A 60,948-nucleotide genomic window follows, 5' to 3' on the forward strand; every position below is an offset into this window, starting at 1 on the left:
CCCAAAAATCAACTAAAACTGCTATTTAAATTGATTATAGTAGGCCTAAAATGAATCTAATAATAAAAAAAAGTTTACACATAATCTTTAATAATAAAATGTGTGTCATATTCTGAGAGCTGCATTGTGTTAAGGTTAAATTACTGAATTATTTTTGAGCTGACGTATTTGTTCAAAAATAGGTTTTCTTCGTCAATAACGAAAAAACAAAGATTTGTAGACCTAATTTGCATGACTTTTCCAAATCTTTCTGGGTATATTTGTATTCATCCAAAACGTATCCAGACCTGGAAATTGCTATTTTCAAATTCCATGACTTTTCCAGGTTTTTCAGCATCACAATGCACCTTTCACAGCTATCACAAGATAGAGCCCTTATTTTTCTTATTGTGTAAAGCTCCACGGTGGATGCATAGATTTATATTAAATAGATCACTGCAGGAATTCTCTTAAGGGTGGAACACTGTATCAGACACACTCTGCTCTGATTAACGGACCTTTCAATAATTAACTAATGACCAAACAGAGATTAATGTACGATTAACTGTGCACACACCACTCTACTGTATCTCTCTCTCTATTTACAGTTCAACAGCGGGGGGTGTTGTGCCGATTCTGTCTGCGAAGTGGGAGTCGGATTCAGCAGGGAGTCAGATTTGGCACAACAGCGGCAGCGCGGCGGCACCTCGCGGTCCGCGGTGTTAGTTGTAAGCGCTCGCGCTAGCCGCAAAATAAGACAGAAAACACTGAGGGAGCTGCAGAATTATTTATGGGACTAGAATATGAGCACGAGGAGATAAAAGAGAAACACCAGAACACACAAATCTCTCTCTCTCTCTCTGTCTCTCTCTCTCTGTGTCTCTCTCTCTCTCTCTCTCACACGTGAACTCCTCCGCGTTTGACTTGCAGCACTGTGTGTAGCTGTTCTTAAAAATCATTTTAATTAAATAATAGTTCTATGCTTCTATGTTACAGTGTTAATTAACATAATTCAGATCATATTTCGCTCATTCAAACAGCCAGAAAACAGCCAGTTTATGGGGCGGATCGGGTCGGGCTCAGGCTCGGGCTCATAATGACAGTTTATGGTTCGGGTTGGGTCGGGCTCGGGCAGAACATGCACGGGCTCGGGCTGGGTCAGGTCGGATTTTTTGGGTCCGATCTAACCTCCAACTCACACACCTCATGACTGCACTACTGCTTATACTTGCACTATTATACCCATTGTAATTCCACCTACAACTGTGCCATTTAAAGAAATGTATGCACTAATTCACTTTTACCAGCCTTAAGCTTTATACCACTATATTGCACTAATGTTGATACTGCTACTGTTTATACTGCTACTGTCATTTCCTCTTTAATCTCCCACCATCACTACTGCACTATTGTCTTGTGTCTCTTGCCTCACGTATGTCTATATCTGTGTTCTTGTTCTATTGTTTACTGAGTGTCTCTCATTCTTTTTATATTTATATTTTTATCTTTCTTTAATTGTTGTAACTTTGGGAAGGAGAGTAACATAATTTAAATTATCTGTATGTCCTCTTTATATGCAGAATTGACAATAAAACTACTGGACTTGACTCCTTTCTCTTGATCTCTTTCTTTTACACTCTCGCTCTTTCACTCTCTCTCTCTCTCTCTCTCTGTATTCTCTGTACCTCCATCCATCATTCATCATTTTTCCCAGTTTCTATCTCTTTCTCTCTGCTGTGCCCAAGCCATCTCCATCAATGCCCCACCACCTCTTTCTCTCTCGCCCTAACACTGTTCCCTCTGTGTGTGACCTGGTTTCACAGTAACAGTAGAACTATGCTGAAACAACTTGAGACTCTCTGTGTGTGTGTGTGTGTGTGTGTGTGTGTGTGTGTGTGTGTGTGTGTGTGTGTGTGTGTGTGTGTGTGTGTGTGTGTGTGTCAGAATACACTCTGTGTTGTGTCACAGCTGCTCTGTCTGATTTATGACACCTGGTCTTGTGTGGATAAATCTTTCCACTGGATTTTAACACACTCAAATACACATCGCCACTTTATTAGAAACACCTACTATTATCTTGTGCTTCCACTCACTGAGCCACTTTATTACTGTACTGAAACACAGGTAAAATATTCACATTCACAATTGCCATTTAATAATACTTATGATAATATATTTTAACCTATAGGGTTTTCACCAGAGTTATGCAATAATGAGTATTTTGTTATCTTACTGAATTAGAAATGTTGGTTATCTTTACTTTCCTGAAGTAATTATTTTTACATTTTCATGCAATTATCTGAACTGTCTACTCCTTACATTTAAAAAAATAGCATCGTTATTTAATTTCGGCTCGTTTTCATTCCGGCTTCTCCTCGTTCAATAAAACCCCTATCCAGATAAATCTCTCCATCCAGATAGAGTGAATCTGATTGTGATTGGATGTTAAGAAGTATAAACATATACCATTCCGACACCCTATTGGTTTATACTGTGATCCATCACATCCCGCCCCCCCCCCCATGTTTATATGACTTAATATAACCGTTTATGGCTCTGTAAACATGGTACCATTATTAATTTGTGTAACAAACATGTTCCAACACATCCCTACAGAGTTCTTTGCCATGAGGTGCCATATTAAATATCCAGTGACCAGTATGAGAGAACTGAACCCAAAACACCAAATTTAACAGCCCTGCTCCCCGTTCACACCCGAGACCTTGTAACACTCACTTTTGTTGCAGTGGATTAGACATTAGTGGCTGTGTGTTGAGTTATAAAAGGGCACATTAATTTAACACTGTTATACTGTAGCTGAAGACTGACTATACTACATTCTATCAAAGTGCCATATCTTCAGTGTTCTCCCATAAAAAGGTATAATCAAATATTTACAAACACCATGTGAGAGGTGTAATTCAGTTTGTGAGATAGTGAACATACTTCCGAGCACAGATGAAAACATCCTGAGCTCAGATAAATAAAAAATGTGAAAATGTTTTATTAAAGAGCTGGATGCTTTGTGGCTTTACAGAAAATTAGTCTTACATTAGTATAGTTAATTGCTACAAACCCAGACAATAGAAATACAACCAATTCTGATTCTCTTAGCTTTGAAAATTGTGGTCAGGCAATTATGCAGTGATTGCCCTTAAACACACACACACACACACGCACAGCTAAAATGCATAAAGTCTAAAGCTCTACAGTTTTACTTTAATAACTCTCTAGGAATCAATTCAGTAGATTTTTTTTTTATTTTTAATTATTATTAATAAGACAGAAGTCAAATCAGACCAGTGATTCCACCAGTTATCTTCTGTTTTACCTTTTTATTTCATTTCTATTGTTTGCTTTCTTTGTAAATATCAGTTGCAGCAAGAGAGATTTGGAGAGTGGATGCAATAGCAAGTAATGATTTTAATAGAAAACACAAGCAAACAAAATAAACAAACAATAAACAAAAACTACACAGAAGTAACAGGAAACACCTGGGGAAAGGTAACAAGGGGGCAGGGCTACAAATGAATACAGGTGAAAGCACTAAAGACAGGTGTTGAGAAACAGGGGGCACCCACTGGGGCACATGCCGCGGAAAGGTGAAAAGAGTAGTCTACATACAAAAATAAGGGTTGCAGGTAAACAAACGGTACAAAGGGCAAGGCAAGAGAGCGGTCAAAAAAACACAAAAATGAGTCGGTAACAAAGAAACAAACAAACGAAACACTTTGTAAAAGAGCTAGAAAGCTAGATACAATAATTTGAAATAGATCATTTTAAATAGAGTGGTATTTATACTAACAAGACCAGGTGTGGGCAATCAGAAGCTCGAAGAGCATGAACACCATAGCGCCATGTGATCAGCAGAGTCCGGAAGGTCCAGTGTGAGTGCATGCTGGGAGTTTGATTCTTTAATGTGTGAGTCCAGAGACTGACAATAATCTTAGTGTTATTTTTAGCTTATTTTTTTGTATTCTTTTATTTTTATTTGTGTTTGTTTTTAATAGTGGAATTATTAATCTCTTTGTTTGACTGCTTTCAATTTTTGCCTTTTCACTAAATAAATCATAATTGTTTGTTTGTTTGTTTGTTTGTTTTTCTAATGCTTTTGCAATTTGCCTTTATTATTGTATGTTCCTTATTTTAGATAAACTGATTAAATGTTTTATTTAAAATTTTATTTATTTATTTAGTTGCTTTACATTTGACATGTCACACTTTTATCCAAAGTATTCCTATTAGAGAGATGGACCAATGTAGTGTTAGGAGTCTTGCCCAGGGACTCTTATTGGTGTAGCACAGCATTCAGTCACTCAGACCAGGAAGTGAACCCCAGTCTCCCACATGATGTGGTAGTTAACTAGCATTTAGTGGTGTTATCCACTGCGACACACCAATATAAGTTGTAAAAACTTAACTGACAATGCACTGACAATGAGGGTTAACCTCAATGTGTTCCTGAATCAAAATAAAGGTTGATTAGTTTATAAACCCTTTATAAAATACTTATTTTAAGGTGGCACTATGCTATCCAACAACCATCCTTCTAACGCATTTCAGTCCAGCATTCCAGACTAGAGGAGGCTGAAAGGTTCCCTGTGGTAAGTGCGTAAGTGTTTGTACTCTGTTAGTAATGGTGTTGGGTGACCACAGGCTCCGTCCCGCTCTGTGTGTTAAGGCCAGACCTGCTGTTATATAAAGCCACTGTTTGTTCTTTTCGGTTCTCCTGCTAAATACCGAAACCCCAGGTCCAAATGTCAGCTCTCTGCGGACTGAACGCTCCCCGTTTGGCTGAGGAAATGGCTTTTTCCCAAAGTCTCACATCACTGGGTCAGCTTGTTCTTGGTGTGTGTGTGTGTGTGTGTGTGTGCATGCATTGGCATTCAAAGGACTCAAGAAACTTTGTAGAAAGCAGAGATTAATGGGTTCTTTAGCATTAGTATCAGTTTCAAATAGAACCAATGCAACTTAAGAGAACTATATGGAAGTTAAGTGTATATGGTTCTCTGCCGGCTTTGTCTTCAAATTGGTGTCAAATCTTTTTAGAAAGTTGTTCAACATTGCTGTGAAAGTATTTGCCCCCTACTTATTTCTTTTGTTTTTGCTTTTATATCATACTTACATTTTTCAGATTAATAAATGATGAAAAACAGTTTTAAATAATAATTAAACGATAAAATCTAACCTATCTTGCCTTGTGTGAAAAAGTGTTTGTCCCCTAAACATAATAACTTGGTTGTGTCACTCTTGGCAGCGACAACTGCAATCAAGTGCTTATGATAACTTGCAATGAATCTTTTACATCTCTGTGGAGGAATTTTGTTCCACTCTTCTTTACAGAATTGTTTTAACCCTTGTGTGGTGTTCGGGTCTGTGGGACCCGTTTTCATTTTTCATCAAATGATACTAAAAAAATATTTTTTCTAACTCAAACTCATTGGCATTGGCTCATTTTTTGTGAAAAACATATATCAAAACACATTTTCGATAAACACACACTGTACACCCCCCCCCCCCCCCCTACACATTTATATTACATACAGTATGTTTGGCCAAGGGTTAATAAACATTGCTTCATTTGTAAATTTGAAACTAAACAAATTTTCTACTCATATCTTGAGTTTAATTCATTTTCTTTTACATTTTATTAAAAAACTAATAAAAAAAGAGCAGCACTTTTTAAAAGAAATGTAACATAAGAAAGGTAAAGGGCAAATATTAACCATGTAAGCTGTTTATATTGCTTGCAGTTTAGGTGAAGCGAGCATGTGTAAAGCATTTTAATGTAAAAATGCTTAATTTTGCTGAATTAAATACAAGTAACAAAGTAAACGAGTAACAAAAATATGAACACCACACAAGGGTTAAGAGAACTATATGGAAGCTAAGTGTATATGGTTCTCTGCCGGCTTTGTCTTTAAATTGGTGTCAAATCTTTCTAGATAGTTGTTCAACATTGCTGTGAAAGTATTTGCCCCCTATATATTTCTTTTGTTTTTGCTTTTATATCATACTTACATTTTTCAGATGAATAAAATTATGAAAAACAGTTTTAAACGATAATTAAACGATAAAATCTAACCTATCTTGCCCTGTGTGAAAAAGTGTTTTCCCCTAAACATAATAACTTGGTTGTGTCACTCTTGGCAGCGACAACTGCAATCAAGTGCTTATGATAACTTGCAATCAATCTTTTACATCTCTGTGGAGGAATTTTGTTCCACTCTTGGAGGGTTTCCCAGCATAAACATCCTGTTTAAGATCATCCACAGCATCTCAATCAGACTTTAATTAGACAACTCCAAAACCTTCAGTTAATTATTATTTTTAGCTCAGTTTTTAGATGCTGTACTCAGTTCTTTTCTGACCTCCTGGATGAGTTGTCCATGCCCTTTTGAAGTAATTTCAGTCAGCTTGACATTTCTAGGAAGGTTCACCAGTCTTCCATGTTTTCTACATTAGTGAATAATAGCTCTTACTGTGGTTCTCTGGAGTCCCAAAGCTTTAGAAATTACTTTGTAACCTTTTCCAGACTGATAGATGATCAATGAACCTTGTTTTCTCATCTGTTTTTGATTTTTTTCAGATCGGGGGATAATAATGTGTTGCTTTTTCAGATCTTTTATCTGCTTCATGTTGTCAGACAGATTCTATTTAAGTGATTTCTTGATTCTACAAATCTGGCAGTAATCAGGCCTGTTTGTGGTTAGTGAAACTCATCTTTTTCAAAACAATGTATTTAATCACAGTTAATCACGGTTGCTCGGTCCTGCCGCTTTGCGCTCTATAACATCCGAAAAATTAGACCGTTCTTGACGCAACAGGCCACCCAACTCCTGGTGCAAGCGGTTGTCATCTCACGCCTCGACTACTGCAATGCCCTGCTAACTGGCCTCCCGGCCTGTGTAGTAAAACCACTCCAGATGATCCAGAATGCAGCAGCACGTCTGGTCTTCAACCAGCCAAAACGGGCACATGTCACCCCGCTGCTCATTGAGCTCCATTGGCTACCAGTTGATGCTCGCATCAAATTCAAAACTCTTACAATCGCCTACAAGGTGATGACAGAACAGGCTCCTTCCTACCTGCACTCGCTCCTGAAGGCTTACGCTACCTCCCGGCCGCTGCGCTCCTCCAGTGAACGTCGCCTCGCTTTGCCAAAAACTCACACAAAGCAATCCAGACTGTTCTCATACAGAGTTCCCCAATGGTGGAACAAACTACCTTCCACTACCAGATCAGGAGAATCTCTCACTATCTTTAATAAACTCCTGAATACAGAGCTCTTCAAAGAGCACTTACTCTCCTAACACCTCTAACTAACTACCTTCCACTACCAGATCAGGAGAATCTCTCACTATCTTTAATAAACTCCTGAAGACAGAGCTCTTCAAAGAGCACTTACTCTCCTAACACCTCTAACTAACTACCTTCCACTACCAGATCAGGAGAATCTCTCACTATCTTTAATAAACTCCTGAAGACAGAGCTCTTCAAAGAGCTCTTACTCTCCTAACACCTCTAACACACTAACTACTTCTAACCCCATTTCCTTCTTCCTCTCCTTCACTCCTCTATCCTATTATTCCCCTTTGTCCTCCTTTTATCCCTATCCAAAGATGTTTTACCTTTAAACTTATTTTACATTGTACTCAACTATTGTAAGTCGCTTTGGACAAAAGCGTCTGCCAAAATGTAATGTAATGTAAACTAATGGGGGTGATTAATTGTTCACATAGGGCCAGGTAGGGTTTTTTGTAATCTTTTTGTATGACAAAGGTTTTCTTTGTCTACTGTTAAAATGTGTTTGTTAACATTAAAATAATATGAAAGAGACCAAATACATTTTTACAGCGCTGTATATAAAAAAATGTAAATAAATGTAAAACCAAAAAAGCGTTTTGCTGTTTTCATGAGTAAAAGCCTTTTATTCAGTATCATATGGAATCCTTGTAGCTGAAAATATAACAAATAACCAATAATTGAATAAACTAAAAGAATAAAAGCTTTTCCTGTAAATAAAGTGAAGTGCTGAAAGTTTGGAGGTCACTGTGCGTCCTCTGCTGGACTTTATCACACACTGCAGGTCATCAGTACTGAGGGTACTGGATTAGTTAGTCCCCATAGAGGGTGCTCTTCTATTAAAACTGTTGAGAAACGGGCATAACTATGTCATATCTAGCTGATTTACTTACAAAACAGGAGATTTCTACTGAAATATCCAAAAAAAACTAAGCTATAGCTTGAAACAAGACATGTATTAGAAACACACTTAAAACACTTAAGTTTATTATTTAGTGTTTAGTCCTAATGCATCAATTATTAACCCATCATCAATTATTTGGTAAATGTTTAGCGGTTTTTGTGGCTTCCCACAGGGTTCCATTTTAGGGTCATTAAAATTGTCATTAATTGCAGCATAAGCATTGTTACGAGAGCACAGAACTGAAGTGTAAGGTTACACTTAGGGTTTAAAAGATCAAATCCTATATAAAAAAAAATTCATTTCAAGATAAAGTGCAAAAAACAAGATTTTTTCATGTCACAATTCTATAAAAATTAGGACATTTCTATCTAAAATCTATAAGAAACTATTATATCTTACAAAGTAATTTCTAGCTACACTGCACATAAAACAAGACTTTTTAGTTTAGTTACAACAGGGGTGACCAACATTGCCCGCAAGGACCTCATGAGTATCCCATAGGCCTGTTCTAAAAATAGCTTTTTTGTTGCTATTCTTTTTTAAAACACACTTGAATTACATAAAAAATAAATTTTAAAAATGACAATATTAAAAAAATAATATAAAAAAGACACTACTACGCCTAAAGACAACTACGAGGGGAGTTGACCTCTATAATATGCTGGTACACAGGAAATTTGTCAGTGTTAAATCAACACTGTTAGTGTTAAATTAACACTGAGAGTGTAAAGTTTAACACTAATAAGTGTTGATTTAACACTAACAGTGTTGATTTAACACTGACAAATTTCTTGTGTATCAGTGACATCTTTCACCAGCAGGCATAATATAATATGTAACATTATATTAAAATGTAATATAAAATATAATTGCAGAGATTAAAAAAATCTTCATCTGAGTTTTCATATAGATAATTATCATTAATTTTTAATAATAACATATAGTTAAATTAGGTAAATGGAGGTAAATGGAAATTTGTGATTTCACAAGTGTGTATTTAATTATTATTTACATTATTGGTACCCAAGAAGTAGCTAAAAATGGCATAATTTACACGAGAATCAAGATTTTTCTAGATTAAACACATGAAACATTTGGACATCTCTTGATAAAGGCTGATCCCTTTATTTCTACTGTAGACTGAAAACATTTATATTTAAAATTAAACCATAAATATAAGACAAAAGATTAATCACATTTCAGCTTTTATTGTTTTATTAGGTATTCACATCTGGATCTGATACACTGTTCAAAAGATATCACCTTCTGAACCCACTAATTTTTTCTTGTGAGTTTCATGAGAAAATTACTCATCCACATACTGCTGACATCTAAAGAGCTTTCCTTTATGACATTAAAAGATGCTATATCATATCCAGCTGAATCTCAAGATCTATCCCTGATTGAAATTGTGTGGGATGCTATTGGACGCTCCATCAACACTCCTAAACCCTTACCGCATACTACGCAGAAACTGTGTGAGAATGTTGGAGCTGCATCACAGAACTCCATTAGGAACCTCTACAACTCAAGGCTGAGACGTCTGGCGTGTTGCAGCGTAACAAAGCATTACACTTACCCTCACATCCTGGACATCACCTCTTCCAGACGCTCCCCTCTGGTAGAAGGCTTCAGACCATAAAAACCAGCACAACACAACACGCTAACAGCTTCTTCCCCAGAGCTGTAGCACTCCTTAACCACAGTGGACACCTCTGAGTCTCCAACCTCAACCTCACTCACTGAACTGTACTGACTGGATTTACAACTTGTTCACTTGCACTTTGCTTATTTGCACAGCTGTACAGATGTTCTAGTGTAATTTAAACATCATCTGCAACTTTCTTTAAACAATATTTAACATAAACTTACCTCATTTCTATTTTATTTTATTTTATTTTATTTCGTTTATCTCTAAGCGTCTACTGCTCTTCAGTGCTCTTTCTTCCTTTAATACTTTTAACTATATTTTTATTCTATTTATTGTACCTTCTCTACCTTCTGTATAGCTGTATTTCTGATGATCTGCTGCCTTTTCACACAGACCCTCCACCTGTTTCTCTGAACTACATTGCTGAAATGAATTACGTAAAATTAGAGCATATTTTTGTAATAGCTCGTCACTGTGGTCATCGGGGAGATCAGTGGAAGTGGTCTGGCTTTGCCAGTGCGAGACTATTATAAAGTCAGAAGCTGAGTGGAGATGATTCAGCCCAGAACTGAGAGTCTTTATTGTAGAAAGTCATGAGACTTGAGACTTGGTTCTGAATTACGTCAGAAGCTGCTATTACCTTGGCAAACCACTGCAGCTCGTAGCATCTGGGGGTAGCTCAGATAGTTTTGTGACCTTTTAATCTTAGTTTATTTTAAAGCTTTAACCCTTAACTCGTCTCTTTTAGTACTGTGTCGTATTTTAATGTGGGATATTTCTGACTAGGACTCTTTTATGGCTTTAAGGTAAGTGCAGATTCTAAATTTTAGTGTTTTATTCTGAATTAGTGCTTGTTGTCTCAGTGCCACTGTTCATTTGGAGGTCGGTTTGGTTCTGATTTGTTGGAGTTTGGTTTGGTCTTGACCTCATTTGGATACTGTCTTGACTTTAACTAAGGCCCATTACGTTTTTGGTCAAGACTCCGACCATCAACCATCACTTTAGGAGGACACGCTCAGCAAGATGTGATGTGATGCTCATTGCTATCTTGAATTTATGGCATTTAGCGGACACTCTAATCCACAGCAATTCACAAGGTCATTCCTATTACAGACATGGACCAATGTAGTAATGTTAGGAATCTAGCCAGAGGACTCCTATTGCTGTAGCACAGTATAGTCACCCAGACCGGGAATTGAACCCCAGTCTCCCACATGATGTGGGTAACTCACTGGAAGGTAGTGATGTTATCCACTGCACCACACCAACCATTTTACCCCCTGCCAACAGTCTATTTTCACGCCTTTTGCCTGCGTTGTTTAAATAGCAATGGTGCTTGTTAATTTATTGATGCTAATAGTCATGGTGGACTGGAAATGAGGTGTGCTCAGGCAAATTTCTGGCTTATTGCTATCTTGGCAACGGAAAACATAGATGCTCCACCTGACTGAGTACAACCTAGAGAGACGCCAACTATAGGTAGGCTTTTTTTTAGGTAGGCTTGATTAAGTATACCATGCATTCATATGTTCTATTGTTAATGCAAAGTAATTTTTTCACCATTGCACTCCTTATCCAATCGCAGACAATTGCATTGGTGTATTTTTATCTAAAAGCAATTATGGCTGAACATCCCTTCTTTATTTTAGCTCCAGTAGTTATCCACTATCCACTCTTTCAGGTGACTGCTTTACATGTACCCGAATTTCTGATAAATCTGGAGAAAACTGCAATTGTTTATTATGCATCATGGTATGGAGCACTCTGATTTTTTTTAATTTATCATAAAGAAGAGAGGTTCTTAACTAGCTGTTATTGTAATGTGTGTCTGTACTGCTGCTATCTTGGCCAGGTCTCTCTTGTAAAAGAGATTTCAGACTTCCTGGATATCACAGCAGATTCCCAAACACTCCCACCCCCATGTTTAACAGATTAAGTGCTAAATTCTGGCCCTAAAAACCTGTAGATTTTCAATATAAAACTTTAGAAGTTCAACCTAATGATGTTTTGACTAAAAGTAAATAATCTTAAACTCGCTGCTTGACTTTGCCCAGTACCGTATAACAAAGCTGACAAGCTGATTGGCTGAACGCTAAGAATTTGAGATAGATGTTTTGGGTTCCTCTGACCTTTGACCTCTGTTCCCACCAAAACAAACGCTCAGGCTGCATCACAGACTCTCCTGTGTTCCCTTCTGACGCAACACTGCAAAATCCATGACTGGCCGTTTTGAAACTTCCTCTTGTCCAGTGATTTGACCTGGAATGGCCCCACAGAAATCGTACCGGCTGTGGGACCTCTGACCGGTGTGCTGACCAATCGGGACTCGCGGTTAACCTGAGGGTTTGTGTGACGACCAATCACGGAGCAGCTTGTACGACGGGAGCTGGTAAATGAGGAGTATTACATAACCACAGACAGAATGTGGCATCAGATCAGAATTAATGAAATCACTCATGCAGGATACAAGCACACACACACACACACCAATACACACACCAACACACACACACCAACACACACCAATACACACACACACACACATAATTTAAAAAGCAACGGTTGCTGTAGCTGTTGCTGATGATTCTAAAACTCCATGAAATACAGAAATATTTCAATAACATCTGTTCCATTCATTCACAGACAGTCACACACACACAGAAACACACACACACAGATACACACACACACACACACTGGTGGCTCTAGGTGTTTCTCTCCCTCTTGTGCTTTCTCTCTCTCTCTCTAGAGCACACCTAATTGGCCACATGCTGAGTAATGTGACCAATGGGCTGCTGTGCTGGCGTTCCTCAGCTAGCTTCAGAGTGTGTGTGTGTGTGTGTGTGTGTGTGTGTGAGTGTCTGTGTATGAATGTGTGTGTGTTTGTGCACACACTCAGGACCTGATCAGTGCATCTAAGGCTGCTCGTGTCTCATGCAGGAGGACCGTTTTTTTGGGGCTCCAAATTGCTGAAGGATCTGGAAAATTCAGGGCCAAAGGAAGCGAAGGAGCCACGTGGGCGAGAGACACCGGCGGCAACAGAGAACAGTGAGGTGAGAGAGAATGGGCGAGAATGGGATCTTAAGCAGTGCGTTTATATGATCTATGGAAGCATTTGTTCTATGAGATATACACTAACTCCACCACCCCCACCCCACCAGCGCCTCCGGGCCCCATATGATGCTCACAAGATGCACTCAGTGCTCAGTGTTTGGTGTGTGGGGTTATTGTGTAGCGTGGAGTTCATGCCACTCAAACTTTTTTTTTTAGGTATTTGAGCTTCTGAAGATTGATTTTTTTCTATGTTTTTAATAATAGCTTGTAAAATTAAACCGTCAGATCATTATTAGGACCTATTATTAGGTCAAACCTGGTGTTTATACCAAGGAACTTGTGTGTGCTGTCTAATAAAAAACATGTAACATGCAATTTCAGAGCATTTCTATCAGTCTATTCAACCAGAAAAATGGAGATGCATGTATTTTCTCAGTCAGCTTTATAAGGGTAGAATCACTTGGAATTCAGGCTTTCAGTTAACAGCTGTGCTGAACTCGTCAAGAGTTTATTACTTGAATTTCTTGACTCTTAATGTGTTTGAGAGCATCAGTTGTAAAGTTTTACAGTGAATAGAGCTATTTGAGTAAAGTTTAATCCATGATATGAGAAGCAAAAAGTATTCAACTAAGTAAAGAAAAACATACTGTATTCGTCTCTTTTCCGTGGGCATTTCAAATTTTCTGCATTAACACAACGTGCATGTGAATAATTTGAATAGTGCTTTATGTCCGTCATTCATCTTGCTTGATAAAATAAAATGTTATCTTTAACATTAGCTGCATGTAACTTAGTTTGGTTAGCCTCCCACAAAACAACCTGAGCCATGTAAAAGGTTGACTGCAAGCTAGCTGGCTGTCGGGGTTTTTTTGCTACCTAAACGTGGCACAGTAGGTGTCTGTCAGATTATTAAGGATCACTAAACGTCCTAAACTCGACGACATCGGATTTTAGAGAAGTTGATTGTGATCATGTCTTGTAATACTGTGAAGGCTACATTTCAAGCTCACCATCAGACCAGTCGCTCTACTCCCACGGCATCTTCAAACTCCTCTTGGGTCTCTGCTAGTTGTATACGGTCGTGTGCTGCGCATTTTTTTTTTCTAGTGAAGCATGCTTCGTGTCCCCCGCTACGCCCGCGCCCCTCCCTCGAGGTGTCTGAATCTGAATGATTGACTCTGTTTTACGAAACTTCAATCAAAATTATAAATTATAAAGAAAATCTTGTTGAAATATGAAATCATATTTGCCTATATTATTTTTTCCCTTCCCTCGGAAGGGCAATATCAGCCAAGGACCGCAAAAAGGGCAGTTGCCCAAGCACATTGGGCCATAGCGTCTGCACGTCACTGCTCGTTAGTTTTATATATCGCTTGCCTGTGTTTTTTGTTGGTTGGACAACAGTTTTTCCCTGCTCACGTAAGTTCATGTCACACGCTTTTTGCTGTGGTAGCGATTGCAGTTGAACCGTGTTGAACTTTGACCATGGTAAGCGTTAGCACGAGAAGGGTGTGGTCATTGGCGTGGAAAAAGGCATTGCTTTCCGTACTGCTCCACTGCAGCATCAAACTGCCACTGGAGAACTAATTGAATTCAATAGGGGGTCAGCGTACAGCGGTGCGGCTAAGGCACGCAGTGTGAAAGTGCCTTTACCCTATAGCGTGTTGTTGACATAGATTTTAGGGTACAGGGAGTTACAGCCAGAGGTGGGAAAAAGTACTGAAAATTTGTAATTGAGTAAAAGTACCTTTACTTTGCTAAAATTCTACTCAAGTAAAAGTAAAAGTACCCATCTAAAAATCTATTCGAGTAAAAGTAAAAAATTACTCAATTTAAAATTTACTTTGAGTAAAAGTTACATAGTTACTTTTATTTATTTGATGTAAAAAAAGTACAAATCATAAATTAAATCACTATTAAATTAAATATTTTGGTCCTTTCAGGCAGTATTTGTTCAGACCACCCCATAAAACATTTTTTAAGGACAAGTGACATAGGTTTCTATGATCCCTTTTTTTTTCTTTACTGTTAAAAAGTTATGGTCATATAGGTGACTATAAACTGTATTTTTATAGTTTTACAGTTCATTAGTATTTTTAACTTGCTTTGCTTTAACTGCTATTTACATGTTTTTTTTTAACATTTAAGCAGATTGTTTAATGTTTCCAATAAAAGGAAAAATCATTAAAAACATGAAATCATACAAAAGAAAACTGTTGGTCGGCGCATGCGCAGTGCCGTAAAGCACATATTGATGGGTAGCATAACTCAACAGAACCCCAGTTCCCAGTTGTGCACACAGACCCCAGGATACACAGCTGATTTACACAGCGTCTCTCCCGCTAACCGTAACAAACACTGCTGGGAAAAGTTTAGCTGCGCTGCCATGGAGAACAAAACTCAATTTTTTGAGTTGTTTTTTTCCCCAGCATTTCCTTTTTTACTCAGTAATGGGGAGTTTTCCAAAGTAAATTACTTGTGTAAAAATGAACTTGAATAAAAGTAAAATTACCTAATGTAAAAACTACTTTAAAAATTACAGTGTATTCATGAAATCTACTCAATTACAGTAATGTGAGTAAATGTAATTACTAGTAGTAGTTACTTTCCACCTCTGGTTACAGGTGCTTAAAAAAATAGTAACTCAGTTCAAAATGTGAAACTCATATATTTTATAGATGTATTACACACAGAGTGATCAACTTTAAGCGCTTATTTATTTTATTGTTGATGATTATGGCTCACAGCCAATGAAAAATCGAATATTAAATAAGAACAATTGGTACTTTTGGCAGTGTGGGCAGTGTGCCAAGTCCTGCTGGAAAATGAAATCCACATCTCCATAAAAGTTAGCAGTCAGCAGAGGGAAGCATGAAGTGCTGTAAGATTTTGCAGAAAAACAAAACTGCACTGACTTTAGACTTGATAATAGAACACAGTGGATCAACACCAGCAGATGACATGTCTCTCCAAATCATCACTGATCATCAGTACATTTTACATTTCATTTGTAAATCAAGGGAGCAGAGTCTGGAGGAAGAGTGGAGAGACACACAGTCCAAACTGCTTGAGGTCTAGTGTGAAGTTTCCACAATTAGTAATGGTTTGGAGAGACATCTCCCCACATTGCCAAAAGTACTAATTGCTCTTATATAATATTCAAATTTTCTGAGACACTCATTGTTTTTGTATTGGTTTTCATTGGTTGTAAGCCATAATCATCAACAATAAAAGAAATAAATGCTCAAAATAGATCACTGTGTGTGTTACACTATAATTTTAGTGATCTATAGAGCACCAGTCAATTATGTATCGCACAGGTGGATTTAGGGCATGTTGTAAAATGCAAAAGACATGTACTAATTATCTAGTTATTCATGGGTGTGTTGTGGGCGTAATGTGAAATAAACCAATCAGTGAGTCATGTTATTTTATTCTTTATTCTGTTTATTGTTGAGTTAAAAGACGGGTTTACGAGCGCTGGGCGCACCAATTGGAATAGACTCTGATGATTGACTGTTGTCAGGGTTTTAATCAGTCAGTGGAGCACCTGTGTTTTGCTCCGCCAAAATAGAAACACACCAAAAATTTACCTGAACACACCTCACTTCCAGACCACCACATCCATCAGTGTAGATTTATTTTATATTCTTAAACTCTGACACTATTTTCACAGCGCGGGCACGAGGTGTGAAAATAGACTGTTGACGGGGTGTAAGATAGCAAAGAGCATTGCAACGCGCCTTGTTTCTGTACTATATAGAGCATTTTTTGTTTATACGATATACAGTAGTGATGTCTGATGAGTTACTGATCTTTTATTGTGTCTATATAAACACTGCACTGTTTTGTTCTGTAAGTAATTGTAGGGTAGTAAGTTTATTACTGAAAAGGGAACAGTGTTTAATTCTTACTGGTACAGAAAGAGGTTATGGTCATGTTGAGACAATGGCACAATTCTTAAAGAGTTTATGGGGTGATGAGGGGGTCAGCATAGAGACAGAAGCTGAGTGAACTGAATAAGCTGAATCCAATTATCTTAAAACCACTTAGAGTTTAATGATTTAAAACTATATTTATATATTTAAAGAATAAGACTTTCTTCTTCTTAGGACTTAAGATATTTATAGGGGATATTTAAATGTAATCACACTAGGGCTGCACGATACTGGAAAAATTTTACATTGCAAATGTTTTTTTTTTCGATTATATATTGCGATAATAAACAATGCAGGGCCCATGGCACCACCAGCCTCGCCCCCATTCGCTCGCTGTCTTGCAAAACAACAGTTATCGACCCTTTAATCAGGCATTTAAATGGCTTTTTAACAGGTAAATAAGCGTGTTTTTTCTGGGATTAAAAGTGTAAATTCAGCTGTAACTGGAAATATCTGCACAAAACTGTGCTGGACTAAGGTGCACAGCTTTCCACACGTGCACCTTTACAAGCACGTGCCCAACCATGTGGATGAAGGCCATGCAGTTACCTCGTGTTTACTACTGCACCCCCCCTCCCCCTCCATTTCGCGCTTCTTAGGCAGCAGCAGCCTGTCACTTACACAGACACAGAGACAGCGCTGTGTATCTACTTCTTGTGTCAAGAATCAAAGCATTGCAACATGACGTGTCAGATTTAATTGCCTTAAGTGACATTGTGACGTGTGCAGGTGTGATGGATCACAGTATGAACCAATAGGGAGTCGGAATGGTATATGTTTATACTTCTTTACATCCATTTTTACAGATTTGTCTGGATAGGGGTTTTATTGAACGATGAGAAGCCGGAATGAAAACGAGCTGAAATGAAATAGGAGTAACGAAGGCTATTTTTATAAAAATGTAAGAAATAAAAGGTTCAGATAATTGTGTGGAAATGTAAAAATAATTACTCCAGTAAAGTAAGGATTTCTACCTAAGTAAGATAACAAAATACTTGTACTTCATTACTTGATACCTCTGGTAATTTTGGTAACAAGTAATTTGTTGTACACAGTACTGTGCATATGTTGTAATGAATCCTAAATTAAATGAAATTAAATACTGACGGCTCTGCTGCTCCAGAATCAAGCAGAAAGTCTTTTCTAGATAGTAGAGACAGATACTCTAACAAAAGCAGGATAAACAGGTGTTTTTCATTTTAATACCCTTGATTTTATGGCAAATAAAGAATTAGCATTAAAATTAAAATTGGTTCTGATACTTTTTAATGTTTAGATGATCTGTATATATGAGATTATGGTGTGTGTGTGTGTGTTTGTGTGTTGTAAAGTTGTTAAGTTGTGAAGAGGTAGAGTTACAGGTAATAGTTACAGTGAATAGCTCTATTGTTCTAATACATATAAGTAAAGAAAAAACATGACTTTAACAAATTAAGGTTAGTAAATCTGAAACTTGAAATCTGAAAACTTACTGAAAGTATCCTCAAGTTCAGTCGCAAGACCATCAGAAACGTTTGATGAAGCTGGCTCTCGTCACGATCGCCTCAGGAAAGGAAAAGCAAGAGTTCATCACAATTACCAGCCTCAGAAACCTTAGAAAACATGTAACATGTCATTTTAGACAGAAAAAATGGAGATGTATAATAATATATATCTTAACTATTTATTAATTGACACTATTTACGACATTATTAAACATTAATTAATTTAAATGATTACAATTATTCAAAATAAAAATAAATTGAGACATTCATTAAAAAATTTAATGATTAATAAAATCTTAACTACTGTAATATATTAATTATGTTTAGTTATAATTGTTATAAGTACTGTCAATTAATGTACCAGTATTGTAAAGTGTAATCTATATATCTTTATAGTCTAATAAAAAAATGCGTATCACAAAAATGGTGACTTAATAGGACAAAAAAAAATGTAATTAGAATTAGAACTAGTTCTGTTACTTTTTAATGTTTATATGATCTGTATATATGAGAGTATAGTGTGTGTGTGTGTGTGTGTGTGTAGGTTAGTTTGTGTTATGGAACACATGGAAAGGTAGAACAGTAACTCATCACCTCTAATATATTCATTTATAGATGAGTGTTTAAAGCTGCATCTCGCAACAACAATAACCTACACACAGACACACAGACACACACACACACACACACATACACAGATATATAAACAGTGCTGTATTTTCTTGGGCTAAAGCTCTGTTTTAATTATAATCAGACTCTGTTAAACTCACACCAATTTGAACTTTCCATTCACACCCAGGGTGACACTTCACACACCGAATCAGTTACTTAACAATATAGACCATCCTGATCTCACCTTTCTCTCTCTCTCTCTCTGTCTCAACTCACACACTTTACATCTTTATCTATGCCTACAATTTGATACACAATTTATACAAATTTATATATCCAGCTCTGGAACAAAATAAGAGACCACTTCAGTTTATGAATCAGTTTCTCTGATTTTGCTATTTATAGGTTTATGTTTGAGTAAAAGGAATATTGTTGTTTTATTCTATAAACTACAGACAACATTTCTCCCAAATTCCAAATAAAAATATTTAGAGCATTTGTTTAGAGTCATTTAGAGTCATTTAGAGCATTTGTTTGCAGAAAATGAGAAATTGCTGAAATAACAAAAAAAGATGCAGAGCTTTCAGACCTGCAAAAAAATGCAAAAAAACCCTGGTTTTTAATCACAGTTTTTAATTCATGCATCCTAGAATGTTCTCCTCCACCAGTCTTACACACTACTTTTGGATAACTTGGTGCAAAAATTCAAGCAGTTCAGTTTGGTTTGATGGTTTGTGATCATCCATCTTCTTCTTGACTATATTCCAGAGGTTTTCAATTTGATTAAATCAGATATATATTATGGATAAATTTGCCGACTTCAGATTATTTCACATATAGAACATGTTGATCTTGTTTGGCTGTAATCTACAGTCCTCTAATAGCCAGTCTGTGTTCATGACCAAAGCTTCTGAATATAAACACACCAGGGCTCAACACTATACTTATAGCCAGAATTACTGATACTTAAATCTGTTTCCTTCAATCAGAAACACAGTTTTACTCTCTTCATCAACAGTAACCACATCAGGTGACCTAGCAAACACAATGCATCTACACCACAGTTAACAGCTGTGCTGAACTCGTCAAGAGTTAATTACTTGAATTTCTTGTCTCTTAATAAAGTGTTTGAGAGCATCCGTTGTAAAGTAGTGAAGAGGTAGAGTTACAGGTATACAGTGAATAGCACTATTTGAGTAATGTTTTAATCCAGATTATGAGAAGAACTACTCAACTTTAAGAAATTAAGGTCAGTCAATCAAAAAGTGCAGTTGCAAAGACCATCAAAATGTTATGATGGAACTGGCTCTCATCAGGACTGTTCCAGGAAATGAAGAGCAAGAGTTACCTCAATTGTACAGGATAAGTTTATTAGAGTTACCAGCCTCAGAGACCACAAGTTAACAGCTCCCCAGAAAAGAGAACATTAATGCTTCTTCACAGAGTATTTTTGTTTGTTTAACACTTTAACAAGTTACTACATGATTCCTTATGTGTTCCTACATAGTCTGGATCACTTCACCATTCATTTACAGAACTGGTGCTTCATTTATATTATTCTTTCTCTTCTGAGAATAACAACCTACTGACAAAGAGAACAAAAAACAAAACAGAAAGCAAATTTATGCATTGTTCGGCTAAACCTGCTAAATTTAAACCTCAGAGAACTCCTCAGCATGTACAGACCGATTCTACAGGGTCACCGTGCACATGGTGCATCTGTTTACTGCCGTGGGGAGATCAGCTGCAGCATAAAGCTTACATTCAGCTTCTATATATGAGCTGATCACACCTCAGTAGCATGATCAGCACTCTGACCTTTCATACAGGCCGTAGGGTCAACACCAGACCTTATTGTGTGGATGAGTGAATGGGTTTCTCTAGAGTTTAAAGTGTGGGAAACACTGGTGTGTTTAACAACATTATTTATTGTTTGTAATATCACTTATGATACCTTTTGAAAGTGGACTTTATTAGAGCTTTATTCTCAACAACTCAACTTTTTTTATGAATATCAAAATGAAAATTAAAATTTTTAACAACGACGTCCACATAATATTAACAGCAAGAAAAGTTTTACTAAAATTACGATGAATCCAGATTAAAATCCAGAATTAAATACTATAATCATTATTATCCAGATTTTTTTTTATCATTAGTATCCAAAATTAAATCTAAAATTAAGTTTTAGTACCATTACTATCCACAGAAAATCAGCGTACCATTCTGATACTTACCATCCAAACTGAAATCTACAAATAATCTACAAATATCCACAATAAGGTTCTACTTAAATTAATATGCAGAATAAAACATTAATAGTAAGCATTAATATCCAGCCTCATGTTTAAATTGTTGTAAATTTCTACATATAGATCACATTTCAGAAGTAGACATTATAAATTAAGGCACACAACTAGTCAGGAATTCAATACAAAATATATCATTATTACCCATTATTTATCACTTTATTAACTTTTCACTACTATTTTTATTAAAAAAAAATTTTTTTTTGTATTTCATCGTTAATTACCATTATTAAACAAGAAAAAAATATTCTCTAGACATGCACTGAATTTATATCAGTAGTGCTAATCTTATCATAAATTTACTTTAGCAACAATATTCTAACACTATTCTTAACACTATTCTCTGCGCAGTGCTATTCTAATCATGCATTTTCCTTAGCATTGCTATTCTAATCATAAATTTACCTCAGCAGTGCTATTCTAATCATAATTTTACCTTAACACTGCTATTCTAATCATAATTTTGCCTCAGCAGTGCTATCCTAATCAAAATTTTGCCTCAGCACTGCTATTCTAATCATAAATTTACCTCACTACTACTACTCTAATAATACATGTACCTCAGCACTGCTATTCTAATCATAATTTTACCTCAGCAGTGATAATTCCATCATAAATTTACTTCAGCAGTGCTACAGTTTTCTAATCATAAATTCCTCCAAGAACACAAACAGTGAACAAAATGGTATAAATGATTTAGTCTTTTTACTAGTTTTGGTTACCAAATATTCAGTGCCTCCCAATGGTTTTATTTTACCACACTTTTAAACTCTACACTCACTGTTTACCAGCCTTCATATAAGCTTGCATTATTCAGTGTGGCTAATGGTCAGTGTGTGTATGAAACTGATTAAAACGTCCTTAACCCGTATTTACAGAATCCACCGTCTCCTGGGAAACCAGAACAAGCACAGAATCTCAAACAGTGATCTTTTGTGCATCCAATTATCATTCAGATCAGTGATTGGAAAAGGAAATCACATATAGGATCCCCCAAAACACACACACACACACACACACACACAGTAAACAAGATACTCGTAACACTCTAATTTCTTTAGAGAGTAAAAAATTGAGGAATTAAATGTGAATAGATTACAAAATCTTCTATTTATTTCAGTAGTGCTATTCTAATCATAGTTTACCTCAGCACTGATACTCTAATCATACATTTACCCCAGCAGTACTATTCCAATCATACATTTACCTCAGCAGTGCTATTCCAATCATACATTTACCTCAGCAGTGCTATTCCAATCATAAATTTACTTCAGCACTGCTATTCTAATAATAGACATACTTCAGTAGTGCTACAGTATTCTAATCATAAAAGTACTTTAGCAGTCTAATTCTAATCATAAAGTTACTTCAACACTGATATTCTAATCATGGATTTACTTCAGCAGTGTTTTCTTTCATAATATATTTACCTTAGCACGGCAATTCTAATTATACATTTACCTAATCATAAATCATATTTTGATATCAAACACACACACACACTGTGAACAAAGATGCTCGTAATACGTAATTTATTTAGAAAATAAAAAGCACCACCAAAAATATTTGTACATATTTTCTTAGGTGACTTGATTAACATAGGCTACTGAAAACTTATCTTCTTTTTTTTTGTGGGGTGAACTTAGTTAGCAGTTCAGTGGGTGGAGTTTGACAGTGTGGCCTATTCCAATCAGAGTGCAGGGACTGTGCCAGGCTGGGAGGAAGCTGTGTGATTGGACGGAGCACTTCATACAGAAGGTTACTTACAGAGAGAGAGGCAGGAGAAGGCCCAGACAGCAGCAAGGAGAGCAGCATCCAGCACTGCAACACACACCACACAGCGAGGTCTCGCTGACCTCAGACCTGCTGACCCTGCTGGACAGCTGAAGGTATCTGAGTATCACTTCATCAGTTCATTGGTTTATCAGTTTTAATCAGTTAATCTGTAAGTTTATTTTGTCCGATTAATGAACAGGATGCAGAGTGGTGCTGTGTGTGTGTGTGTGTGTGTGTGTGAGAGAGAGAGATAGAGTGTTATAGAGAAAGAATGGCAGAAACAGGGCAGAGAGAGAGTCTTCTGTCAGCCTGAAGCTACAGACATGCACTGTGCTCTCTCTCACACAAACACAGTTTAGTACTGCTGTCTGTTCAGTTCAGTATCTACTGATGAATCTACTAGATTTGACCCCCATGACTCATTTTGTGTCTACTATAAATTATTATGCATGCACTAGAAATTATTTTATCACTACTATTGGTATCTACTATAAATTAGTCAATATTTACTACAAATAGTTATTGTCCGCTATGAATTGTTCAGTGTCTACTCTTAATTTTTGGGTGTACTACACATTCTTCGTTGTCTATTTTGAATTGATCAGAACATACTGTGAGTTATCCTGTGTGTACTATAAATTAGTCAGTGTTCGCTAGGAGTTATTTGGTATCCTCTAAGAATTATTTAGTGCCTACTATGAATGATTTGGTGTCTGTTATGAATTATTCAGAATCAACAGTGGGTTATCTTGTATCTACTACAATTTAGTCAGTATTTACTATGCATTATTTAATTAGTTATCTGGTATTCAACATGCATTGTTCAGGATGTACAATAAATTGGTCAGTGTCCATTATGAATTATTTAAAATCTGCTAGGTGTTATTTAGTATCAAATATGAATACAATATGTTATTCACTAGATGGATATAGATGGTGGGGATATACTGCATATAGATAGAAGAGAATGGTTAAGATGTGTATGGATGCATATAGTGGGTATAGATTGGTATGGAAGGTAATGGATGAGTATAGATGGGTACAGATGAGTTTAGATGGGAACGGATGGATGTAGATGGGTACAGGTGGGTATGGACAGGTATAGAGGGTTATGGATGTAAATAGGTACAGATGGGATGAATAAGTATAGGTGGGTATTGATAATGGATGTATTTAAGGGTAGGATGAGTATCGATATGAGCTTGGGTGAACAAGTACATGGACAGTATAAATGAGTGTATAGATGGGTATAGATGCATATAGATTAATATAGATGGATATAGATCAGTATGGCTGGGTATACATGAGTATTTGAGTGTGTGTGAGAATATACGGGTTTGAATGGGTATAGAAAGATATAGATGAGTATTTGATTGGTACAGATAGTGTGCATGAGTGTTGATGGATATGGATGGGTAAAGAGCGGTATGTATGGCTATAGATGAGTACAGGTGGGTATGTATGGGTATAGATAAGTATAAATGGGTATAGATTATCATAGATAGGTAAAGATGGTATAGATGGGTACCAATAGGTGTAGATGGGTATGTATTGGTATGTATGGATATAGCCGGAATGTATGGGTCTAGATAAGTACAGATGGGTATAGATGGCTATGTATGGGTATAGATGGCTATGTCTAAGTATAGATGGGTTTCGATTAGTATAAATAAGTATAGATAATTATGTATGGGTATAGACAGGTATATATGGGTATGGATAAGTACAGATGGGTATACAAAAGTTATAAGTGGTATAGATAGATATAGATGGGTAATTACAGGTGTAGATGGGTAAAGATTGGTATAGACTGGGTATAGATGAGTTTAAAAGGCTATAGATGAGTATAGATGGGTAAAGATGGGTATATAAAAGTTTAAATGGTATAGATGGGTGTAGATTGGTAAATATGTGTGTAGATGGGTATAAATGGGTATAGATGAGTGTAGAAGGCTATAGATGAGTGTAGATGGGTATAGATGAGTGTAGAAGGCTATAGATGAGTGTAGATGGGTATAGATGAGTGTAGAAGGCTATAGATGAGTGTAGATGGGTATAGATGAGTGTAGAAGGCTATAGATGAGTGTAGATGGGTATAGATGAGTGTAGAAGGCTATAGATGAGTGTAGAAGGCTATAGATAAGTGTAGATGGGTATAGATGAGTGTAGATGGGTATAGATGAGTGCAGAAGGTTATATATGAGTTTAGAAGGCTATAGAGGAGTGTAGATGGGTATAGATGAGTGTAGAAGGCTATAGAGGAGTGTAGCTGGGTATAGACGAGTGTAGAAGGCTATAGATGAGCTTAGAAGGCTATAGATAAGTGTAGATGGGTATAGATGAGTTTAGAAGGCTATAAAGGAGTGTAGATCGGTATAGATGAGTGTAGAAGGCTATAGAGGAGTGTAGATGAGTATAGATGAGTGTAGAAGGCTATAGATGAGTTTAGAAGGCTATAGATAAGTGTAGATGGGTATAGATGAGTGTAGAAGGCTATAGATGAGTTTAGAAGGCTATAGAGGAGTGTAGATGGGTATAGATGAGTGTAAAAGGCTATAGATGAGTGTAGATGGGTATAGATGAGTGTAGATGGGTATAGATGAGTGTAGATGGGTATAGATGAGTGTAGAAGGCTATAGATGAGTGTAGATGGGTATAGATGAGTGTAGAAGGCTATAGATGAGTTTAGAAGGCTATAGATAAGTGTAGATGGGTATAGATGAGTGTAGAAGGCTACAGATGAGTGTAGATGGGTATAGATGAGTGTAGAAGGCTATAGATGAGTTTAGAAGGCTATAGAGGAGTGTAGATGGGTATAGATGAGTGTAGAAGGCTATAGATGAGTGTAGATGGGTACAGAAGGTTATAGATGAGTATAGATGGTATAGATTGGTACAGACAGGTACAGATAATTGTAGATGGGTATAGATGGATATGAGCAATCATTACTTGTTAGCTTCATTAGCCTTTGAATTCCAATGCAAAATTAACATGCCCTGGCTGAGGTGGGCGGGGGGATTTTGGTAAACTGTCACTTTGAGGCTGTGTGTTTTTTTTTTCATCTGTCTCTCCTCGCACTAACACTCTAACACAGTCGGGCAAGAAGATAAAAACAGCCTCCCTCCATCGCTTTCATAACTAATCACTTCAGCACACTGCAGCGCAGCACTGACCAGCGGCCCAATTACTGCAGCCCAGACAGAGAGAGAGAGAGAGAGAGAGGGAGAAAGAGAAAGAAAGAGAGAGATGAATTGAAAAAGAGGATTAAATAACATTCCTGTAGCCACACACCCTCCCACTGTGATAGATCACTAATTAAATCACCTGGCAGCTCCGCCAGCTCAGAAGTACACTCAACACAACCCTCTGTCCCTTTATCCCTCTCTTTATCTCTCTCTCTGTCTGTCTGTAGTGAATTAGTCGTAGATGTGTTGATTCCATCATCTCTTAATAACACTCAACAGACTGCAGAGCTGCACTGATACCAGTGTGATCAGAGTTCAGTTACACTGTAAACCACAAACACTGAGCCCAGCAGCCAAACTCTGGATCAGCAACGAATAACAGCATTTCCACCATTTCTTCATTTTATTTACTATTAAAAATTTTATATATAAGTATATTCATGTTTTTTAATGGCAAAAAGGTTGATCAAATAAAACAATACATTGATATGTGTTTCTTTATTAGTAGGGCTTAGTTAACGATGAGTAATTTGTAATTATATTTGTAAAAAAAAAATCTGCTGTCTGTTTCAAAACAAATGTACAGCAAATTATTGTAAATGTACAGCATGAGTCTAATATACTAATAGCCGCTATATATACACATTATGAACAATATTATCACCAGTATGTTTATAGCTAAAGTACAGTAATGATTACAAAATAAATGGTTATAAATATAGTAAATGGTTAGAAAAATAGTAATATGCTGTAGTTTAATGATTGCTATTTTGACTGAGTGCTATTTTTACACGTTAATATTAGATAATTAAGTAAATGATAAAATAGAAAGAAAACTGAGCAGTTATATCAGTATAACAATAAAAACAGCTGAGAATAAGATGATATAAAAATATATATATATATACAATTAATATTATTTTATTTCTTTTTTTTACCACCACTAATAATAATAATAATAATAATAATAATAATAATAATAATTATTATTATTATTATTATTATTATTATATATTTTTGTTACATAAAATATATATGTAATTAACCCTTTTAAACCAGAATTATGATCCAGAGATGGAAAAATATAAGAATATAAGAATGCTTTTTTTTTCTTTTTGAGGACTGTTGTATTTTAATATAAATTTTATACAAAATGAAATTTAAATAGCTAAAACATTTAATTGCTTTTTAATGTCCATTAAATTGTTTAGCATTTTTATTTTATATTTAATGTGACCTTTTTATTTCACCAACCATCCCTAATATAAAGTAAAATAAAGATTATAAAAAGTGTTCTAAAAATAGAACAATAAAATAAAATTAGTAAATTAGTAATTTTCTCTTACTTTGCTTAGTTGTTGTGTTTTCTTGCACAGATAAAAAAAGGAAATACATAATGTCCACTGTAATGGATGCAGGGTCTGAAAGGGTTAATATAAAAAACCTTATAATTAATACATGTATTTAATTAAAATGAAAAAGGATGAAATGTAATGAATAGAATGGAACAGCTGAAGATAACAGAGCTCTACAGTACTGCTGTAGCAGAGTTACGGTGGTACACGTGTGGGGATAATTGGAAGCGAAGCCCCCCGGTGGAGCGTGATCTGGTGAGGGTGGGTTCAGGGTCGCTCTGCAGGCTGGGGCTGGCTGTGATGGAACGTGTTGTGATGAAGCAGTAGTATATGAAGAACCAGCAGAGTGGGAAAACACTGCTTATATTCATGTAAAGATTATAATTCTTAAGATTACTGAGTTGCTGAGGATCTAAGTAGAGTCTAGAATAGTGGTGTAAATCACAGGGAATCTCAAAATACAATATTATGATACTGTTATTCTACGATACTTGATATATTACAATTCTCTGGTGCTCCAAGTTTGTGAACCCTTTATAATTTTCTATTTTTCCGCATATATATGACCTAACACATCATAAGATTTTCAAGAGAAGTTGGGTCATGCAGCAAGACAATGACCCTAAAGTTAAAAGCTAAAAGTGAAGCCTACGAAGTAGATAAAGAGAGCCCAGGTAAAACAAACGAGACAAAAATATTAAACTTGATCATTTATTTATTGAGGAAAATGATCCAATATTCCATATTTGTAAGTGATAAAAGTATGTACATCTTTTATTTCATCTGGTATCTGCTACTAAATGTTTCCAGTAACAGTTGATCAGTCCAGCTTAAAGAAAATTTCAGCCCATTCCTCCGTACAGAACAGCTTTAACTCTGGAATGTTGGTGGATTTCCTCACATTAACTCCTTGCTTCAGCTCGTTCCACAATATTTCCATTGGATGAATGTCAGGACTTCAGTTCTTCAGTTTAAAACAGTTTACAACTTTATTCTTCTTGAATTATTCTTTGGTAAAACGACTCGTGTGCTGAAGGTCATTGTCTTGCTACATGACCCACCTTCTCTTCTCATTATTGAAAATATGATGATATTTCAGGTCATACTTATACATAAATATAGACAGCTCTTTTTATAGGGTCACAAACTTTTAAGCACCACTGTAAATTTAGTAAATAGTAGGAATTATGGATTTATTTATTTTTTTTTCAGTTTTACATAATATAACAACCAATATTCTATTCTGGCTCTTTATCAGTTAAGATGTTTTTTTCCAGATGTTTTTTTGTTTTTTTGCCAATGTTTCAATAAATATTTTGTGATATTTGCTACAATGTATCGATAATATGATATACACTTTAGTCTAGAACCATTGAAGAACTGTTAGCTCACCTGGTCTTTCTTGGTCTTTTTTTACTGATCTTTTCAGGTCCAGATCACCACCCCACCACCAAAACCACCACCACCATCTCCATCCTCAAACCCCCCTCACATACCCAGTCATCATGGCAACTACTACCACCACCAGTAACAGCAACAGTACAGACCTGAAGTCCACCACCTCCCCACTAATGGTCAAACGCACTATCCATCAGCGACTGGTGAGTAAGGATGGACGTAGCCTCCTGCGGGGCCCAATGGCTGGCGCACGGGCGACCTGGTTGGGGGCGATGCGGGACATGTGGGGGTCGTGGTTATCTCTGCGCTGGCGCTGGGTGGTGCTGGCTTTCTGCGGATCCTTCCTCCTCCACTGGCTCCTATTCGCTGTGCTGTGGTACCTGCTGGCCAGAGCCAATGGCGACCTGGGTGTGGACCATGACAACCCTCCTCCAGGTCACACGCTGTGCGTCAAATACGTGACCGGCTTCACGGCTGCGTTCTCCTTCGCTCTGGAGACCCAGCTGACCATAGGCTACGGGACCATGTACCCCAACGCCGACTGTCCCACCGCCATCGCCCTGCTGGCCCTGCAGATGCTCCTGGGGCTCATGCTGGAGGCCTTCATTACTGGTATGTGAAGCTGTGATCAAAAATACAGTTACCTACTGCATGATTTGAATCCAAAATGTTTAAAAAGTTTTATCAAGGTCTCAGACTTGTTGGCTTGTTGGAAAATCATCATTAGAAAAGGCCAGGGGCTTTAAAAAAAAATAATAATAATACAAACACTGCTTCACAGTTTGTACATTATTCAAGATTTATGTGCAGAACATGCTCTAAATGAACAATGTATTGCACATAAAGAGAAATAACATTAACTTTCACTTAAAATAACTTTGATTACTATTCGTTTAGCTATTTTAATAAATTATTAAAGCTATTTATTAAACGTGTCCAAGAATTCCCTGTCCACCCTGTCGTCTTAAAGGGGATCACTCTGCCCCTTTAAGAAAGTAAATGTTGACATCATCATTAACATCACAACAGGAAATAGTATTTTAGCCAGTTGTGCAAGAACCAGTGCTTCTATAACTGTGACTATACACACTTTATAACCCTTTTCAACCAAAGAACTCTGGAAGAAGGTTCTGTAACTGGTTCTGTTTAGGCTTATAAGAACCTTGGTGCTTTCTCACCAGTTTTAGTAGAACCAAAGATACCAAAGTCACAGAATACCTCAACAACAGAGGAAGTAGCGCACAACAGCTCCCGGTTCTTAGTTCCAGCTGAAGAACCCACTATAACCTATTTTGGTTCCAGCTGGGAACTTTAGGGCTCCAGAACCTATTTTTATTGTGTGGTTCAAAATTAGGTGTGCAAACCAAAACAACAAAAGTGAATTGACTTTAAGAGGGTGTAATTTCTTTACTACGACATTTTGCTATCATTACATTAGTGGCAATAATTAAAATAATATGGCTATAATATAGTTTATCGTAAACATTTCTGGGACAACATAAAGCTCTGGAAAAAAATAGGACAGCACTTAAAAATTATAAGTTTCTTTGATTTAACAAAATTAAAAGATGGATGATCACAAGCCATCAAACCAAACTGAACTGCTTGAATTGTTGCACCAGGAGTAAAGCAGCATAAAGTTATCCAAAAGCAGTGTGTAAGACTGGTGGAGAAGAACATGATGCCAAGATGCACAAAAAAACTGTGATTAAAAACCAGGGTTATTCCAACAAATATTGATTTCTGAACTCTTAAAACTTTATAACTTTTTTTTTTGCATTATTTGAGGTCTGAAAGCTCTGCATCTGTTTTATTATTTCAGCCATTTCTCATTTTCTGACAACAAATGCTCTAAATGACAATTTCTTTCTTTGGAATTTAGGAGAAATGTTGTCTGTAGTTTATAGAATAAAACAACAATGTTCATTTTACTCAAACATAAACCTATAAATAGCAAAATCAGAGAAACTGATTCATAAACTGAAGCATTAGCTTTAGTCTACCCTGTTGCAGTAAATAGAATAATTTAATAAAGTTAAAATGTGTCTTGAAAACAAACAAAAACAGTCACCATGATCAATTTAACACGTCTGCAGCTGTAGCTTAACAACGTTTCCCACAAATGCTACCTTTTCTAAAATTGTCCACCCTGTCGTGCAGCTTGCTGTAACAGGGTGGACGCAGGGATGACCGAAAATAAAAAGTGTTTAAGCTGAAAAATTTGATTTTGCTATAAAAAAATTTAAAATCATAAATCACTAGGGCCAAACAGCACAGTATTCTGATAATGGCCCAGCTAACAGGATTGGTGGGGGTCTGAGAGAACTGCCTGTAGGATTGATAGAAAGGCCACTTGGAACCCCCAGTCTGACGGAAAAAAGGAGGTTTAGCAGTCTGTACTGTGAAGCGACACCTGCACAAATATGACCTCCATGGATCTGAGTCATCAGAAGAAAACATTTCCTAGTAGAAAACATTTCCGAGTCCTCTCCACAAAGTTCAGCATCAGAACTTTCAATGGAATGTCCAAACAAGCCTGAGGCACTCTGGAAACAAGTCCTGTGGACTGATGAAGCTGGAGTAGAAGCCTCTAGTCTACAGAGAATCACAACATACTGTATGTTGTTGCTTTATTTCATGAGCTAGCATGTTAGCTTGCGGCTATCAGGCTAGCTTATTTCTAGGCCGCTGTATTTTGACTTGTTTTTACGGCACACGCTGACGTTATCAGACTAAAGATTGTAGCAGCTTTAGCACTGATAACAGGTATTGAACGCTACAGATTAGAGCAGTTTTCACTGAAAACTGCAAACTTCCTCTCACTCATGCTGACAAACAGTAGGTGTGGCCAAAAGTGTCACCCAGTCCACTTAGTAGGCAGGCAAATCTTTGGGAAAAGAGGAATTACTTTTATGTTTTATGTTTGAATTTAAAGTGTTAAACCAGTGTTTTGTTTTGTTTTTTACATTTTTTTAATGTTCTGCATTGTAGATTAATACTAAACTTATCCAAACTATGACGAAAAAAACATATTGAATTATTATGTAAACAAAAAAATGTTAAACAAACCAGAATATGTTTTATATATTAGATTCTTCAAAGTAGCTACTCTTGCTTAGACAGATTAGACAGTTTTGCACATCTTGGCTGGATTTTCTCAGTCAGTTTTATGAGGTAGAGTCACCTAGAATTCAGGCTTTCAGTTAACAGCTGTGCTGAACTCGTCAAGAGTTAATTACTTGAATTTCTTGTCTCTTAATGTGTTTGAGAGCATCAGTTGTAAAAGTGGGAAGAGGTAGAGTTACAGGTATACAGTGAATAGCCCTATTTGAGTAATGCTCTAATCTTAATAATATGGCAAGAACTTCTTAACTAAGAACTTCTCAACTAAGTAAAGAAAAAAAACAATTTAAGATATAAAGGTAAGTCAATCCGAAACATTTCAAGAAGACCAACAAAAACAATATGATGGAACAGGCACTCATTAGGACCACGCCAGGAAAGGAAGTCCAAAAGTACCTTCTGTTGTACAAAATAAGTTCATCAGAGTTACCAGATGTTGCCTCAGAAACAAGAAGTTAACAGCTCTTAACAACACTTTTAATTTTTTCTAGATAAAAACAATACATAAATAAAACATTAAAATACTGAATTTTACTGAAGGTGTGTCCAAAACTTTGAGTGTTACTGTGACATAACTTTGTGGAACTTTTCTATTTTTCATAGGTTTCTGACACTTTTTAAAAAAAATCTTCTTTGAAAGTTTTATTTCGCCCTATATGTCAGATAACTAGTCAACAATTCAGACATCATGTTTTCTTTGGTAATATACTGTAGCTTTATAGTACTGGGAATATTCACAGCTTGCTAAATTGGTGGGAGCCTGTTAACTAGTAATCATTGCAGTGTTCAACCTTACTGAAGTTGTGGAGAATGTTAAACAGTTAAACATTACAGAAAGATTTCTTAATCCTGAATGCCCTGACACACTGTAACTTGCTTAAACTTGGCCTAGCTAACAAGTAACTTCTAAAACCAGCTTTAACAATGACAACTTAGAGCAGGAACACGAACATTGGTCAATCAGTTACTGCCAAGATTTCAGCAGTGACTCAGTGGCAGGTGGTGATCATGGAGAAGACCTCTACAGGAGGTTTACCTGGTGTTATGTCGAGTTGTGCTACCCGGTCAAACCGTGCTACCCTAGTGTATATTTAACTGGAAAAATACAAAAGAAGCAACATATTAGAGTATATTCTCAGTAGAAGCCCCAGTAGATAAATGCACCAAAAAAAACAAAAATAAAAAAAGATTAATCGCAATAAAAGCACAAGAATTAATAAAAAAGTATGTGTCAGTGCATGCGCAGTGTCTTTAGGAAGCATGTATCAATGGGCAGCATAACTTGACAGAACACCGTCATGCACCCAGGTGTTCAAATGTTTCCTTCAGTTGCCATGGTCTATACAGGACTATTGCCTTTAACCCTTTGAACCCTAGGCTGTTTTGGTGTGTTTTTCTTCGTTTTTATCAGTTCCTCTTTCAGGTCTTATAACACAGTAATTATATCAGACAGACACATGCCCTGAGCTCTTTTACTCCAGAAGCCATATGGCTGCTCAAAAATATAATCATTTAAAATGTAAAATGAAGCAGAACTGTTATATTTTCCTGGATCTGGCCATGTTTTGGTCAAAATTTTACAAAGCGCCTGTTTTTTTTTTTTTTACTTATTTTTGAATAAACAGACTTTAAATATGTTTACACATCTGTTCACATCTTTTCAAAAATGGTTAGACTAGAGTGTTTATGAGTTGAAAGAATAATAATATTGATGATAGTTCATTACATGGCTTATTACTTTGACAAAATACATGAAGAGCATCAGGCAGACTTATTTTTCTTAATAATCACACCTCTAAGATACATGTAGATACTAAAAACCTGACACTCAGAGCAGCCTATGCCTCTCAGTATTTTAATCAGGACACACAAAGAAAACTATATACAAAAATGTAAACTTTTTAGTCTAAATAAATAAAAATGTTTAGTGCAAAATAACTACTTAGTAAAAATGTGCAAGTAAAATAAAAACTATATAAAGTAGTGCGCACACCATACCTAGCTTTAGTTTGAGTAAAGCAGGTAGTTTCACACTTTTTCTGTGGACACTTTTGAGTCTTTATTTACTGATATTATTTGGTTTGAAAAATCATATAAAATAGTTTGAAGCACTAAAGGTAAATAATATTGGTTGGGGAAGGAGATCTCACTTTTTAGGTGTTTCTCAACGGGTTTCTTGTAGATGCTTTATCGCACCTACAATGGGATGTCATCACTATTTATAGAAAGAGTAAGTTCCGCCCTTTCTAATCATATATGGATTATGTTTATGTGTGAAGGGATTCCTGAGTAATTAAGCTGAGAACACAAGTTGCGAGTTTGGACAGAAAATCCGTCCGTAGGATTCTATGGGTTAATAATAAACCTTAAAGCATAATTTTTAATGATGATCTGATCTCTTTTTCACACAGGTGCCTTCGTTGCCAAGTTCTCTCGCCCTCAGAAGCGATGCAGCGGGATTCTGTTCAGCCCGAAGGCCGTGGTGTGTGAAGAGAAAGGCCAGCGCTGCCTGATGTTCAGAGTGTGCAACCTTCTCTCCAGGCCATTGGTGGACGTCTGTGTGAGCGCTGTTCTCTACGAAGAGCGTGATGATCTGACGCTGCACCAGACCTCCCTGGAGTTCCAGCTCGATGGCCTGGGCTCCCGGCCCTGCCCCCTCTTCCTGTCGCCTCTGACATTCATCCACCCCTTGACCCCGGACAGCCAGCTGAACCGCCTCATCTCACCGGGGAGCCAGTCGCATTTCGAGCTGGTGGTGTTCCTCTCTGCCTCTCAAGAAGGCACGGGTTCTGCCTACCACAAGAGGACCTCCTACTTGCCTGATGAGATCCAGTTCGGTCGGCACTTCTCCAAGGCGATGATCCTGCGTGGCAAAGAGTGGCGGAACAGCTCAGAGGCCATGTGCTATTTTGACACTCACTTGTGCTCGCTCACAGTCCCTAACTCACACAACAACTCACGTGACAAAGACTGTGTGGTGCAGGTCAACGGGGAAGGTAACGAGAAGATTGAATAGCCCCCTGTTCGGTGTCTGTCCTTATCCAGTCCGTTTGTACAAAAGGGCATTCCACTAATGACCAACAACCTCCGACACCTCCAACCTCTTAAAGCTGTGTTATATTTTGTTTTAACTATACATAGGCATGTGCACACAGCGGCTGAAGTGGCACTGCGGATGCAACTACTGTGAATCTGGAGAATCTGGAGAATAATGTGGGCACAATATTACATCTTGCAAACAGTCTGTTTTCATGCCTTGCGCCTGTGTAGTTTAAATAGCAACAGTGCTAGTGAATATATCTACGCCGATGGGCATGGTGGTCTGAAAATGAGGTGTGTTCGGGTAAATTTCTCCTGTATTGCTATCTTGGCAATGGAAATGTCAACTGTCAGACGTTAACTGCTATCTTAACAACACAGGCAACTTGTACATCAACCATAAACAGAATATAAAATAAAATATCATTGCTATTTCTGTAAATTTTCTGCAGCCGCCCCTTCACAGCCTGAACAAGCAGGTTAGTTTCCTCTGCTGAGAAGCATTGGACACGCCCAGGTAGCTGCAACGTTAAAAAACGATCTGCCAAAGTCCGAGCACATCTGGCTCTTAAAGGTAATGGCAAGTGACACGCTAATTTCTTTGATTGCACATTATACCCAAAAATACACACCTATGATAAATTAAGAGAATTAGTGCATGCCTTTTACTTTTCCTGTCGTTATGATAGCAAAGACACTGACACGCCCTAAATTAAGCTGCACCATTGTGCAACTTTGATGGTCCTGTTTGTTTATCAGAGACGAGTTAGGGCAGAGATATTCCTAAGCAAGCCCTCGTACCACTCCTTAATTCATCCCTTGGTTCTTTTAGTTCATCCACATATAGCATTCGCCATATTGATAACTATCCAATAGATATGTTGGTGAACAATGAATCTACTACCCGTACTTATTCACCTCAATTTTTTTTTATTTACCAGAAAGTTTTTTAGGGCATTCATCTTGTAAACCTTACCACACAGTCTTTAACAAAACACTCAAAGATGTGGCAGCACTACTGTAGTGTTTGTAAGTCTACATGGCATCTATGTACACTCTTAAAAACCAAAAGGTATTGCAAAGGGTTCTTACCACTTATTATGCATGGCATTGCATCCTGCAAACTTGTGGCAGCTATCATGTGCATTTGCAAGTGTATTTAAAATCAAATAAAACACAGCTTTTCGTCCGCAAACCATTAAACTCCTTCCCTCTCTGGATAATCCCGATAACTGTCTCCGAAAACCTGACTGAAAACTAATCAGGACAGTCTCTGAAGATCCCAATCAAATCAAGAGCTTCCGTTTATCACCACTTTTGCTGCTATAGGTACCAGGTGTTTAAAAGCTCCTGGATCTTTCTGCTGTTCCAAAGTAACAAGAATGGGGGAAGGAGACTTGTGGACTGGGTTTTTGTACATACACCATGCCCTTACCTGCAAAAGGACACGCCGAAAGCTCTGTAGTTACTCTGAATCATTCCTATATGGCCGAACGACTGTACTGTTAGTGTCTCCCCTGCTTCGACGTGCCTGATTCATCTCATGAAGGGTAAAAACTCTCAAACTTAAGTGCTTTGTGACTCTGGAGGATTTGTGCCCAATTGTGCCTGGGATCAGAACACAAAGTGCCAGCAGCAGTGCAATACCACCAGTTAAGTGCCTTGTCCCAAGGACTTGAACCCACAACTCTCTGTCTGGTCACTCAAATTTTCACATAAATTCACGGTGACTACAGTGCTCATATGAATATGTACCACCAGGTTGGAATCAGCAAACAAAGTGCCACCAGCAGTCCAATTCTGCAACTAGGAGTTCCCAAGACATTCTGGGACTTGAATCCACAACCTTTTGGCTGACTTCTCATTTTGTCCTGTCATATAAATTTGGTGTGATTGCAGTGCTAATATGAGTATATGTACCCAGTTTGGGATAAGCACACAATGTGCCACCAGCAGTGCAACACCACCAGTTAAGTGCCTTGTTCAAGGGCACAACTAGGAGTACCCAAGACGTTCTGAGAATTGAACCCTCAACCTTCTGTCTGATTGCTCAATTTGTCCCATCACATAAATTTGGTGATTGCAATGCTAATATGAATATGTGCCCCCAGTTAGCGATCAGCACACAAAGTGCCACCAGCAGTGCAATACTGCAACTAAGAGTACTCAAGATGCTCTGAGACTTGAACCTACAACCTTCTGATTGGACTGATGCTTCAACTTGTCTGGTGTGATTACAGTGTAAGTCTGAATGAGTGCCTTTAAAACATGAATAATTAGACCAGAATTGCACATTTTATCTCACAAAACCTACAAACATCTAGATCAGAACTGACTGAGATTTTCTAACATGTTTGTAAATATGTAACCAGAAATTTGTTCCGTCTGATTCCAACGGCTGACCTCCATTCTATCACACTGCTGGCACGCTAGAACTTCGGGTCAGGACATCTTGGTAAATTTCCAATGCAAAAAAACAAAAAACAAAACACAACAAATTGTTGCCCTTCTTTTCTCTCATGTGGTAATGAATGAGCCTGTGTTTTGCTGGAGGCTTTTTATGCCCTGAAAAAAAGCCAAGTCATGTTCCTGCTTAGGCCACATGGTACTTTCCCAGGAGGAGATTCTGGCACCGCGTTGGAACAAATTTAGAGAGCATTTCTTCTGAATCTACTGAAACGGACTCTACGCATCATAAATCTGCACAATTGTATCGGTAGTTGCACACTGTATATTATTTTTATTTTCTTATCAACTCTAGATAACATGGAGTATTATTTTAGTACTTATCTTATATTTGAGTCTTTGCTCTGAAAGGTCTGGGCCTTTTGCCCTCAGAACCAGAGCAGAAAGAATTTCACTGGCAGATGTAATCGGTAGTATTTTAAGCAGTTTTGTTAGTTAAGTTTCTAATCAAGTATATGTACTGTAAATCAGAAATCTGTGATTTTTATATCAGCATAATAATGTCTGTAAAATATTATTTACATACAGTCCTTATGAAAAAAAAACTTTCAGACTAAGCGAAAGACACTTATTAAAGAAAACACAGATTACGACTTGTACATTTAACTACACAGGAGGACCGCCAGAGTCTGTAAAAGATATGCCATAAGTTTTGTAATATCTTTGTAACAAGAAAGCTGAATAAAAATATTCTTCAAAAAATCTAATTTCCAGCCTTTATAACCATTTATGTGACTTTTTTACTATTTTGGTGCTGCTATGACATTTATTACACCTTCTATCACTTATCTTTTTTTACACACCTTAAACCCTCTATGTCATAAATTTTATTTTTCTGAAAAATATATAATTTGTGGAAGAGTGGGAGTCCCTGTGGGTCACAGGTCAGTGTAACATTTAACATTTCCATTTTCTGAACATTTCAAGCTAAATTCAAAATTAGAAAATTGTGTGTAAAACTTGTAAACAGAATTTCAGGAAAAATAAAAAAGTGAACCTTTTTTCCCTTTTTGTATTTTGTAGCAAATCTGATGGAATAATCCAACTTGCATAATGCAAAAATGGAAAAATATAGAAAATAAAGGAAAGATTCATTTTTTTAATTTTTCCTGAAATTCTGATTGTGAGGGGCAGAGATTAAAAAACTAAAATTTGGAAAATGGATGAAATTTCTTTTTTTCTATTTTTGCATTTGGCCTCAAACACTCAAAAAATGAATTAATAAACATTACACTGACCTTTACAGCAAGGGAAAACCTGAAAAATGCGGGGTATAATAAAGTCTCCAGGACCCGAGATGAGAAACACAGCTTCATCAGGATTAATCTAACAAAAGAGGTGTAACTGCACAAGACAACGAATAAAACAAAAAAGAGATAAAATGTCAAGATTCATCAAAATGATCATAAATATCCCTCTCTTTCCAATGGGACAAAAAATATTTTATTGTGTCATTAACATTATTATAAAGACTTGATCTATGTGAGCAGTATATGGATTCAAAAATGGCTGAAACATCCTGCATGGCATTGCACAGGTGTGGATGATTGATTGATCACCACTAGGCATTCTGGGAATTGGAGTTTAGAGGCCCAACTCTGCCATTTCGCCCCCTATGTCTACCAGCCCTCTGCTGGCGAACTGTGGTACAGCACTGCCTATTACACTTTAAAACAGAAGCTCTAAAATGTGATTTCTCTGCAAGTCTGGAGTTTTATATAAATGAGAAATAGTCAAAAAATGAATAAAAAAAGGAATTTATTAAGTTTTGAGTCACTAAAAGGCACAGTATTGCGATAATCACGGTAAACTGAAATGTAGTCTTTGCTAGTACTTGCTAGTGTTTTAAAACATTTTAAATATAATCTAATTGTTTAACCTTTTTAGACCCTGTGTGTCCATTACAATGGGCATTGTGTATTTTCTTTTTTATGTTTTTTTATTTGTTGCACTAACAGAACCCTGTTGTTTGTCAGAATAGACCAGAATGAACCAGCCAAAGTTTACAAACCAGAGTAACAGTAGCTTAGCTCCGCCCACTGCTCCAGAAAAACATCAGCGACAGATTTTTACTAGTATTTTGTGATTTAGACACTTTCATATAATTTGTCACAGTTTACTTTTTATGTGTAGTTTGTGAAATAAAATAAAAAAATAAAGATTGAAAAAAACCAGCAGTTCAAACATTATGGTGTGGCAACACTAAAGAACCAAGGAGGAAAGATAATAACATTATTTTTTTACTTTTTGGTTTGTGTCAGATGATTTTCAGCAGATTAAACTGACCTTCACACTGTGAAGGTGCACCTGCAGCTTATTTACAGGAACAGTAATGTTATTTTATTTAGCATTCTGTTTATTGTTGGGTTTGTACACACAGCATGCTTTTGTTGCCAAGATAGCAATGAACATTTGACTGTTGACGTCTGTCTAGGTTGTATTCAGTCAGTGGTGCACCTGTGTTTTCTGTTGCCAAGATAGCGATACGCCAGAAATTTACCTGAACACACCTCATTTCCAGACCACCACACCCATCAGTGTAGATCTATTCACGAGCACCTGTGCTATTTAAATGATGCAGGTGGAAGGAGTAGAAAAAGATTGTTTGCAGGGTTTAAGATAGCAATAAGCATAGCAATGTGCCTTGCACAGGGTGTATGAGAGTCTTTTTTGTGTGCATTACATTATTAATCTGTTAATAACCAGTCCTTCTTACAGAGCCATATCAATTGCATCCTACCTAAATGCAATTAATGCACCTTACCTTATCCGAATTCACTAATTAGAAGCGTCTTCAAGCTTCTGGCATCACCATCAGTAATAACAACAACCACCACAACCACAACCATAGCATTTAATAAATCAATGAAAACACATGTTCTACAAATACACTGATTTAATAATGGGAATGTTTTACAAAAAAACAAACACTGGTAGTCTAACGTTAAACATGAAGACCCAAAACTCATTATAAAAAAAGACAAGCATGGTTTAAAACAAACTACAATACAAAAATGACGACAGCGACAATAAAAACGAAACAAAAAAAAAAAGTTTGTTCATATATTTTTCCCTTCATTTCTAAACTACACATCACAGTACGCTTGGACATCATGATCAGTATTTGCTCCATAAATCCAACTTTACAGACACTTTAAAAGTTATACCTCTGATTATTTACCATAGTATTATTTACTAAAGTACTTTACATCAAACGTCTTAATAATTATTCAAAAATAGAATGACTTAAAGGAGTAAGGTAGGCTCACACAGGTAAAGCTAGGTGTGTGTGGGCTGATTTAGCTACAGTTACAGTGACACCTTACAGTGCGCAACTAGTACAGCTGTGCTTCTGCTTACATCATTACGAGGTACAGGGTTTAACATGTAGTGTGTGTGCATGTGTGCGCGTGTGTGTGTGTGCATGTCTTGCAATGCATATGCATATTTTTTGTATATAGTATATGTGTGTGTATATGTATATTTGCATATCTGTGTGTGTCTTTCTCTATATGTATATATCTACAGTACCAATAAAACGTTTGGACACACCTTTTTCTGTATTGTAACTGAATACTGAAGTGATCCAGACTATAAAGGAACACATGAGGAATCATGTAGTAACTTAAAAGTGTTAAACAAACCAAAATACTCTGTGAAGCATTTAGGTGCTCTTATCTGGGGAGCTGTTAACTTGTAGTTTCTGAGGCTGGTAACTCTGATGAACTTATCCTGTACAACAGAGGTAACTCTTGCCCTTTCTTTCCTGGGGTGGTCCTGATGAGAGCCAGTTTCATCATAACGTTTTTAATAGTCTTTTTGACTGCACTTGGGGATACTTTTTAAATTCCTTTTTTTTACTAAGTTGAGTAGATCTGGTCATTATATGAATTAAAACATTACTAAAATAAGGCTTTTCACTGTATACCTGTAACTCTACCTCTTCACAACTTTACAACTGATGCTCTCAAACACATTAAGAGGAGCAAGAAATTCATGTAATTAACTCTTGACGAGTTCAGCACAGCTGTTAACTAAAAACCTGAATTCCAGGTGACTCTACCTCATAAAGCTGACTGAGAAAATCCAGCCAAGATGTGTAAAGCTGTCTAATCTAAGCAAGGGTGTGAAAATATAAAACATATTCTGGTATTCATAATTCCAAATGTATCTCTTCATAGTTTGAATTACTTTAGTATTAACCTGCAATGCAGAACACTTTAATATAATGATAAACCACTGAATATAAGGTGTGTCCAAACTTTTGACTGGCACTGTACATATAATAAACATTCGGTAGCTCTATTTTAAGGAACGTATTTTTAGGGGTTAGGATTTTAGCAGCTCTAGAGTTTCAATTCATGCTGGAGTTTTACCCCAATATAAACTATTTAATTGCGCAGATGCAGCATTTAAGGTGGATCAAAAACGTTGAACATTTCGAGTCCATTGGTGTATTTAAAATAGTTAAAACTTTAAAAGTACTGGACACTATAAAAGAGTCAGTATGTGTTCACAGAGTTTGGTTAATATATTATATTTACTGTGGTGCTGTGAAGCTTTTAAGGTGGTACGTCTAGCTGCTGCACTCTTTTATAAGCATCTTCTAATAGCTATATACGATTATTTCTCATCTGGCTGTTTCAGGGTATGGCCCTGTGGTTGATACGGTATCTCATGCAGTTGCTAAGATACTGCATTGTGGTTGATATGGGGTTGTGGCATGCGAAATTTCTTAAAAATGTTCCTTAAAATAAACTGTACCCAGACTTTCATACAATTACAGTTGTAATTCATGCTGTGTGTGTGTGTGTGTGTGTGTGTGTGTGTGTGTGTGTGTGTGTGTGTAAGTGTGTGTGTGTGTGTAAGTGTGATGACCACAGTTTAAAAAGCTGGTAAGCATTGTTTTAGCTGCACTGCATGCATTGATGTTTCTTTAATTACTGCCTGCGTGTGCATGTGTGTGTGTGTGTATGTGTGTGTGTGTGTGTGTGTGTGTGTGTGTGGGTGGGTGTGTGTTTGTGCATTCAAGAGCAGAATGTGGACTGCAGCTCTTTGAAGGCGGCGCGTCGTTGTTCTCTGTCCTCCTCCATCCTCTTCTTCTCCTCCTGCTCCTCACGAAGCTCCTCCTCAAACTTGCTGCGCACAGACAGAGCCTGAGCCTAACACACACACACACACAAACACACACACACATGCATATTTTTAGAACATTATTTCTGTAACATTACAGCCTGAAACCTTTTGGAATATTACTAAACTTTTTTCTAATGTTCTCTGTTAGATAGAGAGCATCTTAAATGTTAAATTAAATGCTTCCAAAGCTTACAGTTATTCATTAATATTTATTTGGTTAACATTATGTATGAGCTGTGCTTGAAAGGTGGTGCATGAAAGTTTGTGAATTTAGAGAATTTTCTATATTTCTGCATAAATATGATCTAAAACATCATCAGATTTTTTCCAAATCTTAAAAATAGATAAAGAGATCCCAAATGGAACAAAATATTATACTTAGCCATTTATTTATTGTGGAATATGATTAAATATTACATATTTGTGAGAGGCAAAAGTATATAAACCTTTGCTTTCAGTATCTGGTCTGACCCTTCTTTGCAGCAACAACTGCAACTAAATGTTTCTGGTAACCGTTAATCAATCGTGCACATCAGGTGGGAGGAGTTTCAGCCCATTCCTCCATACAGAACAGCTTCAACTCTGGGATGTTGGTGGGTTTCCTCACATTAACTGCAGCTTTAGCGCTTTCTCCACAACATTTCCACTAGATTAAGGTCTTAAACATTCCATTCCAAAACATTAACTTTATTCTTATTGAACCATTTTTTGGCAAAAACGACTTGTGCACTCAGGGTCATTGTCTTGCTGCATGACCCACCATCTCTTAAGATTCAGTTTATGGACAGATATCCTGATAGTTTCCTTTAGAATTCTCTGATATAATTCAGAATTCATTGCTCCAACAATAAAGCAGGCTGTTCTGGTCCAGATGGCCCAAACTATGATACTACCACCACCATGTTTCACAGATTTAAGGTTAAGGTTCTTATGCTGGAATTAAGTGTTTTCCTTTCTGCAAACATAACGCTTTTTTTTTTCATTTAAACCAAAAGTTCTATTTTGGTCTCATCTTTCCACAAAACATTCTTGCAATAGCCTTCTGGTTTGTCCACTAGATTTTTAGCAAACCTAGAGGTATAATATAATATGATTGTCTCATTTGTTTAACTGTGTTCTCTTTATCTACTTAGCCCAGTACTCTGAGCTGCAGAGACCCACCCATTGTTCTGATTGGTTAAACAAACCCCGTAATCTGATTGGTCCAGATAAAGCTTTCCTATTGGTTCATCAATCAGGCGTCAAAACAGGGTCAAAATTCGCAACTGCAGCTAGAGCTTCGCACACGCAGCAGAGAAGGTGAATGAGAGGATTTTTAGCTCCACAGTGAAAAACACCCACTGTCACATTTACAACCTCACAAATTCCATGTGATTTTTGGTCTGACCCAGCTTAAGCCATTTGAGCAGTACTGATTCACACATTCAAGAGATTGGATTTACAAATTAAAAAATATATATTTATATATAATTAAAATATTTTTTTCGCATTTGTACATTTGAATTATTATTAATATTACTTTCTGTTTCAAGTTTGCACATTCCAGTTAATTTGTGGATTTGGATTTTCGTGCATGCAGTTGTTTAAACGCAGTTACAAGTTTCAGTACATTTGTGACTTCTGTTTTACAAACTCAAAATCTTTATGACCCTTTTTTGACTCCATAGTGTTCTCCTCCAAGCGTGTTGCGCTCTAGTAGTGTTGTCTCCGCAGCAGTTTAAGAAGACGCGGCTCTAAGGGTCTTGAAGAAAGACCACTGTGCTACAGTCCTAAAGTTCTTAATAATGGGAAGAAGTTCTAGATAATGGGAGGACTGGGAGCCACTAAACTGGAAAGAAATGTATGAAAAATTTCTTTTTGAGATATAGATGCTTTGATGAACCTGAATGAAGCATCTCTTTAATACTATTAACAGACCCCTGCATCTCTCTTTGCCAGGCACTGTTCAAAGTTTAATACAAGAGTGAACACTTCCTTTCATCACCACTAGAGGGAGCCAGAGGGGCAGTTCGGGCTTCAAGCAAATGATTATGATGAACACCTGTTTCAATAAATGAATTCAGCTACTTTATGCTGCATCCATTGCTGACACAGATATGCAAATGCACACATACAGCTTGTGTAGTCCCTGTAGAGAAAGAAGGACTGCCAATAGCACAGGACCCTCTGCAGCAAAAAAATAGAGGTGCTGATCATCAATTCATCTGTTGGACAAAGGTGGAATTTGGCTGTGTTTCTGTGTACTGAACACACACACACACACACACACACACACACACACAGAAACACACACACACACACTCTACCTTGGCTTCGAAGAATTCGCGAGCTCCCCGCACGCCCTCAGTTGAGACGTCGATCTCTGAGAGGCGAGCGAGAGCCATCAGCCCACTCTCCTCCTGCAGCTCACCCGCCGCTGCCCTGTGGAAGATCAGCAGGAACTGAGAGAGAGAGAGAGAGAGAGAGAGAGAGAGAGAGGGAGGAAGAGGTAGAGTCAGTGAGATAAGGAGAGAGAGAGAGAGAATGGAGTGAGAGAGAATAAAGAGGGAGAGAAAGAGAGAAGAGCAGGAGAGAAAATGAAGAGGGAGGGAGAGAATAAAGATTGAGAGAGAATGAGAGGGGAGGGAGAGAAAGAGAGAGAAAAGGGAGTGAGAGAAGATAAAGGAAGAGAGGAGTGAAGAAGAGAGAGAGAAAAAATGGAGTGAGAGAGAATAAAGAGCAAGAGAATAAGGAGAGATAGAACGAGAGGGGAGGAAGAGAAAAAAAGAGAAAAGGGAGTGAGAGAGAAAAAGAGCGAGAGAGAGAAAGAGAGTAGGGAGAAAGAGAGAGAGATTCAAAGAGAGAGAAGGAGAAAGTAGAGTCAGTGAGAGAGGAAGAGAGACAAATAGAGAGTCATTTTTATTTATTTATAAAGAGAAGTAGACATAGAGGGAGAAATAGAGAAGGAGAGAAAGAGAGTGAGAGAGAGAGAGAATGAGTGAAAAAGAGTTTTACCTTTAAAAAATTGACTGAATTTTAATGAATATTAATTATAAGCTAATCTAATAATAATCAGCTGTAATTATCAGTTCCTCTCCCGCCTCCACTGACTGAGATCAAACAAAGCCAGTCCTTCATGATGGACAGAGCGCTGATTTAATCACTCTGACCTGATATCAGCTTTCCGTACAGCGTGAGAAAGACTGCCGTGTGTGTGCGTGTGTGTGTGTGTGTGTGTGTGTGTGTGTGTGTGTGTAATCTTATCCCTATGGAATGCTTCAATCACTAGATAGAGAGAGTGAAGTCCGACACACAACAGAGCCACTGTGTTACACACACAGCTGCGCCTATCACCTGTGCGTGTGTGTGTGTGTGTGTGTGTGTGTGTGTCACAACCTAATCACTGCACTATTTATTAATAGATAAATAGTGACAAAAGTTTTTTTTTTTTCTCATTATTTTCTATTATATATTATATATATTATATATTATGTTCTGCACTGTAGATTAATGCTAAAATCAACCAAACATATGGAATTATTTAGTAAACAAAAAGTGTTAAACAAACTAGAATATGTTTTATATTTAAGATTCTACAAAGTAGCACCTCTCGCTTAGATGACAGCTTTCAGTTAACAGCTGTGCTAAAGTCATCAAAAGTTAATTACTTGTATTTCTTGCTCCTCTTAATGTGTTTGAGAGCATCAGCTGTAAAGTAGTGAAGAGGTAGAGTTACAGGTATACAGTGAATAGCTCTATTTGAATAATGTTCTAATCCAGATTATGTCAAGAACTTGGTCACAAAGACCATTAAAAACGTTATGATAAAACTGGCACTCATCAGGACAGCCCCACAAAAGTTTACTACATGATTCCTTATGTGCTCCTTCATAGTCTGAATGACTTCAGTATTCATTTACAATGTAGTCAAAAAAAGTAATAAAATGTAATAAGAATGTGTGTCCAAACTTTTGACTGATACTGTATTTTTTCCAACAGTCTACAGCAGCTCACATCGCTCACACAAACCTCTCTGAAGCTGAGCTTGCCGTCGTAGTCCTCGTCCACCTCTCGGATCATGCTCTTCAGGCCCAGGTGAGTCTGAGGAGCTCCCAGTTTCTCCATCATCATCTTCAGCTCCATCAGGTCAATGAAGCCGTCCTTCCCAGAGTCAAACCTGCAGGACCACAGTAAAAAATCAGCTGTTTATAAAAAAAATACTGACCAACAGAATAGAGCAAAAGTACACCCCTTACATTTTTGTAAATATTTTATTATATTTTTTTCATTGGACAGCACTGAAGATATAACATATTCTGTTTACCCATTCAGGATAATTTATCCAGGATAAATAGCACCCCCTCATGGGGTTTTAAGGTACTGCAGGGAATTATTTGTTTTAGGGAGGTTATCCTCTATTTTCTTTTCAGTTAAGCTTCAGGAGAGCTGCAGTGTGCATGGACTCCCACTTTCTCCCCTTTTCTGCTTGAGCCTTCGAAAATATATGCCTGTAAGTTAAAACATCTTAAGTTTTAAGTTATGATAGCACTTTTGAGAGGCATAAAACAACAATTTGTATTTCTTAGTGAAGGATGCTTTGTATTTTTCGAGTTTAATCCACACTGTATCTAGGCTTTGGCTAGCTAGTGCAGGCTTCACTACATTGTTATGTTAGCTATGTTAGCTTTGGTTTACTTCTAAGTGTTGTTACTATTTATATGTATTAAGGCAGTTCATACTCAGAGATTATTTAAAATGTTTATTGTTGTTTCCATTGTATTTATTTGCAGTTTTACAAGAAAAGTATGAACCAAAGGAAAGAATCAAAAAACAACAAAGGATGTGAATAAACCTGAATTCATCAGTAAAGCCACTCCTTTTACGAAGCTTTGATTTTTCTTGAAGTTCCTGTTAGCTATCTGTTTTTCTAGCACAGAAAAACGGGTCAAAGAGTCTAAAAGCGGAGAGAATGCACATTTCTGGCGCAGAAAAACGGGCCAAAGAGTCTAAAAGTTGCCGTAATTAAGGAGTTTAATATTAAGAAACATCATGAAATTAAACATCAATTTGACAAATCTTAGTTTACACAACATTGTCAAAGATAAAGATAGTAAGTCAAGTAAAATGGTGTGTAAATAAAATAATCAGGAAAATGTATTATTTAAAGTGGTATATTTCATTATTTGTTTTATTAGAGTCTGTGGCCCATGACTTCAAATATATTTCTCCTTCTGGCCCCCAACAAAAAAAGTTTGGACACCCCTGGCCTAGACTATAAGAAGATTGCTAACACCCTAAAACTATGTTGCAGCATGATTGCCAAAGTCATACAGCAGTTTTTTAGTATAGGTAGCTAGTATAGGTTCCTCTCAAAACAGGCCTCTCCAGGGTCCACCAAAAAAGTCAAGTTTATGTGTTTAAGATAAAGAGGTTTGCTTTAAAAAAATAGAGCATGAGTGCTGCCAGCATTGCTGCAGAGGTTAAAGAAGTTGGAGGTCAGCCTGCAGAGCTCAAACCATACGCTCTGCACACACTGCATCGACTCTGTTTGCATGGCACTGTCCTAGAAGGCAGCCTCTTCTGAAGCTGATGCACAAGAAAGTTTGTTGAAGACAAGCAGTACAAGAGCATGGATTACTGGAACCATGTCCTGTGGTCTGACGAGATCAAGATAAACTTTTTTTCTTTAATTACAACATGTGCAGTGTCATTCTGAAGCAGAGCATGATTTTGTCCGCTTGGAAACTGACCCCAAACACACCTCCAAGATGATGACTGCCTTGCTGAGGATACTGAAGATGAAGGTGATGGACTAGCCAAGCATGCATCTACACCTAAACCCTATTGAGCATCTGTGGGGCATTCCATTCCAACATCCACCAGCTCTCTGATGTCATCATGGAGAAGAAATAGAAGAGGATTCATCTATTCTTGGCATTTATTCATTTTTTATAGTAATATAAAATAGAGCAACTGCTCAAGGACACACACACACACTGTCTCATATCATCTGCCAGACTGACAGAAGAAGATGTTCTTCACCTTTTGGCCAATCGTGTGGTACCAGCCAGTTAAAGCCACGCCCACTGAAAATTCAGAGATTCCATATTAAGTCTGTGTGTGTGTTTTATTCTTTGTCACACTCAAACACACACTGCGACAACTACAGAACTGCTGACCACAACAACTGCTCACAACACCTGCACACACACATACACATCGCACTGCCCAAAACACAGGGGTTTAAGGATGCAGGAAACCCCAATACTGTTTTCCACCTTGCACTGTTGGTACACTGTGTGTGTGTGTGTGTGTGTGTGTAGCTTCTCTTTGTACTCTCTGGTTTCCTGCTGCGGTATTTATAGATGCCAAGGCTTTGGGGCACTGTGTGCTGGCCTTCAGTCCACACACACACACACACACTATTATACGATTATAAACTGGTATAGCTCTGATACCAGACTGATGTGTGTGACTGAGAGACTGTGAGAAAAAGAGAGAGAGATAGAGGGATAAATTGAGAGAGATTGCTAGATAGAGAGAGATTGCTAGATGGAGAGATGGACAGAGAGAGAGAGAGAGAGGGAGAGAGAGAATAATAATGTAGAGTGAGGTTGGCAGGCCGCTGCCCACTGCATGCCTGATGCATTCCAGCTCATCAGTCCTCCCTAACACCACACACACACACTCACACAAAACACACACACAGTCCGAAAACAGTGGGCTGGACAGGAGTAATTCACACACAGATGAGGGTGAAAGTGACCATGGAAACACAGGAGGCCCAAAGGCAGGATAAATCTAGGACAAAGTGTGTGTGTGTGTGTGTGTGTGTGTGTGTGTGTTTAGAGAAACAGGCACAGTGAGAGATTGTTTTTTATGAATGAAATATTAGGGATTACTTTAAGACTTAGAGAGAGATGTTGTTGTGTTTGTGTCAGTGTGTGTGTGTGTGTGTGTTAGAGGTGTGTGTGTATTCATGTCAGATGGAGGTGTTTCAGGCAGTGTGTGTTTCTGATGCCCTTTTTAAAGCTCTTTTTAACAGTGCTGCTGAAATCCGTGCCCATCTCGAGCCTGACCCATTTTCCCTTATCTGTGTCACAGTTTTGCTCCCCGGCTGAAACCGGGCAGCACATGAAACATTTTAGACTGAAACGCTGAGATTGATACTTCACTTCAGAGTGAAGGACGTTTGGGTTTCAGCTCCACTGTGTTCATCCCTGCTTCCTGATTGTGGGAAAGAAAGAATCCAGTCCTGCGTTCCAAATCCAGACAAAGACAGAATTAAACCCTGTGTTCAGTTTCACGAAAACACTGAGTCTGTTTTTCCCTCCAGCCTATAATTTCGCATTTCTGGATTGCGGAAAAGAAAGTGTTTTGCCATTTATCCCGGAGTTCTGACTGTGGAAAAAAGTTTTGATTTTTTGTACATCTGAAAGAGACAGGGGCCTATATTTTAATTGTCAAAAAATAAAAGCGTACACCTTTACATTCGGGGAAAAAGGGAAAAAAAAAATCTCTGGTCAGCATTCAGAATCTGTAAAGGAAACGTCTCGTTCTGAGTGCATTGCTTTTTTTTTATATATATAAATTTATTTCTTCATTTTTCCTCATTTTTAGCTAAGCTCATTTTTAGCTATTGCCCCACTCATTCAGCAGCTTCTCAGCTGTATATCCCCATCACTATTGAAGCCACAACACAAGGCGTGTGAAGACTAGCACACGCCTCCTTCAGTCAGACTCCGCCTCTTTTCAAACTTCTGCTGATGCAGCATTGCCGAGTAGCATCACAGAACGTTTGCAGGAAAGCACAACGAATCGGTTCCGATACATCAGCTCACAGACGCCTTGTGACGATTAACTTCACCGTGTGATGAGGGGGAAAAGCGCCATCTACTCAAAGAGAGCAAGGCCAATTGTGCTCTCTTGGGGCTCTGGTAGCTGATGGCAAGCTGCATGACCAGGATTCTAACCAGCAATCTCTTGATCATGGTGGCTGCGCTTTAGACCGCTGAACCACTCAAAATACCCAACATTCATCTTCTTATTTGCTTCATTTCTGATCATTTTTTTATGGGGTCCAGAGTCAATATGGAAATCTCTGGGCTCATGGAAGGAAATCCATTTTAAATTTAAGCAAAACTATATGGAATTTAGAAGGACACATGTTCATTGATTGTATATTTCAATGAATCAATGATCAGTTAAAAGTAGTTTATCCAGTTTTTGTTGGAGTAACTGTCTCTGACAAGACTTTCTCATAAATTCTGAGACATTGCTGTAAGGATCTAGAAACAAGACAGTCAGTAAGGTTTGGGTGCTGGATGATGATCTCGGAGCTCCATCATTCTAGAGAACACAGTTCCACTGCTCCACAGCTCAATTTTCGGGGGTTTATACCAGTCTAGCCCATGCCTGCTTTAAGGCATGGTGCCACAAGCTGTGTGTGTGTGTGTGTGCATTTGCACATTTGTGGCTGAATGCTGCATTCATTAATAGGGGTTTCCACAAATATTGGGATGTACAGTACCTGTCACAAGTTTGGACAGACCTTCTCATTCAATGTTTATTTTATTGATTTCTGAAGTCATCCAGACTATGAAGGAACACATAAGGAATCATGTAGTAACTTATAAGTGTTAAACAATCCAACATACTCTGTGAAAAAGCATTTAGGTGCTCCTATCTGGGGACCTGTTTACTTGTAGTTTCTGAGGCTGGTAACTCTGATGAACCTATCCTGTAGAACAGAGGAAACTCTTGTTCTTGCTTTTCTGGGACAGTCCTGATGAGAGCCAGTTTCATTATCACATTTTTGAAGGTCTTTGCGACTGCACTTGAGGATACTTTCATGAAGGTTTTTGGATTGACTGACCTTCATTTTTTTAACATATTTTTTCTTTATTTACTTGAATAGTTCTTACCATAATGTGGATTAGAACATTACTCAAATAGATCTATTCACTGTATACCAACTCTGCATCTTCACAACTTCACAACTGATGCTCTCAAACACATTAAGAGGCAAGAAATTAAAGTAATTTATTCTTGACAAGTTCAGCAGCACAGCTGTTAACTGAAAGCCTGAATTCCAGGTGACTCTACTTCATAAACTTGACTGAGAAAATACCAAGATGTGCAAAGCTGTCATCTAAGCAAGAGGTGTTTTAATGTACAATTTTAACATTTTAAAATAATCAGAAAACACTGAATTTGTGTGTCCAAACTTTTGACTTATACTTTATGGTAAAAGTGAAGCTGTTCTGATAGCAAACAGTGAATAGCTGTAATATGAGCATCTAACACATACTGTACTTAATCATGGCCGTGCGAGACACAGATTCAGCCTCTCTCTCTCACACACTCACAAACACACACATACACAAACAAAGCTGGCTTTGTTTGTGGTTGAGGGGGTGCCAGTGGGCACGCAAGTGGACTCTTGTGCTTTGGTAATGAGGTAAAGCAGGACAATGGGGCTTGCAGAGCTGGAGCGAGAGAGAACCCTGGGAAAAAAGCATTATTCTGACCTTTAGAAACAAATGCCGACAGAGCATGTATGAGCTAACAGGTCAATGTGAAGAGAGTGAACACTGGAGGAGTGAAAAACAACAGCTTGCTTAGAAAGATCTCAATTATCTGTGCTGAAACTCATTGCTCATTGCTATCTTACACCCCGCCAACAGTCTATTTTCACACCTTCTGCCTGCATCGTTTAAATAGCAACTGTGTTTCTGAGTATATCTACACTGATGGGTGTGGTGGTATGAAAGTGACAAGTACATTTCTGTTGTATTGTCTTATCAATGCACAAGTGCTCCACTGACCCAATAAAACCTAGACAGATGTCAACAGTCAGACCTTGACGTCTGTCTAGGTTATACCAAAATGTTTTATTCGAGACTCTATTTAATTAAAGCAGTGGTGAAAAAAGTGGCAAAATTAAAGGAAACATGCATAAAACAATTGTGTTTGCCTTTCATTTTGTTCACCAAATGTACTTAAATGAAACTTTTGGGCCAAAACCTTGGAAATGAAATGCAAACACAACATAGTAACAATATAGTAACATTAGCCAATGTTAGAAATTGGGCCTTCAGTTGCCTAGAAGTTACCTTGGGTTCTGTATAAACTCACTGTCTATTACACTGTTTATGACGCCCTGCTCTTGGCTTAACCTTTGTTGGTGGACACTTCTCTGTAAAGTTAAAATGGTCTTGAATTTACTTCATTTCTACACAATCTAATCTGTCTGACTGTGGATTAGTGGAGATTAAACTTTTTAGAAATGTTTTTTCAGCCTGACGATTATCAAAAGCTCTATTTCGGGGCTCACAACAACTGTCTTTTTTTTGTGCCATGATACACTTCCACAAACATGTATTGAGTAGATCAGACTTCAAGAAATATCCCTGTGCTTTAAATAAAAAAGGCTCCGCCCATCCACGTCTAATTTCTTTTTGTAAGAAATGTGCTCTGGACTGAAGATGTTATAGAGCAATCAGGCATTTGTGGGAGCATTCATTTTGTAATGTCAGCATTAATGCAGAAAAGTACATTGAGTTCCTACACCAACATACATTACATGTGCATCATACAGCTTGATTAAAAGCATCTCAGTGTGTCTTTGCTATCTTAACGATGGGAAAAGTACACCTTGCGCGGCTCAAAACACGCTGTGAAGGTGCACGACCAGTTAATTCGCTGGAACAGCAATGACATTTTATTTTGTGTTCTGTTTGCTGTTGACGTAAAACACATGTTCGTGTTCATGTCTGCGTAAAAAGCTTGGGTGTAGATGCGTATCTAAGATAGCAATGAACATCTGACTGTTGATGTCTGTCTAGGTTGTATTCAGTCAATGGTGCACCTGTGTTTTCCATTGCCAAGATAATAATACATCAGAAAATTACCTTAGTTTGCAACCTTTTTCCAGCATGCTAAGCATCAACAGCTCTTCAAAAATCTCCATTATTCGTGCCATGATACACTTACACAAATAAGGGTTGTGAAGATCAGACCTGATTTTTCTTCCCATTGATAAACCCCCACGCACACACACGACGTATAGCCAGCACATCATTCACGACACACTCGCATCTACGTCACCCACAGTGATGCACAGTGCGCACACAGGCACGCGAGCGTACGCGCGCAAGCCGAGGTAACCCTGTATTTGAGATCGTCAGTGTCAATACCTCTTCACCTTTCACTAACACACACACATACACACAAGCACACACTGTCCATCCATTCACGCACGCACGCACATAATCCCGCGCGCATTAGCACTGCGCCGCTCACCTTTTAAACATCTGCTCCATGTCTTTGATCTGCTTGCGGCTGAACTCTTTGAACTCGGTGTACGGGTTGAAGACACGCGGCTGTCTGGGCGGCTGTCCCGCGCCCTGCTGCAGGTCCAGCCTGCGGTGCAGCTTCTCCGCGAGCTCGTCGGTAGCCATCGAGCGCGCGTGCGGTGCGGACCAGACCAGACTGCAGCTGCTGCGAATGGAGGCTGAGGCAGGGATGCGGGGGGGGGAAGAGGGCTCAGAGCAGCAGCGTGCGCAGAGAGAAGGGGCGGGGCTACAGATACAGAGAGCATTTAGACCACGCCCCCACTGCTTGGGGGGAAAACATTGGGCTCAGTTGGAATAGAAGTGAAAAAAAACGTATGGAATTATTTAGTAAACAAAAAATGTTGACAAACCAGAATATGTTTTATATTTTAGATTATTCAAAGTAGCACCTCTTGCTTGTGTGGAGCTGGACTGTGTGTAGACACTGCACAAACTGCTCTCCATCATGGATGATGATGGTCACCCACTGCACACCATCTTTATGGACCATAAGGAGTAGTTTAGTGGCAGGTCTGATCTACAGACAGATTCAGGAGGTCCTTTGTCCCGAGAGCCAGAAGAGAGAGGAGAACGGATAAGGAACAAGTCTCATATGCTTTTTAAATCACAGCCTGTCTTTACCTGTAATATATAATCACACTCTGTACAACATGTAACTATTTACATTTTACTGTACGTCCTGTACATTTGCACTCCTGGGCACAACTTTTGTATTCATAAATTCTTGTATATATTCCTTGACCACTTTAGTAGGTGAGATAATTATCTGAGGTTACAGTTATTTTTATTTATAACTTATAAGCTATAGTTAAGTTTTAGTTAGCGTCTTCTATAGTCTTATATTTCTTACTGTGCTTTCTTACTGTACCACCCCTATTATTGTTGTTTGTTTCTACTGTGTTGTTTTGAATAACTGCTTCTATCTATCTATCTATCTATCTATCTATCTATCTATCTATCTATCTATCTATCTATTACTTGAATTTCTTGCCTCTTAATGTGTTTGAGAGCATCAGTTGTAAAGCTGTGAATAGGTAGAGTTGGTATACAGTGAATAGCTCTACCTAAGTAATGTTCTAATACATATTATGGCATAAGTAAAAAATTACTTTAAAAAATGAAGGTCAGTCAATCCGAAACATTTCAAGAACTTTGAAAGTATCATCAAAAACTTAAAACTTGATGAAACTGGAACTAATCAGGACCCCAGAAAAGGAACAGCAAGAGTTACTTCTGTTGCACAGGATGAGTCCATCAGAGTCCATCAGCCTCAAAAACCACAAGATAATCACATTATCCCCATATAACCACTGAATGAGAAGGTGCATCCAAACTTTTTACTGGTACTGTATATATTTCTGTATATATAAGAGAGGATGGTGTTGGTATTTTAGAGATGTGGTGAGCTGCAATTCCCATTCACTTCTATTCAAATTGAGCTGAATGTTCTTCCCACGAGGGGCGTAGCCTAAATGCGTTCTGTCTATGCTGTTCTCTAGCTCATCTGCATGCTGCGTGCTCAGCCTCGTTTTAGCCCACGCCCACAATGGACCCTCCAGGCCAACAACGTGAGCGCATGATGCGGCGTGCACGAGCGCATCTGCGGCTGCTGCATGCGTAAATCCCTGCGCGCGAGCGTGCGCACATGTATGATAGTGAATCAGCGTCCCTGAGTGTAGTTGTGTGTGTTTGTGTGTGTGTGGAGGGGGTGTGGTGTGTATGGCATGCATGCGCTGTGACGTATTTTGCCACAGAACAGCCCACCACAAGGTGCTAGACCCCCACTGTGCCCAATAGGCGTACTGTACTCTCAAACAGTGGCAACTTAACCCTTTAACATCCTCGACAATAAATAACAATGCAATATTTTTATTTTGTGTTTAGGCAATAATAAAAACAATAGCAATTTTTCATGTTTAAAACCCCATTCACATGCAGCCAGATGCTATTTACAATTTATATATAGTAACAGTACACTAAAGTATAGAAGCATCACACTATTTACTCTAAGCAGCATGGTGTTACCAGGCACAAAGCATCTATGTGTACATAGCAATTTCATACTATGTACACTTAGTGTAAATAGTACATTGCTGGTTATTACACTCAATTCACTGTAAATCAAATATTCAGGTATTAATGCACTAATGAATGCACTAATGCACTTCCAAGTACTAGCTTTAAGATTTGATTGCAGACTGCTAAAGCAATCAAAAATACTGTGACTTGAAAAAGGAAAGATTCACACGATGCAGCATGGCTCTTTTAAGGAAGTTTTTTTTATTATTAGGGTTATCATACATTTATTTTGCCTAAAAGCACACAGAAGTGGAAGTAGGAATGGTCACCACTATACTATAAAAATAGAAGTTGAAGCTCAATCCCAATCAAGAATCAAGCACAGCTGTTTAATGATAGCAGTTGCAGGCGACTCCATCTTAAAAGCTGTCAACCCACATACTCACCTGTGCTCTGTACTGCTGCTCATTTGTACAATTGCATTTTCTTCATAAATGTGGTTCAGTTTAAACGGGAAATTAATAGGCATTCCAATGCTATAAGACTTGTTGCCAAAAGCTTTGATACAACAAAATAGTCTATAACAGAAAATATTTATACCCCTTTAAAATGTTCACCCTTTGTTTCATTGCAGCCATTTGCTAAAATCAAAAAAGTAATTTGCTCTGACATGCACTGTGAGCTGCGAGGTCTTCTATAGACAGGTGTGTGCCTTTCCTAATCAAGCCCAATCAGTTCAATTGAACACAGCTGGACACCAATGAAGAAGTAGAACCATCTTAAGGAGAATCAGATTTATTTTCACTATGGGGGCGGGGCCATGGCTGTCTAACACCTTCTCAGCGTTCTGCTAAGCATTGGTTAGCCATAAAACAGAGCTCATGCTGGTTTAGGTCAATAGTTCAGCATCAATAGCTAGCTATAATGAAATTTGCCACTGTACACGAAACAGATAATGTGTCGTATCTAAATAAAAAGCCTTTTTCAGGGCTGCCCTTCAATGTGAAACTGATTCACAATAATAGGCCGTCTGACAGGTAAGTTTTTTTGTGTGTACTTAATGTTTTGGCTGCCCTGGCGTACTGTAGACATACAAATTCACATACAAATTCACTTTGTTAAACGGCTTATAAAAATTAAGCATTGTAGAACTTTGGGGTCTGTTGTATATGGTACTTTTGTCGTTTGTAGCTGTATTTGTGGGCTGTTAATGTGTATTAAATCCATATAACTAAGTCAAGTCAGAGAATATTTAGTTATCTACGTGTAGGTCAGCCAGGCTGGGGTGTTGGAGAAGGGGGGCACTTCAGGGCCACCGTACACTCTATATTAACTGCACATATATATATATATATATATATATTAGGGGTGTGCCATATCATATCGTACACGATAATATCGCCAAAAATGTTTTATATCGTGAACGATATTTTACCCTGAAATATCGTGCCATATCACCCACCCCTAATTATCACATCAGGGTACTACTTTTTTACTGTTTTTAGCAAAAGAAAAATTCACACTGTTCTCAAATACCATTATATATCTACTAAAATCAGATTCTGTCCAGTATAATTATTTTTTTTATTTAATACTGGATATATGGAGATATTTGGAGTGCATTATTAGTGCCATGATATTCTGGATCATTGTATTTTTTTATATCTCAGTTAGGGGTGTGCCATTTCATATCATATCATACGCAATAAGAAAATTTAACATTTATTTTAATGCAGTAGTGTATACTTGAAATCATTTTTCAAATTGAGTATTTTGTCATATCGTCAAGAGTATCGTTATCGCGATAATATCATGTAATATCGTGATATTATTTTAGGGCCATATCGCCCACCCTTAATATATATATATATATATATATATATATATATATATATATATATATATATATATATATATATATATATATATGTGTGTGTGCAGTTTATATTTCTTATTTAATAATAAGAAAAGGACGTCTGCGTTGGCCGGGAATCGAACCCGGGTCAACTGCTTGGAAGGCAGCTATGCTAACCACTATACCACCAACGCTTGTGCAACATTGCGCTCTGCACTGCATATGAAGCTTGCAGTTCAGTTCAGTTTAGCTCAGTTTAGCCCCGCTTAGCTCCAGTCATTTTTAATATTTAAATACTGAGCAGTATTTGGGTCAGAGCTCGTTACAAATCCCGGTACTGAATTATTCAGCCGCTCGCGCTGATCTGCTGAGAGTCAGTGTTAGCAGCACAGAGCTAATGTAGCTAAGCTATGTAAGTTAGTTGTGTAAGTTACCGGTTAATACAGATAAGCATGCAGTTAAACTCGAGGCAGACCCAAACAGACCTCGTGGAGTAGCTAACCTAACTAGCTGTTTATATGTGTGCTGTTCAGATGTTAAATTAGCTAGATCAATGCTTTTTAAAGTTTATATACCACGTAGCTACCACCAATAACCTCAATTAACTAAGTTAAGGTAAGTTAATTAAATTAAGTACCACTTGCAAGCCATTTCACAGGAACACCTATACCAAACAAATGCTTGTACACAGTGAGATATAATTACATGTTGTCATATCCTTCACCAATTGTTTTTTATTGTGTGAACCTTGCTACAGAGCCCCTAAAGTGAGATCATGTTTTTTTTCAATATGCGTGGCCACAACTTAATAAGGCCTGGGAACAAGATAAGTCATAGACAGAGAATAAAAAAGCTTGCTTTTCTGTAAATGTATGCCCGTGATAAAAAATTAATATTACATAAAAGCTTAAATCCAAGGATATCTTTTGTAAGAAAATGGTGATTGAATGTGTGTTTTATTTTTATTTTTTATCTCTGAATGAATTATGGTGATATTTTGGAGTCTCTTGCAGTGAAACGTGGCATAATTCGACACCTAATTCTCATGCTAAAAGCTGATGGGCTCCAATGCAGACACTATGAAGACCCGTTTACCTTCCTTACCTTCCTTATTTCGTACCTGGCCTGCTTTTGCAGTCTGTACATTAGTATAGTGAGTTCTTTCTGGTTGATACAGTATTCCAACTGAGATATCTCAGAAGGATTTATACAGAAAAAATAACATACAAAGTGTCAGACAGTGAAAAATAGTGTTTACTACCTAGTTAACTATTAACTGTAATGCAGAAACTGTTGTAAACTGTTGGTGACTGTTGGCTGATAGAGCATATCTTGTGGCATTCCGCAGGGTTTTATTCTAGGGTCAATGAAACGGTTGTTAAAAATGATTAAACTGTCATTCTGAGGCTTACATACAGGTTTTAACAGGGAAAGCACTAAACACAAACGTAGACTGATTTTTTCTTTTAATTAAAATATATTGAAAATGCTGTATATCCAGCATTAGGCCTGATCTTAACTGTATGGGAAACTGCTGCTGTGTTGTTGACCTTAGTGAAGCTTTTCATTTCAGGCACAACAGCTCTCCCTACAGGAGTCAAGCAAGAGTGACTCAGAGACACGTCCATGGTAACTAAAACCCAGAAAAACAGCTTTTCTAAGGTTAAAAGAGGGACATTTGTTTTTATGTAAACTCTAAACTGTGTTTTTGTACCTACATTTTGAAAATCAACAAGTGCAACAATCCCACGCTAAATTAACTGTTTTAATCTATCTTTAGATTAGCTAACTTATTGTTTCTTCAACCTATCTATGAATTGCCTAATTGTACTAACCGTTATTGAGCTTATGAACTACCTGTATGGGCTTTACGATGATCTGGCCTATTATTATATAATATTTAATAAGATAATAATATTAAAAATCTACAGTTTATAAATGTTACATAACGATTTATATATGTATTTTCGTAAACGGTTCCATGGCTCGTTGGTCTAGGGGTATGATTCTCGCTTAGGGTGCGAGAGGTCCCGGGTTCAAATCCCGGACGAGCCCTCCTTTTTGTGTTTTAATTTTTATAATTCTGTTTTATCACCTAATTAGACAGCATAAATGCTAATATTTTAAATATTAATATTTTTAAAAATATCTAATAAGAATAAATGAATAAAAAATGTGTGCTGTGTACTTTACAGGCACTGATTGCTTGCATATTAGAAAATAATACATTTAATTAAATTAAACGATGTGGAATTCATTATTACTTATTAAACTTATTACATAAAAGACAAAATTACTCTTTTCTTTCCATTTAAAGGAATTTAAATGTAAATGTGTGTGTGTGTGTGTGTGATCAGATACGTATATAATAAAAAATACAATATGTAAAAATAAAAACACAATAGATATTGAATGCTCAATTGCAGAACGTTGGGTATTAACTAAACATTTCTAAATAGATTTTATAAATGTTCAGAAAAAGCGAAGAAAATGCTTGACCCCGACGTGATTTGAACACGCAACCTTCTGATCTGGAGTCAGACGCGCTACCGTTGCGCCACGAGGTCTCCTACTAGAAGCGCATAATCCATTGCTACTATTGTTTCATGATCGTGTTCAAATCATGTCAGGGTCAATCGTTTTAATGACATTTCCCTTTCCGACTGATCAGTGTCCACAGCAGTAGCTACTTCAGACCATTTTTATATGAATTGACAGAATATTCTAACACTAATGCAGAAGAAACAAAATCTTGAAAGTCTCAATCAATCTAGTAAAGCAATTTACTTCAGTACATTTATTTTTACCCAAGTTTTTAAACATTAGAATTTGACCAAGGGTAATATTTCTGTCTTATATGCTTTATTTGGTTCTCCTTATCTAATTTTACACCTTCATCAAGCAGATTTAAAGTCTTAGATTCAATTTATGAAGAAATATAGCAAATTATGAAGGGTTCACAAACTTTCAGGCACCACTGTATATTTAACTTAGATTGGATCAAATAAAATGAACATATATTTT

General features: G+C 37.4%; 2 protein-coding genes and 2 non-coding genes across 5 annotated transcripts; 2 read left to right on the top strand and 2 right to left on the bottom strand.

Annotated features, from left to right (window-relative positions):
* The first annotated feature begins 12,734 nt into the window (after positions 1-12,734).
* kcnj13 (potassium inwardly rectifying channel subfamily J member 13) lies at positions 12,735-38,285 on the top strand. Of its 2 annotated transcripts, XM_022669286.2 has the most exons (4): positions 12,736-12,892; positions 22,931-23,125; positions 28,982-29,562; positions 34,485-38,285. In XM_022669286.2, the coding sequence occupies exons 3-4, from the start codon at positions 29,058-29,060 to the stop codon at positions 35,087-35,089; spliced, it is 1,110 nt and encodes a 369-aa protein (XP_022525007.1). In that variant the 5' UTR covers positions 12,736-12,892; positions 22,931-23,125; positions 28,982-29,057; the 3' UTR covers positions 35,090-38,285. The 2 variants fall into 2 exon arrangements, with proteins under 2 accessions (XP_007234015.2, XP_022525007.1); XM_007233953.4 differs by lacking the exon at positions 22,931-23,125 and having other exon boundaries at positions 12,735-12,892.
* A 2,005-nt stretch (positions 38,286-40,290) lies between these two features.
* Positions 40,291-54,232, bottom strand: efhd1 (EF-hand domain family, member D1). The gene is made up of 4 exons (XM_015601483.3): positions 53,998-54,232; positions 46,723-46,870; positions 45,021-45,155; positions 40,291-42,740 (listed from the first exon to the last, which is right to left on the bottom strand). Exons 1-4 carry the CDS (start codon positions 54,153-54,155, stop codon positions 42,606-42,608), a joined length of 576 nt encoding a protein of 191 aa, XP_015456969.1. The 5' UTR covers positions 54,156-54,232; the 3' UTR covers positions 40,291-42,605.
* Positions 54,233-59,907: 5,675 nt separating this feature from the next.
* On the top strand, positions 59,908-59,979 carry trnap-agg (transfer RNA proline (anticodon AGG)). Its single transcript has one exon. It is a non-coding gene; the product is annotated as a tRNA-Pro (tRNA).
* Positions 59,980-60,419: 440 nt separating this feature from the next.
* On the bottom strand, positions 60,420-60,491 carry trnaw-cca (transfer RNA tryptophan (anticodon CCA)). Its single transcript has one exon. It is a non-coding gene; the product is annotated as a tRNA-Trp (tRNA).
* Between the last annotated feature and the right edge of the window lie 457 nt (positions 60,492-60,948).

Source organism: Astyanax mexicanus, chromosome 18, assembly GCF_023375975.1.
Source record: "Astyanax mexicanus isolate ESR-SI-001 chromosome 18, AstMex3_surface, whole genome shotgun sequence".
Classification (NCBI taxonomy): domain Eukaryota; kingdom Metazoa; phylum Chordata; class Actinopteri; order Characiformes; family Acestrorhamphidae; genus Astyanax; species Astyanax mexicanus.

What these genes read in the sequence shown, in the direction of transcription:
- kcnj13 (XM_007233953.4), top strand. Translation starts at nt 29,058, where the DNA reads ATGGCAACTACTACCACCACCAGTAACAGCAACAGTACAGACCTGAAG. An exon ending in GCTGGAGGCCTTCATTACTG is followed by an intron (nt 29,563 to 34,484) that starts GTATGTGAAGCT and finishes TTTTTCACACAG; the next exon opens with GTGCCTTCGTTGCCAAGTTC.
- efhd1 (XM_015601483.3), bottom strand. Translation starts at nt 54,155, where the DNA reads ATGGCTACCGACGAGCTCGCGGAGAAGCTGCACCGCAGGCTGGACCTG. An exon ending in ATGGAGCAGATGTTTAAAAG is followed by an intron (nt 46,871 to 53,997) that starts GTGAGCGGCGCA and finishes GTGGTCCTGCAG; the next exon opens with GTTTGACTCTGGGAAGGACG. An exon ending in GCAAGCTCAGCTTCAGAGAG is followed by an intron (nt 45,156 to 46,722) that starts GTTTGTGTGAGC and finishes TCTCTCTCTCAG; the next exon opens with TTCCTGCTGATCTTCCACAG.